Here is a 72,089-nt window from a genome sequence, read left to right on the forward strand (position 1 = left end):
TGGTGCATCCAGGAGGTTGGTCATACCACTGAAGTTCAGAGGCTTCCTTCTTACCTTGGCCCATGATATTCCCCTTGCAGGACATTTAGGCCAGAACAAGACTTGGGACAGGCTTGTCCCTCACTTTCACTGGCCCCATATGTCAGAAGATACTAAGGAGTTTTGTCGCTCCTGTGTCACCTGCCAAGCCAGTGGCAAATCAGGTGGCACCACAAAGGCCCCCCTCATACCACTACCTGTGGTGGGGGTCCCCTTTGAAAGAGTGGGCATAGATATTGTAGGACCAATGGACCCACAAACAGCATCTGGGCACAGATTCATACTGGTGATAGTGGACCATGCCACCAGGTACCCAGAAGCAATTCCCCTGAGGACCACAACAGCTCCTGTTGTGGCAAGGGCCCTGCTTGGAGTATTCTCCAGAGTGGGCTTTCCAAAGGAGGTCATTTCTGACAGAGGTGCCAACTTCATGTCAGGATACTTGACTGCAATGTGGAAGGAGTGTGGTGTTAACTACAAGTTCACCACACCCTATCACCCACAGTGCAATGGGCTTGTTGAGAGATTCAACAAGACCCTAAAGGGAATGATAAAAGGATTACCAGACAAGCTTAGGCGAAGATGGGACATCCTTTTACCCTGCCTTCTGTTTGCTTACAGAGAGGTCCCACAAAAGGGGGTTGGCTACAGCCCTTTTGAGCTTTTGTTTGGGCATCCTGTAAGAGGACCCCTGTGTTTGGTGAGGGAAGGATGGGAGAGACCTCTCAGACAACCCAAACTAGACATAGTGGATTATGTACTTGGTCTCCGCTCCAGGATGGCAGAGTATATGAAGAAGGCTTCTAAAAACCTTGAGGCAAGCCAAGAACTCCAAAAAGCTTGGCATGACCAAAAGGCTGTACTGACTGTTTACCGGCCAGGACAGAAAGTGTGGGTGTTGGAGCCAGTGGCCCCAGCAGCACTCCAAGACAAATGGTCTGGACCCCACACTATTGTTGAGAAAAAGGGAGAAGTCACCTACTTGGTGGACCTTGGGACTCCCAGAAGCCCCCACAGGGTGCTTCATGTCAACAGATTGAAGGCATATGTTGACAGGGCAGACATGGGGCTACTCATGGCTACAGATGAGGGGCAGGAGGAAGAGAGTGACCCTCTCCCAGACCTGTTGACTCAGAACCCTGATGATGGCTCAGTTGATGGTGTGGTCTTTTCTGACAGCCTCACTGCCCATCAGCAACAGGACTGCAGGCAAGTTCTGCAGTCCTACAGACATATGTTCTCTCTGACCCCAAGTCAGACAAACTGGTGCACCCATGAGGTGGACACTGGTGACAGTCTGCCTGTGAAGAGTAAAATCTACAGGCAACCTGACCATGTCAGGGACTGCATAAAAGTTGAGGTACAAAAGATGTTGGAGCTGGGAGTCATTGAACCTTCAGAGAGCCCTTGGGCTAGTCCTGTAGTCCTTGTGCCAAAACCTCACACCCAAGATGTAAGAGAGAGATGAGGTTTTGCGTGGATTACAGAGGTCTCAATGCTGTCACTAGGACAGATGCCCACCCAATACCTAGGGCAGATGAGCTCATTGACAGACTGGCAGCTGCTAAGTTTTTGAGCACATTTGACCTGACAGCAGGCTACTGGCAAATCAGACTAGCTGAGAGTGCAAAGGCCAAAACTGCTTTCTCGACCCCAGGAGGACATTATCAATTTGTGGTAATGCCCTTTGGTTTGAAGAATGCACCTGCCACTTTCCAAAGGTTGGTGAATCAAGTCCTTACTGGGTTGGATGATTATTGTGCAGCTTATCTTGATGATATTGCTGTCTTTAGCTCCACCTGGGAGGATCACCTGGTCCACCTGAGGAATGTTTTAGAGGCCCTGCAAAAGGCAGGCCTCACTATCAAGGCCACTAATTGCCAGATAGGGCAGAGCAAGGTTGTATACCTGGGCCACCTAGTTGGTGGGGGTCAGGTTCAACCACTGGAGAGCAAGATCCAGACCATAAAGGACTGGACTCCTCCAACTACCCAGACTCAGGTCAGAGCTTTCTTGGGCCTGACTGGGTACTACAGAAAGTTTGTTAAGAACTATGGGTCCATTTTGACACCACTTAATGACTTGACCTCCAAGAAGATGCCAAAGAAAGTTCAGTGGACAGTAAGCTGTCAAAAAGCATTTGATGACCTGAAGCAGGCCATGTGCAGTGCACCTATTCTGAAAAGTCCAGACTACTCCAAAGAGTTCATTGTCCAGACAGATGCTTCTGAGTTAGGTGTGGGAGCTGTTCTTTCACAACTGAATGTAGATGGTCAAAACCAGCCCATTGCTTTTATAAGTAGAAGGCTGACCCCTAGAGAGAAACGTTGGTCAGCTATTGAGAGGGAGGCCTTTGCTGTGGTTTGGGCCCTGAAGAAGTTGAGGCCATACTTGTTTGGCACTCACTTCAAGATTCAGACAGACCATAAGCCCCTCTTGTGGCTAAATCAGATGAAGGGTGAAAACCCCAAACTTCTTAGGTGGTCCATTTCCCTACAGGGGATGGACTTCACAGTGGAACATAGACCTGGGACTGACCATGCCAATGCAGATGGACTCTCCAGATATTTCCACTTAGAACATGAAGACTCAAGGTTAGTTTTATGTCCCTAAGTTTGGGGGGGGTTGTGTAGGAGAGTAGGGTCTGCTTTCTATGTTCACCCCCACTTTTTGCTTTTGCTTATCTGGTTTTCGACTTAGATGTGGCTGTGGGCCTGCTAATCAGACCCACAGCCCTGCTGTTCTCTCTCTAAATTGATACTATGTACTTTAGGTGCATAACCCATTTGAATAGGATCACCTTATTGGCCCCTGTACAGTGTACCCTAGGTACCCAGGGCATAGGTGTACCCTAGGCCTACCAGGGGCTGCAGCATGTATTATGCCACCCCTGGCCTGGCCTTCCATTTTGACACAACTGGCTGATCACTCAGCTGGGGCAAGGTCGTGTAATCACCCCTTGCTTAGGTGTAGTATTCCTATACCTAACTTACATATAGACACATGTGTACCTATCAGCCACTCCTATGGCAGGCCTTAACAATCCTGGAGGCAGAGTGCTTGGTAACATGTGAGATGGTGCTCTAGCATGAGCTGAACCTGTCTGCAGCTTTCGGAACCATGTCCTTATAGCTGTTCTATGATATAGCCTACCATATACTCTTAAAGTGCCTCATAATCTTAAACGGTTATGGTAACTATGGTTTGGCTTTATCGAAACATGTCGTGTAAGGTGTCTAACACTGTGGACTAATACCCCCATACCATTTCTGGACATGAGGATATTATTCCCCCCTTCTAGAGGGAAAGACATGTTAAAATCATACTTCACTGTTAGCCTCTGACCAAAGCCTCAGCATCACAAAATGGATGATGCTGCCACGACACAAGTCTGACCTCCTGCTGCTGGGAGTGATCCCAGCCAGGGAGGCCTGGACAATAGGTTTCCTGCTTGGGGAGGTGCTAGCACCTCCCCAGACAGCCTTTAGTGTATTGGGGCAGGGTGGGCTGAAAGGAATGAGACATGCCTGGGGCACACAAGGTGTTCCTTGCATAGTCCAGTTCAAACCGGCGCTGGGGCACTCCAGCCCCAGCTCTGGCGCAAAACTGGACAAAGGGAAGTGGGTGTAACCACCCCCTCCCAGGTCCCACCCATAAGGCGTGACCTAGCAGGTATCCCAGCCCCCCAGATTAGTATAAGAGTGGGAGTTGGGCCTCAAGACTTTAGATTATCCTGAACCTGCAACTTGAACAGAAACTCTGGACCTTCGACATTCGACGAAAGAAGAAGACTGAAGAATCTCCCTTGTGGCCAAGGAGTGGCTACCCTGTGCAAACAGGCACCATCAAGAGACTACCCTTTGCTTTGCCCAAGTTCTATGAGGAACCGACTGCAGAGCCCGACCAGAGCCTTGACTTCCAGACTTCTCCGACCCTGATCCACATCCACAGCAGAGCTGAGATCCGTGGAGGCGACGAGCGACGTGGGACCGGCTACCTGGGAAAAGTGGCTAGTATCTTCAAGCGCAGCTTCTGAGGCACCCTCGAAGTTGTGCACCGGGGATTGAGAAGCCCCAACCCCAAGCACCATCTGCACCGAAGACCAGCCCCCCACACTCCACGAGTCCTGCGTGGGGCCCTTCTGCATTTTCCTGCTTGCCGCGTCTGTCCGGTTGCTTGCCCGTTGGCTAGTGGCCTTTGTGACGACGCATCCTGTAATCTTCAGGGCTGGTTTGGCTCCTCCAGACTGGCTCCTGCTCCTTTGAAAAAGAGAAGCATCCCAGACCCTCCTGGTCTGCACCAGAAGCAAGTCCTTTGTTCTGCGTGGGTTCCGCTTGCCAAGGCTTGGTGAGTCCTAGTCCAACTTCGACACCGCCAACAGCAAGAGCCTTTGTGGGATAGCTCGCCTCCTGGTCCTGGTCGTCCTCGACGCTTCCTGGTCCTCGTGGCTGCAGCGACAAGCTTCACCTTCACCTGCAATCTTCACGACATCGCCTGGTTCCTTCCTGGTTCCACGTGGTCACTGGCTAGTGACCTTGACTCTGTCCCTTCTGCTTGCAGGTCTCCTCTCTTCTTGATCCCAGCCTTGGGATCCACCGGACACTCTTCACTGACTGCCTGTCAGCATCTTTCTTCAGGCATCCATAGGAGTCGACGACGAAACCCGACGCAACTTCACCCCTATGCACCCGCAGCCTGTGGGCTAGGTAACTTGGGTACTCCGGTGCTCATCAGGATAGTGACTATCCTAGTGTCTAGTTTTCCAGTCTCGACTTCCTAGCTACTCCGGAAGTGTCCTAAATCTATTTAATTCAAAACTGTACTATTTCTATCGATTATACGCATTACGCGTGAGTGTTTCCACTCTGCACCTGAATCCCGTGGGCCTCCCACTTCCTAACCTTTGGTAGTATAGTGTAGCCCCAGCGATTCCCTAGGCCTAGGCCTATCCTATTTCCGTGACAGTGGTCCTTATACCACTTACTTAGTATATGGTTTGCGTGGCCCCTAGGGCCTAACTGTATTACTTACCTGTGTGACTTAATGTATGCATAAATAAGACTGTGTTGTACTTACCTCTAATCTCATAAAGAGTGCTGAGGGTTTGACTAGAATAAATACACTTTATTTTATATATATATCTGTTGTGGTGTCCTTTCATTTGGTATTCAAGGGATTATATATGGTATCACAGCTGGCTTCACATGCCATTCAGAGTTTAGCCTAAGACTGCTCTTGTCCATGCTACCACTAGGATAGCTGGTCTATAAGGTTGACTTTACAACCAATCACCATAAGGGTATTTGGACTGATATAAGGTGTACACTAGAACTAGTGACATTATACATCAGGCCAACTTCTCACAGTGAGTCCTGATTTCAGAGCGGGTGAGTCCTGCTGAATTCAAATCATCCCCTTCGTTTGTCGCTTTATTCGACCTAACTTTGAAATCAGCAGGTGAGTCCTGATTTCGGAGCGGGTGAGTCCTGCTGAATTCAATACATCCCCTTCATTTGTCGCTTTATTCGACCTAACTTTGAAATCAGCAGGTGAGTCCTGATTTTGGAGCGGGTGAGTCCTGCTGAATTCAAATCATCCCCTTCATTTGTCGCTTTATTCGACCTAACTTTGGAATCAGCAGGCGAGTCCTGATTTCGGAGCGGGTGAGTCCTGCTGAATTCAAATCATCCCCTTCATTTGTCGCTTTATTCGACCTAACTTTGAAATCAGCAGGTGAGTCCTGATTTCGGAGCGGGTGAGTCCTGCTGAATTCAAATCATCCCCTTCATTTGTCGCTTTATTTGACCTAACTTTGAAATCAGCAGGTGAGTCCTGACTTCGGAGCGGGTGAGTCCTGCTGAATTCAAATCATCCCCTTCATTTGTCGCTTTATTCGACCTAACTTTGAAATCAGCAGGTGAGTCCTGACTTCGGAGCGGGTGAGTCCTGCTGAATTCAAATCATCCCCTTCATTTGTCGCTTTATTCGACCTAACTTTGAAATCAGCAGGTGATTCCTGACTTTGGAGCGGGTGAGTCCTGCTGAATTCAAATCATCCCCTTCATTTGTCGCTTTATTCGACCTAGCTTTGAAATCAGCAGGTGATTCCTGACTTCGGAGCGGGTGAGTCCTGCTGAATTTAAATCATCCCCTTCGTTTGTCGCTTTATTCGACCTAGCTTTGAAATCAGCAGGTGAGTCCTGACTTCGGAGCGGGTGAGTCCTGCTAAATTCAAATCATCCCCTTCGTTTGTCGCTTTATTCGACCTAACTTTGAAATCAGCAGGTGAGTCCTGATTTCAGAGCGGGTGAGTCCTGCTGAATTCAAATCATCCCCTTCGTTTGTCGCTTTATTCGACCTAACTTTGAAATCAGCAGGTGAGTCCTGATTTCGGAGCGGGTGAGTCCTGCTGAATTGAAATCATCCCCTTCGTTTGTCGCTTTATTCGACCTAACTTTGAAATCAGCAGGTGAGTCCTGACTTCGGAGCGGGTGAGTCCTGCTGAATTCAAATCATGCCCTTTGTTTGTCGCTTTATTCGACCTAACTTTGAAATCAGCAGGTGAGTCCTGACTTCGGAGCGGGTGAGTCTTGCTGAATTCAAAATCATCCCCTTTGTTTGTCGCTTTATTCGACCTAACTTTGAAATCAGCAGGTGAGTCCTGACTTCGGAGCGGGTGAGTCCTGCTGAATTCAAATCATCCCCTTCGTTTGTCGCTTTATTCGACCTAACTTTGAAATCAGCAGGTGAGTCCTGACTTCGGAGCGGGTGAGTCCTGCTGAATTCAAATCATCCCCTTCATTTGTCGCTTTATTCGACATAACTTTGAAATCAGCAGGTGAGTCCTGATTTCGGAGCGGGTGAGTCCTGCTGAATTCAAATCATCCCCTTCATTTGTCACTTTATTCGACCTAACTTTGAAATCAGCAGGTGAGTCCTGATTTCGGAGCGGGTGAGTCCTGCTGAATTCAAATCATTCCCTTCATTTGTCGCTTTATTCGACCTAACTTTGAAATCAGCAGGTGAGTCCTGATTTCGGAGCGGGTGAGTCCTGCTGAATTCAAATCATCCCCTTCATTTGTCGCTTTATTCGACCTAACTTTGAAATCAGCAGGTGAGTCGTGATTTCGGAGCGGGTGAGTCCTGCTGAATTCAAATCATCCCCTTCATTTGTCGCTTTATTCGACCTAACTTTGAAATCAGCAGGTGAGTCCTGATTTCGGAGCGGGTGAGTCCTGCTGAATTCAAATCATCCCCTTCATTTGTCGCTTTATTCGACCTAACTTTGAAATCAGCAGGTGAGTCCTGATTTCGGAGCGGGTGAGTCCTGCTGAATTCAAATCATCCCCTTCATTTGTCGCTTTATTCGACCTAACTTTGAAATCAGCAGGTGAGTCCTGATTTCGGAGCGGGTGAGTCCTGCTGAATTCAAATCATCCCCTTCATTTGTCGCTTTATTCGACCTAACTTTGAAATCAGCAGGTGAGTCCTGATTTCGGAGCGGGTGAGTCCTGCTGAATTCAAATCATCCCCTTCGTTTGTCGCTTTATACGACCTAACTTTGAAATCAGCAGGTGAGTCCTGATTTCGGAGCGGGTGAGTCCTGCTGAATTCAAATCATCCCCTTCGTTTGTCGCTTTATTCGACCTAACTTTGAAATCAGCAGGTGAGTCCTGATTTCGGAGCGGGTGAGTCCTGCTGAATTCAAATCATCCCCTTCGTTTGTCGCTTTATTCGACCTAACTTTGAAATCAGCAGGTGAGTCCTGATTTCGGAGCGGGTGAGTCCTGCTGAATTCAAATCATCCCCTTCGTTTGTCGCTTTATTCGACCTAACTTTGAAATCAGCAGGTGAGTCCTGATTTCGGAGCGGTTGAGTCCTGCTGAATTCAAATCATCCCCTTCGTTTGTCGCTTTATTCGACCTAACTTTGAAATCAGCAGGTGAGTCCTGATTTCAGAGCGGGTGAGTCCTGCTGAATTCAAATCATCCCCTTCGTTTGTTGCTTTATTCGACATAACTTTGAAATCAGCAGGTGAGTCCTGATTGTGGAGCGGGTGAGTCCTGCTGGATTCAAATCATCCCCTTCGTTTGTCGCTTTATTCGACCTAACTTTGAAATCGGCAGGTGAGTCCTGATTTCGGAGCGGGTGAGTCCTGCTGAATTCAAATCATCCCCTTCGTTTGTCGCTTTATTCGACCTAACTTTGAAATCGGCAGGTGAGTCCTGATTTCGGAGCGGGTGAGTCCTGCTGAATTCAAATCATCCCCTTCGTTTGTCGCTTTATTCGACCTAACTTTGAAATCAGCAGGTGAGTCCTGATTTCGGAGCGGGTGAGTCCTGCTGAATTCAAATCATCCCCTTCGTTTGTCGCATTATTCGACCTAACTTTGAAATCAGCAGGTGAGTCCTGATTTCGGAGCAGGTGAGTCCTGCTGAATTCAAATCATCCCCTTCGTTTATCGCTTTATTCGACCTAATTTTGAAATCAGCAGGTGAGTCCTGATTTCGGAGAGGGTGAGTCCTGCTGAATTCAAATCATCCCCTTCGTTTGTCGCTTTATTCGACCTAAGTTTGAAATCAGCAGGTGAGTCCTGATTTCGGAGCGGGTGAGTCCTGCTGAATTCAAATCATCCCCTTCGTTTGTCGCTTTATTTGACCTAACTTTGAAATCAGCAGGTGAGTCCTAATTTCGGAGCGGGTGAGTCCTGCTGAATTCAAATCATCCCCTTCGTTTGTCGCTTTATTCGACCTAACTTTGAAATCAGCAGGTGAGTCCTGATTTCGGAGCGGGTGAGTCCTGCTGAATTCAAATCATCCCCTCCATTTGTCGCTTTATTCGACCTAACTTTGAAATCAGCAGGTGAGTCCTGATTTCGGAGCGGGTGAGTCCTGCTGAATTCAAATCATCCCCTTCGTTTGTCGCTTTATTCGACCTAACTTTGAAATCAGCAGGTGAGTCCTGATTTCGGAGCGGGTGAGTCCAGCTGAATTCAAACCATCCCCTTCGTTTGTCGCTTTATTCGACCTAACTTTGAAATCAGCAGGTGAGTCCTGATTTCGGAGCGGGTGAGTCCTGCTGAATTCAAATCATCCCCTTCGTTTGTCGCTTTATTCGACCTAACTTTGAAATCAGCAGGTGAGTCCTGATTTCGGAGCGGGTGAGTCCTGCTGAATTCAAATCATCCCCTTCGTTTGTCTCTTTATTCGACCTAACTTTGAAATCAGCAGGTGAGTCCTGATTTCGGAGCGGGTGAGTCCTGCTGAATTCAAATCATCCCCTTCGTTTGTCGCTTTATTCGACCTAACTTTGAAATCAGCAGGTGAGTCCTGATTTCGGAGCGGGTGAGTCCTGCTGAATTCAAACCATCCCCTTCGTTTGTCTCTTTATTCGACCTAACTTTGAAATCAGCAGGTGAGTCCTGATTTCGGAGCGGGTGAGTCCTGCTGAATTCAAATCATCCCCTTCGTTTGTCGCTTTATTCGACCTAACTTTGAAATCAGCAGGTGAGTCCTGATTTCGGAGCGGGTGAGTCCTGCTGAATTCAAACCATCCCCTTCATTTGTCGCTTTATTCGACCTAACTTTGAAATCAGCAGGTGAGTCCTGATTTCGGAGCGGGTGAGTCCTGCTGAATTCAAATCATCCCCTTCGTTTGTCGCTTTATTCGACCTAACTTTGAAATCAGCAGGTGAGTCCTGATTTCGGAGCGGGTGAGTCCTGCTGAATTCAAATCATCCCCTTCGTTTGTCGCTTTGTTCAACCTAACTTTGAAATCAGCAGGTGAGTCCTGATTTCGGAGCGGGTGAGTCCTGCTGAATTCAAATCATCCACTTCGTTTGTCGCTTTGTTCAACCTAACTTTGAAATCAGCAGGTGAGTCCTGATTTCGGAGCGGGTGAGTCCTGCTGAATTCAAATCATCCCCTTCATTTGTCGCTTTGTTCGACCTAACTTTGAAATCAGCAGGTGAGTCCTGATTTCGGAGCGGGTGAGTCCTGCTGAATTCAAATCATCCCCTTCATTTGTCGCTTTATTCGACCTAACTTTGAAATCAGCAGGTGAGTCCTGATTTCGGAGCGGGTGAGTCCTGCTGAATTCAAATCATCCCCTTCGTTTGTCGCTTTGTTCGACCTAACTTTGAAATCAGCAGGTGAGTCCTGATTTCGGAGCGGGTGAGTCCTGCTGAATTCAAATCATCCCCTTCGTTTGTCGCATTATTCGACCTAACTTTGAAATCAGCAGGTGAGTCCTGATTTCGGAGCGGGTGAGTCCTGCTGAATTCAAATCATCCCCTTCGTTTGTCGCTTTATTCGACCTAACTTTGAAATCAGCAGGTGAGTCCTGATTTCGGAGCGGGTGAGTCCTGCTGAATTCAAATCATCCCCTTCGTTTGTCGCTTTGTTCGACCTAACTTTGAAATCAGCAGGTGAGTCCTGATTTCGGAGCGAGTGAGTCCTGCTGAATTCAAATCATCCCCTTCGTTTGTCGCTTTATTCGACCTAACTTTGAAATCAGCAGGTGAGTCCTGATTTCGGAGCGGGTGAGTCCTGCTGAATTCAAATCATCACCTTCGTTTGTCGCTTTGTTCGACCTAACTTTGAAATCAGCAGGTGAGTCCTGATTTCGGAGCGGGTGAGTCCTGCTGAATTCAAATCATCCCCTTCGTTTGTCGCTTTATTCGACCTAACTTTGAAATCAGCAGGTGAGTCCTGATTTCGGAGCGGGTGAGTCCTGCTGAATTCAAATCATCCCCTTCGTTTGTCGCTTTATTCGACCTAACTTTGAAATCAGCAGGTGAGTCCTGATTTCGGAGCGGGTGAGTCCTGCTGAATTCAAATCATCCCCTTCGTTTGTCGCTTTATTCGACCTAACTTTGAAATCAGCAGGTGAGTCCTGATTTCGGAGCGGGTGAGTCCTGCTGAATTCAAATCATCCCCTTCGTTTGTCGCTTTATTCGACCTAACTTTGAAATCAGCAGGTGAGTCCTGATTTCGGAGCAGGTGAGTCCTGCTGAATTCAAATCATCCCCTTCGTTTGTCGCTTTATTCGACCTAACTTTGAAATCAGCAGGTGAGTCCTGATTTCGGAGCGGGTGAGTCCTGCTGAATTCAAATCATCCCCTTCGTTTGTCGCTTTATTCGACATAACTTTGAAATCAGCAGGTGAGTCCTGATTTCGGAGCGGGTGAGTCCTGCTGAATTCAAATCATCCCCTTCATTTGTCACTTTATTCGACCTAACTTTGAAATCAGCAGGTGAGTCCTGATTTCGGAGCGGGTGAGTCCTGCTGAATTCAAATCATTCCCTTCATTTGTCGCTTTATTCGACCTAACTTTGAAATCAGCAGGTGAGTCCTGATTTCGGAGCGGGTGAGTCCTGCTGAATTCAAATCATCCCCTTCATTTGTCGCTTTATTCGACCTAACTTTGAAATCAGCAGGTGAGTCGTGATTTCGGAGCGGGTGAGTCCTGCTGAATTCAAATCATCCCCTTCATTTGTCGCTTTATTCGACCTAACTTTGAAATCAGCAGGTGAGTCCTGATTTCGGAGCGGGTGAGTCCTGCTGAATTCAAATCATCCCCTTCATTTGTCGCTTTATTCGACCTAACTTTGAAATCAGCAGGTGAGTCCTGATTTCGGAGCGGGTGAGTCCTGCTGAATTCAAATCATCCCCTTCATTTGTCGCTTTATTCGACCTAACTTTGAAATCAGCAGGTGAGTCCTGATTTCGGAGCGGGTGAGTCCTGCTGAATTCAAATCATCCCCTTCATTTGTCGCTTTATTCGACCTAACTTTGAAATCAGCAGGTGAGTCCTGATTTCGGAGCGGGTGAGTCCTGCTGAATTCAAATCATCCCCTTCGTTTGTCGCTTTATACGACCTAACTTTGAAATCAGCAGGTGAGTCCTGATTTCGGAGCGGGTGAGTCCTGCTGAATTCAAATCATCCCCTTCGTTTGTCGCTTTATTCGACCTAACTTTGAAATCAGCAGGTGAGTCCTGATTTCGGAGCGGGTGAGTCCTGCTGAATTCAAATCATCCCCTTCGTTTGTCGCTTTATTCGACCTAACTTTGAAATCAGCAGGTGAGTCCTGATTTCGGAGCGGGTGAGTCCTGCTGAATTCAAATCATCCCCTTCGTTTGTCGCTTTATTCGACCTAACTTTGAAATCAGCAGGTGAGTCCTGATTTCGGAGCGGTTGAGTCCTGCTGAATTCAAATCATCCCCTTCGTTTGTCGCTTTATTCGACCTAACTTTGAAATCAGCAGGTGAGTCCTGATTTCAGAGCGGGTGAGTCCTGCTGAATTCAAATCATCCCCTTCGTTTGTTGCTTTATTCGACATAACTTTGAAATCAGCAGGTGAGTCCTGATTGTGGAGCGGGTGAGTCCTGCTGGATTCAAATCATCCCCTTCGTTTGTCGCTTTATTCGACCTAACTTTGAAATCGGCAGGTGAGTCCTGATTTCGGAGCGGGTGAGTCCTGCTGAATTCAAATCATCCCCTTCGTTTGTCGCTTTATTCGACCTAACTTTGAAATCGGCAGGTGAGTCCTGATTTCGGAGCGGGTGAGTCCTGCTGAATTCAAATCATCCCCTTCGTTTGTCGCTTTATTCGACCTAACTTTGAAATCAGCAGGTGAGTCCTGATTTCGGAGCGGGTGAGTCCTGCTGAATTCAAATCATCCCCTTCGTTTGTCGCATTATTCGACCTAACTTTGAAATCAGCAGGTGAGTCCTGATTTCGGAGCAGGTGAGTCCTGCTGAATTCAAATCATCCCCTTCGTTTATCGCTTTATTCGACCTAATTTTGAAATCAGCAGGTGAGTCCTGATTTCAGGGAGGGGGAGTCCTGCTGAATTCAAATCATCCCCTTCGTTTGTCGCTTTATTCGACCTAAGTTTGAAATCAGCAGGTGAGTCCTGATTTCGGAGCGGGTGAGTCCTGCTGAATTCAAATCATCCCCTTCGTTTGTCGCTTTATTTGACCTAACTTTGAAATCAGCAGGTGAGTCCTAATTTCGGAGCGGGTGAGTCCTGCTGAATTCAAATCATCCCCTTCGTTTGTCGCTTTATTCGACCTAACTTTGAAATCAGCAGGTGAGTCCTGATTTCGGAGCGGGTGAGTCCTGCTGAATTCAAATCATCCCCTCCATTTGTCGCTTTATTCGACCTAACTTTGAAATCAGCAGGTGAGTCCTGATTTCGGAGCGGGTGAGTCCTGCTGAATTCAAATCATCCCCTTCGTTTGTCGCTTTATTCGACCCAACTTTGAAATCAGCAGGTGAGTCCTGATTTCGGAGCGGGTGAGTCCAGCTGAATTCAAACCATCCCCTTCGTTTGTCGCTTTATTCGACCTAACTTTGAAATCAGCAGGTGAGTCCTGATTTCGGAGCGGGTGAGTCCTGCTGAATTCAAATCATCCCCTTCGTTTGTCGCTTTATTCGACCTAACTTTGAAATCAGCAGGTGAGTCCTGATTTCGGAGCGGGTGAGTCCTGCTGAATTCAAATCATCCCCTTCGTTTGTCGCTTTATTCGACCTAACTTTGAAATCAGCAGGTGAGTCCTGATTTCGGAGCGGGTGAGTCCTGCTGAATTCAAATCATCCCCTTCGTTTGTCTCTTTATTCGACCTAACTTTGAAATCAGCAGGTGAGTCCTGATTTCGGAGCGGGTGAGTCCTGCTGAATTCAAACCATCCCCTTCGTTTGTCTCTTTATTCGACCTAACTTTGAAATCAGCAGGTGAGTCCTGATTTCGGAGCGGGTGAGTCCTGCTGAATTCAAATCATCCCCTTCGTTTGTCGCTTTATTCGACCTAACTTTGAAATCAGCAGGTGAGTCCTGATTTCGGAGCGGGTGAGTCCTGCTGAATTCAAACCATCCCCTTCATTTGTCGCTTTATTCGACCTAACTTTGAAATCAGCAGGTGAGTCCTGATTTCGGAGCGGGTGAGTCCTGCTGAATTCAAACCATCCCCTTCGTTTGTCGCTTTATTCGACCTAACTTTGAAATCAGCAGGTGAGTCCTGATTTCGGAGCGGGTGAGTCCTGCTGAATTCAAATCATCCCCTTCGTTTGTCGCTTTGTTCGACCTAACTTTGAAATCAGCAGGTGAGTCCTGATTTCGGAGCGGGTGAGTCCTGCTGAATTCAAATCATCCACTTCGTTTGTCGCTTTGTTCAACCTAACTTTGAAATCAGCAGGTGAGTCCTGATTTCGGAGCGGGTGAGTCCTGCTGAATTCAAATCATCCCCTTCATTTGTCGCTTTGTTCGACCTAACTTTGAAATCAGCAGGTGAGTCCTGATTTCGGAGCGGGTGAGTCCTGCTGAATTCAAATCATCCCCTTCATTTGTCGCTTTATTCGACCTAACTTTGAAATCAGCAGGTGAGTCCTGATTTCGGAGCGGGTGAGTCCTGCTGAATTCAAATCATCCCCTTCGTTTGTCGCTTTGTTCGACCTAACTTTGAAATCAGCAGGTGAGTCCTGATTTCGGAGCGGGTGAGTCCTGCTGAATTCAAATCATCCCCTTCGTTTGTCGCATTATTCGACCTAACTTTGAAATCAGCAGGTGAGTCCTGATTTCGGAGCGGGTGAGTCCTGCTGAATTCAAATCATCCCCTTCGTTTGTCGCTTTATTCGACCTAACTTTGAAATCAGCAGGTGAGTCCTGATTTCGGAGCGGGTGAGTCCTGCTGAATTCAAATCATCCCCTTCGTTTGTCGCTTTGTTCGACCTAACTTTGAAATCAGCAGGTGAGTCCTGATTTCGGAGCGAGTGAGTCCTGCTGAATTCAAATCATCCCCTTCGTTTGTCGCTTTATTCGACCTAACTTTGAAATCAGCAGGTGAGTCCTGATTTCGGAGCGGGTGAGTCCTGCTGAATTCAAATCATCACCTTCGTTTGTCGCTTTGTTCGACCTAACTTTGAAATCAGCAGGTGAGTCCTGATTTCGGAGCGGGTGAGTCCTGCTGAATTCAAATCATCCCCTTCGTTTGTCGCTTTATTCGACCTAACTTTGAAATCAGCAGGTGAGTCCTGATTTCGGAGCGGGTGAGTCCTGCTGAATTCAAATCATCCCCTTCGTTTGTCGCTTTATTCGACCTAACTTTGAAATCAGCAGGTGAGTCCTGATTTCGGAGCGGGTGAGTCCTGCTGAATTCAAATCATCCCCTTCGTTTGTCGCTTTATTTGACCTAACTTTGAAATCAGCAGGTGAGTCCTGATTTCGGAGCGGGTGAGTCCTGCTGAATTCAAATCATCCCCTTCGTTTGTCGCTTTATTCGACCTAACTTTGAAATCAGCAGGTGAGTCCTGATTTCGGAGCAGGTGAGTCCTGCTGAATTCAAATCATCCCCTTCGTTTGTCGCTTTATTCGACCTAACTTTGAAATCAGCAGGTGAGTCCTGATTTCGGAGCGGGTGAGTCCTGCTGAATTCAAATCATCCCCTTCGTTTGTCGCTTTATTCGACCTAACTTTGAAATCAGCAGGTGAGTCCTGATTTCGGAGCGGGTGAGTCCTGCTGAATTCAAATCATCCCCTTCGTTTGTCGCTTTATTCGACCTAACTTTGAAATCAGCAGGTGAGTCCTGATTTCGGAGCGGGTGAGTCCTGCTGAATTCAAATCATCCCCTTCGTTTGTCGCTTTATTCGACCTAACTTTGAAATCAGCAGGTGAGTCCTGATTTCGGAGCGGGTGAGTCCTGCTGAATTCAAATCATCCCCTTCGTTTGTCGCTTTATTCGACCTAACTTTGAAATCAGCAGGTGAGTCCTGATTTCTGAGCGGGTGAGTCCTGCTGAATTCAAATCATCCCCTTCGTTTGTCGCTTTATTCGACCTAACTTTGAAATCAGCAGGTGAGTCCTGATTTCGGAGCGGGTGAGTCCTGCTGAATTCAAATCATCCCCTTCGTTTGTCTCTTTATTCGACCTAACTTTGAAATCAGCAGGTGAGTCCTGATTTCGGAGCGGGTGAGTCCTGCTGAATTCAAATCATCCCCTTCATTTGTCGCTTTATTCGACCTAACTTTGAAATCAGCAGGTGAGTCCTGATTTCGGAGCGGGTGAGTCCTGCTGAATTCAAATCATCCCCTTCGTTTGTCGCTTTATTCGACCTAACTTTGAAATCAGCAGGTGAGTCCTGATTTCGGAGCGGGTGAGTCCTGCTGAATTCAAATCATCCCCTTCGTTTGTCGCTTTATTCGACCTAACTTTGAAATCAGCAGGTGAGTCCTGATTTCGGAGCGGGTGAGTCCTGCTGAATTCAAATCATCCCCTTCGTTTGTCGCTTTATTCGACCTAACTTTGAAATCAGCAGGTGAGTCCTGATTTCGGAGCGGGTGAGTCCTGCTGAATTCAAATCATCCCCTTCGTTTGTCGCTTTATTCGACCTAACTTTGAAATCAGCAGGTGAGTCCTGATTTCGGAGCGGGTGAGTCCTGCTGAATTCAAATCATCCCCTTCGTTTGTCTCTTTATTCGACCTAACTTTGAAATCAGCAGGTGAGTCCTGATTTCGGAGCGGGTGAGTCCTGCTGAATTCAAATCATCCCCTTCGTTTGTCGCTTTATTCGACCTAACTTTGAAATCAGCAGGTGAGTCCTGATTTCGGAGCGGGTGAGTCCTGCTGAATTCAAATCATCCCCTTCGTTTGTCGCTTTATGCGACCTAACTTTGAAATCAGCAGGTGAGTCCTGATTTCGGAGCGGGTGAGTCCTGCTGAATTCAAATCATCCCCTTCGTTTGTCGCTTTATTCGACCTAACTTTGAAATCAGCAGGTGAGTCCTGATTTCGGAGCGGGTGAGTCCTGCTGAATTCAAATCATCCCCTTCGTTTGTCGCTTTATTCGACCTAACTTTGAAATCAGCAGGTGAGTCCTGATTTCGGAGTGGGTGAGTCCTGCTGAATTCAAATCATCCCCTTCGTTTGTCGCTTTATTCGACTTAACTTTGAAATCAGCAGGTGAGTCCTGATTTCGGAGCGGGTGAGTCCTGCTGAATTCAAATCATCCCCTTCGTTTGTCGCTTTATTCGACCTAACTTTGAAATCAGCAGGTGAGTCCTGATTTCGGAGCGGGTGAGTCCTGCTGAATTCAAATCATCCCCTTCGTTTGTCGCTTTATGCGACCTAACTTTGAAATCAGCAGGTGAGTCCTGATTTCGGAGCGGGTGAGTCCTGCTGAATTCAAATCATCCCCTTCGTTTGTCGCTTTATGCGACCTAACTTTGAAATCAGCAGGTGAGTCCTGATTTCGGAGCGGGTGAGTCCTGCTGAATTCAAATCATCCCCTTCGTTTGTCGCTTTATTCGACCTAACTTTGAAATCAGCAGGTGAGTCCTGATTTCGGAGCGGGTGAGTCCTGCTGAATTCAAATCATCCCCTTCGTTTGTCGCTTTATTCGACCTAACTTTGAAATCAGCAGGTGAGTCCTGATTTCGGAGCGGGTGAGTCCTGCTGAATTCAAATCATCCCCTTCGTTTGTCGCTTTATTCGACCTAACTTTGAAATCAGCAGGTGAGTCCTGATTTCGGAGCGGGTGAGTCCTGCTGAATTCAAATCATCCCCTTCGTTTGACGCTTTATTCGACCTAACTTTGAAATCAGCAGGTGAGTCCTGATTTCGGAGCGGGTGAGTCCTGCTGAATTCAAATCATCCCCTTTGTTTGTCGCTTTATTCGACCTAACTTTGAAATCAGCAGGTGAGTCCTGATTTCGGAGCGGGTGAGTCCTGCTGAATTCAAATCATCCCCTTCGTTTGTCGCTTTATTCGACCTAACTTTGAAATCAGCAGGTGAGTCCTGATTTCGGAGCGGGTGAGTCCTGCTGAATTCAAATCATCCCCTTCGTTTGTCGCTTTATTCGACCTAACTTTGAAATCAGCAGGTGAGTCCTGATTTCGGAGCGGGTGAGTCCTGCTGAATTCAAATCATCCCCTTCGTTTGTCGCTTTGTTCGACCTAACTTTGAAATCAGCAGGTGAGTCCTGATTTCGGAGCGGGTGAGTCCTGCTGAATTCAAATCATCCCCTTCGTTTGTCGCTTTATTCGACCTAACTTTGAAATCAGCAGGTGAGTCCTGATTTCGGAGCGGGTGAGTCCTGCTGAATTCAAATCATCCCCTTCGTTTGTCGCTTTATTCGACCTAACTTTGAAATCAGCAGGTGAGTCCTGATTTCGGAGCGGGTGAGTCCTGCTGGATTCAAATCATCCCCTTCGTTTGTCGCTTTATTCAAACTAACTTTGAAATCAGCAGGTGAGTCCTGATTTCGGAGCGGGTGAGTCCTGCTGAATTCAAATCATCCCCTTCGTTTGTCGCTTTATTCGACCTAACTTTGAAATCAGCAGGTGAGTCCTGATTTCGGAGCGGGTGAGTCCTGCTGAATTCAAATCATCCCCTTCGTTTGTCGCTTTATTCGACCTAACTTTGAAATCAGCAGGTGAGTCCTGATTTCGGAGCGGGTGAGTCCTGCTGAATTCAAATCATCCCCTTCGTTTGTCGCTTTATTCGACCTAACTTTGAAATCAGCAGGTGAGTCCTGGTTTCGGAGCGGGTGAGTCCTGCTGAATTCAAATCATCCCCTTCGTTTGTCGCTTTATTCGACCTAACTTTGAAATCAGCAGGTGAGTCCTGATTTCGGAGCGGGTGAGTCCTGCTGAATTCAAATCATCCCCTTCGTTTGTCGCTTTATTCGACCTAACTTTGAAATCAGCAGGTGAGTCCTGATTTCGGAGCGGGTGAGTCCTGCTGAATTCAAATCATCCCCTTCGTTTGTCGCTTTATTCGACCTAACTTTGAAATCAGCAGGTGAGTCCTGATTTCGGAGCGGGTGAGTCCTGCTGAATTCAAATCATCCCCTTCGTTTGTCGCTTTATTCGACCTAACTTTGAAATCAGCAGGTGAGTCCTGATTTCGGAGCAGGTGAGTCCTGCTGAATTAAAATCATCCCCTTCGTTTGTCGCTTTATTCGACCTAACTTTGAGATCAGCAGGTGAGTCCTGATTTCGGAGCGGGTGAGTCCTGCTGAATTCAAATCATCCCCTTCGTTTGTCGCTTTATTCGACCTAACTTTGAAATCAGCAGGTGAGTCCTGATTTCGGAGCGGGTGAGTCCTGCTGAATTCAAATCATCCCCTTCGTTTGTCGCTTTATTCGACCTAACTTTGAAATCAGCAGGTGAGTCCTGATTTCGGAGCGGGTGAGTCCTGCTGAATTCAAATCATCCCCTTCGTTTGTCGCTTTATTCGACCTAACTTTGAAATCAGCAGGTGAGTCCTGATTTCGGAGCGGGTGAGTCCTGCTGAATTCAAATCATCCCCTTCGTTTGTCGCTTTATTCGACCTAACTTTGAAATCAGCAGGTGAGTCCTGATTTCTGAGCGGGTGAGTCCTGCTGAATTCAAATCATCCCCTTCGTTTGTCGCTTTATTCGACCTAACTTTGAAATCAGCAGGTGAGTCCTGATTTCGGAGCGGGTGAGTCCTGCTGAATTCAAATCATCCCCTTCGTTTGTCTCTTTATTCGACCTAACTTTGAAATCAGCAGGTGAGTCCTGATTTCGGAGCGGGTGAGTCCTGCTGAATTCAAATCATCCCCTTCATTTGTCGCTTTATTCGACCTAACTTTGAAATCAGCAGGTGAGTCCTGATTTCGGAGCGGGTGAGTCCTGCTGAATTCAAATCATCCCCTTCGTTTGTCGCTTTATTCGACCTAACTTTGAAATCAGCAGGTGAGTCCTGATTTCGGAGCGGGTGAGTCCTGCTGAATTCAAATCATCCCCTTCGTTTGTCGCTTTATTCGACCTAACTTTGAAATCAGCAGGTGAGTCCTGATTTCGGAGCGGGTGAGTCCTGCTGAATTCAAATCATCCCCTTCGTTTGTCGCTTTATTCGACCTAACTTTGAAATCAGCAGGTGAGTCCTGATTTCGGAGCGGGTGAGTCCTGCTGAATTCAAATCATCCCCTTCGTTTGTCGCTTTATTCGACCTAACTTTGAAATCAGCAGGTGAGTCCTGATTTCGGAGCGGGTGAGTCCTGCTGAATTCAAATCATCCCCTTCGTTTGTCTCTTTATTCGACCTAACTTTGAAATCAGCAGGTGAGTCCTGATTTCGGAGCGGGTGAGTCCTGCTGAATTCAAATCATCCCCTTCGTTTGTCGCTTTATTCGACCTAACTTTGAAATCAGCAGGTGAGTCCTGATTTCGGAGCGGGTGAGTCCTGCTGAATTCAAATCATCCCCTTCGTTTGTCTCTTTATTCGACCTAACTTTGAAATCAGCAGGTGAGTCCTGATTTCGGAGCGGGTGAGTCCTGCTGAATTCAAATCATCCCCTTCGTTTGTCGCTTTATTCGACCTAACTTTGAAATCAGCAGGTGAGTCCTGATTTCGGAGCGGGTGAGTCCTGCTGAATTCAAATCATTCCCTTCGTTTGTCGCTTTGTTCGACCTAACTTTGAAATCAGCAGGTGAGTCCTGATTTCGGAGCGGGTGAGTCCTGCTGAATTCAAATCATCCACTTCGTTTGTCGCTTTGTTCGACCTAACTTTGAAATCAGCAGGTGAGTCCTGATTTCGGAGCGGGTGAGTCCTGCTGAATTCAAATCATCCCCTTCGTTTGTCGCTTTGTTCGACCTAACTTTGAAATCAGCAGGTGAGTCCTGATTTCAGAGCGGGTGAGTCCTGCTGAATTCAAATCATCCCCTTCATTTGTCGCTTTGTTCGACCTAACTTTGAAATCAGCAGGTGAGTCCTGATTTCGGAGCGGGTGAGTCCTGCTGAATTCAAATCATCCCCTTCGTTTGTCGCTTTGTTCGACCTAACTTTGAAATCAGCAGGTGAGTCCTGATTTCGGAGCGGGTGAGTCCTGCTGAATTCAAATCATCCCCTTCGTTTGTCGCTTTGTTCGACCTAACTTTGAAATCAGCAGGTGAGTCCTGATTTCGGAGCGGGTGAGTCCTGCTGAATTCAAATCATCCCCTTCGTTTGTCGCTTTATTCGACCTAACTTTGAAATCAGCAGGTGAGTCCTGATTTCGGAGCGGGTGAGTCCTGCTGAATTCAAATCATCCCCTTTGTTTGTTGCTTTGTTCGACCTAACTTTGAAATCAGCAGGTGAGTCCTGATTTCGGAGCGGGTGAGTCCTGCTGAATTCAAATCATCCCCTTCGTTTGTCGCTTTATTCGACCTAACTTTGAAATCAGCAGGTGAGTCCTGATTTCGGAGCGGGTGAGTCCTGCTGAATTCAAATCATCCCCTTCGTTTGTCGCTTTGTTCGACCTAACTTTGAAATCAGCAGGTGAGTCCTGATTTCGGAGCGGGTGAGTCCTGCTGAATTCAAATCATCCCCTTCGTTTGTCGCTTTATTCGACCTAACTTTGAAATCAGCAGGTGAGTCCTGATTTCGGAGCGGGTGAGTCCTGCTGAATTCAAATCATCCCCTTCGTTTGTCGCTTTATTCGACCTAACTTTGAAATCAGCAGGTGAGTCCTGATTTCGGAGCGGGTGAGTCCTGCTGAATTCAAATCATCCCCTTCGTTTGTCGCTTTATTCAAACTAACTTTGAAATCAGCAGGTGAGTCCTGATTTCGGAGCGGGTGAGTCCTGCTGAATTCAAATCATCCCCTTCGTTTGTCGCTTTATTCGACCTAACTTTGAAATCAGCAGGTGAGTCCTGATTTCGGAGCGGGTGAGTCCTGCTGAATTCAAATCATCCCCTTCGTTTGTCGCTTTATTCGACCTAACTTTGAAATCAGCAGGTGAGTCCTGATTTCGGAGCGGGTGAGTCCTGCTGAATTCAAATCATCCCCTTCGTTTGTCGCTTTATTCGACCTAACTTTGAAATCAGCAGGTGAGTCCTGGTTTCGGAGCGGGTGAGTCCTGCTGAATTCAAATCATCCCCTTCGTTTGTCGCTTTATTCGACCTAACTTTGAAATCAGCAGGTGGGTCCTGATTTCGGAGCGGGTGAGTCCTGCTGAATTCAAATCATCCCCTTCGTTTGTCGCTTTATTCGACCTAACTTTGAAATCAGCAGGTGAGTCCTGATTTCGGAGCGGGTGAGTCCTGCTGAATTCAAATCATCCCCTTCGTTTGTCGCTTTATTCGACCTAACTTTGAAATCAGCAGGTGAGTGTAGGAGAGTAGGGTCTGCTTTCTATGTTCACCCCCACTTTTTGCTTTTGCTTATCTGGTTTTCGACTTAGATGTGGCTGTGGGCCTGCTAATCAGACCCACAGCCCTGCTGTTCTCTCTCTAAATTGATACTATGTACTTTAGGTGCATAACCCATTTGGATAGGATCACCTTATTAGCCCCTGTACAGTCTACCCTAGGTACCCAGGGCATAGGTGTACCCTAGGCCTACCAGGGGCTGCAGCATGTATTATGCCACCCCTGGCCTGGCCTTCCATTTTGACACAACTGGCTGATCACTCAGCTGGGGCAAGGTCGTGTAATCACCCCTTGCTTAGGTGTAGTATTCCTATACCTAACTTACATATAGACACATGTGTACTTATCAGCCACTCCTATGGCAGGCCTTAACAATCCTGGAGGCAGAGTGCTTGGTAACATGTGAGATGGTGCTCTAGCATGAGCTGAGCCTGTCTGCAGCTTTCGGAACCATGTCCTTATAGCTGTTCTATGATATAGCCTACCATATACTCTTAAAGTGCCTTATAATCTTAAACGGTTATGGTAACTATGGTTTGGCTTCATCGAAACATGTCGTGTAAGGTGTCTAACACTGTGGACTAATACCCCCATACCATTTCTGGACATGAGGATATTATTTCCCCCTTCTAGAGGGAAAGACATGTTAAAATCATACTTCACTGTTAGCCTCTGACCAAAGCCTCAGCATCACAAAATGGATGCTGCTGCCACGACACAAGTCTGACCTCCTGCTGCTGGGAGTGATCCCAGCCAGGGAGGCCTGGACAATAGGTTTCCTGCTTGGGGAGTTGCTAGCACCTCCCCAGACAGCCTTTAGTGTATTGGGGCAGGGTGGGCTGAAAGGAATTAGACATGCCTGGGGCACACAAGGTGTTCCTTGCATAGTCCAGTTCAAACCGGCGCTGGGGCACTCCAGCCCCAGCTCTGGCGCGAAACTGGACAAAGGGAAGTGGGTGTAACCACCCCCTCCCAGGTCCCACCCATAAGGCGTGACCTAGCAGGTATCCCAGCCCCCCAGATTAGTATAAGAGTGGGAGTTGGGCCTCAAGACTTTAGATTATCCTGAACCTGCAACTTGAACAGAAACTCTGGACCTTCGACATTCGATGAAAGAAGAAGACTGAAGAATCTCCCTTGTGGCCAAGGAGTGGCTACCCTGTGCAAACAGGCACCATCAAGAGACTACCCTTTGCTTTGCCCAAGTTCTACGAGGAACCGACTGCAGAGCCCGACCAGAGCCTTGACTTCCAGACTTTTCCGACCCTGATCCACATCCACAGCAGAGCTGAGATCCGTGGAGGCGACGAGCGACGTGGGACCGGCTACCTGGGAAAAGTGGCTAGTATCTTCAAGCGCAGCTTCTGAGGCACCCTCGAAGTTGTGCACCGGGGACTGAGAAGCCCCAACCCCAAGCACCATCTGCACCGAAGACCTGCCCCCCACACTCCACGAGTCCTGCGTGGGGCCCTTCTGCATTTTCCTGCTTGCCGCGTCTGTCCGGTTGCTTGCCCGTTGGCTAGTGGCCTTTGTGACGACGCATCCCGTAATCTTCAGCGCTGGTTTGGCTCCTCCAGACTGGCTCCTGCTCCCTTGAAAAAGAGAAGCATCCCAGACCCTCCTGGTCTGCACCAGAAGCAAGTCCTTCGTTCTGCGTGGGTTCCGCTTGCCAAGGCTTGGTGAGTCCTAGTCCAACTTCGACGCCGCCGAAAGCAAGAGCCTTCGTGGGACAGCTCGCCTCCTGGTCCTGGTCGTCCTCGACGCTTCCTGGTCCTCGTGGCTGCAGCGACAAGCTTCACCTTCACCTGTAATCTTCACGACATCGCCTGGTTCCTTCCTGGTTCCACGTGGTCACTGGCTAGTGACCTTGACTCTGTCCCTTCTGCTTGCAGGTCTCCTCTCTTCTTGATCCCAGCCTTGGGATCCACCGGACACTCTTCACTGACTGCCTGTCAGCATCTTTCTTCAGGCATCCATAGGAGTCGACGACGAAACCCGACGCAACTTCACCCCTATGCACCCGCAGCCTGTGGGCTAGGTAACTTGGGTACTCCGGTGCTCATCAGGATAGTGACTATCCTAGTGTCTAGTTTTCCAGTCTCGACTTCCTATCTACTCCGGAAGTGTCCTAAATCTATTTAATTCAAAACTGTACTATTTCTATCGATTATACGCATTACGCGTGAGTGTTTCCACTCTGCACCTGAATCCCGTGGGCCTCCCACTTCCTAACCTTTGGTAGTATAGTGTAGCCCCAGCGATTCCCTAGGCCTAGGCCTATCCTATTTCCGTGACAGTGGTCCTTATACCACTTACTTAGTATATGGTTTGCGTGGCCCCTAGGGCCTAACTGTATTACTTACCTGTGTGACTTAATGTATGCATAAATAGGACTGTGTTGTACTTACCTCTAATCTCATAAAGAGTGCTGAGGGTTTGACTAGAATAAATACACTTTATTTTATATATATATCTGTTGTGGTGTCCTTTCATTTGGTATTCAAGGGATTATATATGGTATCACAGCTGGCTTCACATGCCATTCAGAGTTTAGCCTAAGACTGCTCTTGTCCATGCTACCACTAGGATAGCTGGTCTATAAGGTTGACTTTACAACCAATCACCATAAGGGTATTTGGACTGATATAAGGTGTACACTAGAACTAGTGACATCATACATCAGGCCAACTTCTCACATTGGTGAGCAGCGGTTGGGATCTGAGCTTGCTGTTGTAATACCATTGTAATCTTAAGATACTAAATTGAAAGATCACACAGATATTGTCTAGGTACATATAACATAGATTATAATACTTAAGTCCTACTGGACTTAGTAGTTGTAGGTTGAAGGGAGTAACACACCCTGACTACAACTACCAGAGAGGTTTAGTAGAAACAACTAGTGTAGGTAGGTGCACACACCACACCCTCACTAGATCATGTCTCTGGGAGGAGATCAAGTAGATGCTCTCTCAGGAGGATCAGGTCTGCAGAAGACCCCCTCTAGATATGATACCCTAACATTCCAGGAGATGAGACAATTGTGTACCTCCAGAGGAATAAAACAGGGTGCAAACCCTACCCTCCTTCAGTTAAGACAACTCCTAGAGGAGTATAATGCTCTTAAAGCCTCACAGGCAGGTACCCTAGGTACAAAGGAGGGTCTACCCACCACAGATGAGTCAGATGGGACTTCAGATGAAGAGGTAGACAGCCAGGGCCAAGTAGGAAGACTTAGCCAGGCTAACCTAAGCTTACATGGGAGTTTGCATGGGGTCCCCCCATAGAGACCCCCAAGTGGGCTTACACAGAGAGGCAGGAAGGACAGATCCCCTTCAAGGGAATCCATCCACTCCCATGTCTCTAGCATCTCTAGTGTTTCCTCTCACAGGGGAATGACTTCCCCTGAGAGAAAGGAACATGAAGCCAGAATGAGGGAAGCTAATCTGAGGATTCAGAGGGAAGAACTTGCCCTTGCCAAGGAGAAGCTTGCTCTGGCTAGAGAGCAAAAGTTAAGTGGGTCAGAACCCACTGGTGGCAGCAATATCCCTAAGGATAGAGACAGGCACTATGATAATAGAAACCTGAGCAAGATTGTCCCTCCCTACAAGTGTGGGGATGACATCCACAAATGGATAACTGCTTTGGAGAGAGCTTGCAAAGTACAGCAGGTACCCCAAAGTCAGTGGGCAGCTATCTTGTGGCTCTCCTTCTCTGAGAAAGGTAGAGACAAGCTCCTCACAGTTAGTGATGAGGATGCAGATAATTACACTGTCCTGAAGAGTGCTCTAATTGATGGGTTTGGCCTAACCACTGAACAATACAGGTTGTTGTTCAGGGATACCCAGAAGACACAGACTCAGGACTGGACTGACTTTGTAGATTGTGCCACTAAGGCTCTGGAAGGCTGGCTAATGGGAAGTAAGGTTAAGGACTATACAGGATTGTATAATTTGATCATGAGAGAACAAATACTTAACAACTGTCAAAACCAGCTATTGCATCAACACCTGATTGATTCTGATCTGACTTCTCCCCAAGAATTGGGAAAGAAGGCAGATAGATGGGTCAGGACTAGAGTTAAGCAGAAAAACCAGAACCAGGGCGGTGATCAGAAAAAGGCAGACCAGAAGGGTAATGATCAGAAACAAAAAGACCAGAAGTCTTCACCAGGCCCCCAAAAGGCTCAGGGGGAGGGTGGTCCCAAAAAGGATAAAAAGAAAGAAGGCCAAAAGAAACCATGGTGCAACTATTGTAAGTCCAACTCACATTGGTTTAGTGAGTGCACCAAAAAGGATAAGCCCCCAGCCACCATTGCCCCTAAGGCAACTGTACCCCCTAGTTCAGCTGTAAGTGGTGGTTCCCAACAAAAGGGTGTAGTAGAGTTAACCCTGGGAACTGAGGAGGATTCTGGCCTAGTCAGAATACCTACTCAGGCTGTTCTGATCTGTGATGGGGACTTAGCTTTGTCCTCTACTGTAGGCCCCAGTAACCTGGGCAAGTACAGACAGACTCCTTTTATCAACCAAAGAATGGCTCAGGCCTACAGGGACACTGGGGCTAGTGTCACAATGGTGACACCTGCTTTTGTGGACCCTGGACAGATCATACTAGGTGAGAATTACCTAGTGACCAACGCTAGCAATGCCACTACCTCCCATAGTGTGGCTATTGTTAACTTCTCCTGGGAGGGGTAACTGGCCTCAAGAAAGTTGTTGTTAGTTCAGACCTTCCTGTAGAGTGTTTACTGGGCAATGATCTTGAAACTTCAGTTTGGTCTGAAGTGGAGTATAGGACCCATGCAGAAATGCTGGGGATAGATGCACATGTCCTTGCTGTGACCAGGTCACAGGCCAAAAAGTGCACCACTGAACAAGTGCTGGATCCTGAAACTATGGATCAGTCACAACCCAAGAGAAAGAGCAGTAGGGTTAAGGCTGTGCCTTCCCCCCTGCCTCAGGTGGTGGATCAGCCCTCCCAGGAGGATGATTCTGAGAGCCCTGAAGGAACTGTCCTAGAAGAACTTGAACCTGATCAGGTTGAGTTTCTTGGGACAGGGGGACCTTCAAGGGCAGATCTGAGGCAGGCTCAATTAAACTGCCCCTCTCTTGAACCCCTCAGACAGCTGGCTGCTGCTGAGGCTGCAGGGAATGCTCAAGGTACCCATAGAGTGTATTGAGATGAAGGGCTACTGTATTCAGAGGCTAGAGACCCCAAGCCTGGTGCATCCAGGAGGTTGGTCATACCACTGAAGTTCAGAGGCTTCCTTCTTACCTTGGCCCATGATATTCCCCTTGCAGGACATTTAGGCCAGAACAAGACTTGGGACAGGCTTGTCCCTCACTTTCACTGGCCCCATATGTCAGAAGATACTAAGGAGTTTTGTCGCTCCTGTGTCACCTGCCAAGCCAGTGGCAAATCAGGTGGCACCACAAAGGCCCCCCTCATACCACTACCTGTGGTGGGGGTCCCCTTTGAAAGAGTGGGCATAGATATTGTAGGACCAATGGACCCACAAACAGCATCTGGGCACAGATTCATACTGGTGATAGTGGACCATGCCACCAGGTACCCAGAAGCAATTCCCCTGAGGACCACAACAGCTCCTGTTGTGGCAAGGGCCCTGCTTGGAGTATTCTCCAGAGTGGGCTTTCCAAAGGAGGTCATTTCTGACAGAGGTGCCAACTTCATGTCAGGATACTTGACTGCAATGTGGAAGGAGTGTGGTGTTAACTACAAGTTCACCACACCCTATCACCCACAGTGCAATGGGCTTGTTGAGAGATTCAACAAGACCCTAAAGGGAATGATAAAAGGATTACCAGACAAGCTTAGGCGAAGATGGGACATCCTTTTACCCTGCCTTCTGTTTGCTTACAGAGAGGTCCCACAAAAGGGGGTTGGCTACAGCCCTTTTGAGCTTTTGTTTGGGCATCCTGTAAGAGGACCCCTGTGTTTGGTGAGGGAAGGATGGGAGAGACCTCTCAGACAACCCAAACTAGACATAGTGGATTATGTACTTGGTCTCCGCTCCAGGATGGCAGAGTATATGAAGAAGGCTTCTAAAAACCTTGAGGCAAGCCAAGAACTCCAAAAAGCTTGGCATGACCAAAAGGCTGTACTGACTGTTTACCGGCCAGGACAGAAAGTGTGGGTGTTGGAGCCAGTGGCCCCAGCAGCACTCCAAGACAAATGGTCTGGACCCCACACTATTGTTGAGAAAAAGGGAGAAGTCACCTACTTGGTGGACCTTGGGACTCCCAGAAGCCCCCACAGGGTGCTTCATGTCAACAGATTGAAGGCATATGTTGACAGGGCAGACATGGGGCTACTCATGGCTACAGATGAGGGGCAGGAGGAAGAGAGTGACCCTCTCCCAGACCTGTTGACTCAGAACCCTGATGATGGCTCAGTTGATGGTGTGGTCTTTTCTGACAGCCTCACTGCCCATCAGCAACAGGACTGCAGGCAAGTTCTGCAGTCCTACAGACATATGTTCTCTCTGACCCCAAGTCAGACAAACTGGTGCACCCATGAGGTGGACACTGGTGACAGTCTGCCTGTGAAGAGTAAAATCTACAGGCAACCTGACCATGTCAGGGACTGCATAAAAGTTGAGGTACAAAAGATGTTGGAGCTGGGAGTCATTGAACCTTCAGAGAGCCCTTGGGCTAGTCCTGTAGTCCTTGTGCCAAAACCTCACACCCAAGATGTAAGAGAGAGATGAGGTTTTGCGTGGATTACAGAGGTCTCAATGCTGTCACTAGGACAGATGCCCACCCAATACCTAGGGCAGATGAGCTCATTGACAGACTGGCAGCTGCTAAGTTTTTGAGCACATTTGACCTGACAGCAGGCTACTGGCAAATCAGACTAGCTGAGAGTGCAAAGGCCAAAACTGCTTTCTCGACCCCAGGAGGACATTATCAATTTGTGGTAATGCCCTTTGGTTTGAAGAATGCACCTGCCACTTTCCAAAGGTTGGTGAATCAAGTCCTTACTGGGTTGGATGATTATTGTGCAGCTTATCTTGATGATATTGCTGTCTTTAGCTCCACCTGGGAGGATCACCTGGTCCACCTGAGGAATGTTTTAGAGGCCCTGCAAAAGGCAGGCCTCACTATCAAGGCCACTAATTGCCAGATAGGGCAGAGCAAGGTTGTATACCTGGGCCACCTAGTTGGTGGGGGTCAGGTTCAACCACTGGAGAGCAAGATCCAGACCATAAAGGACTGGACTCCTCCAACTACCCAGACTCAGGTCAGAGCTTTCTTGGGCCTGACTGGGTACTACAGAAAGTTTGTTAAGAACTATGGGTCCATTTTGACACCACTTAATGACTTGACCTCCAAGAAGATGCCAAAGAAAGTTCAGTGGACAGTAAGCTGTCAAAAAGCATTTGATGACCTGAAGCAGGCCATGTGCAGTGCACCTATTCTGAAAAGTCCAGACTACTCCAAAGAGTTCATTGTCCAGACAGATGCTTCTGAGTTAGGTGTGGGAGCTGTTCTTTCACAACTGAATGTAGATGGTCAAAACCAGCCCATTGCTTTTATAAGTAGAAGGCTGACCCCTAGAGAGAAACGTTGGTCAGCTATTGAGAGGGAGGCCTTTGCTGTGGTTTGGGCCCTGAAGAAGTTGAGGCCATACTTGTTTGGCACTCACTTCAAGATTCAGACAGACCATAAGCCCCTCTTGTGGCTAAATCAGATGAAGGGTGAAAACCCCAAACTTCTTAGGTGGTCCATTTCCCTACAGGGGATGGACTTCACAGTGGAACATAGACCTGGGACTGACCATGCCAATGCAGATGGACTCTCCAGATATTTCCACTTAGAACATGAAGACTCAAGGTTAGTTTTATGTCCCTAAGTTTGGGGGGGGTTGTGTAGGAGAGTAGGGTCTGCTTTCTATGTTCACCCCCACTTTTTGCTTTTGCTTATCTGGTTTTCGACTTAGATGTGGCTGTGGGCCTGCTAATCAGACCCACAGCCCTGCTGTTCTCTCTCTAAATTGATACTATGTACTTTAGGTGCATAACCCATTTGAATAGGATCACCTTATTGGCCCCTGTACAGTGTACCCTAGGTACCCAGGGCATAGGTGTACCCTAGGCCTACCAGGGGCTGCAGCATGTATTATGCCACCCCTGGCCTGGCCTTCCATTTTGACACAACTGGCTGATCACTCAGCTGGGGCAAGGTCGTGTAATCACCCCTTGCTTAGGTGTAGTATTCCTATACCTAACTTACATATAGACACATGTGTACCTATCAGCCACTCCTATGGCAGGCCTTAACAATCCTGGAGGCAGAGTGCTTGGTAACATGTGAGATGGTGCTCTAGCATGAGCTGAACCTGTCTGCAGCTTTCGGAACCATGTCCTTATAGCTGTTCTATGATATAGCCTACCATATACTCTTAAAGTGCCTCATAATCTTAAACGGTTATGGTAACTATGGTTTGGCTTTATCGAAACATGTCGTGTAAGGTGTCTAACACTGTGGACTAATACCCCCATACCATTTCTGGACATGAGGATATTATTCCCCCCTTCTAGAGGGAAAGACATGTTAAAATCATACTTCACTGTTAGCCTCTGACCAAAGCCTCAGCATCACAAAATGGATGATGCTGCCACGACACAAGTCTGACCTCCTGCTGCTGGGAGTGATCCCAGCCAGGGAGGCCTGGACAATAGGTTTCCTGCTTGGGGAGGTGCTAGCACCTCCCCAGACAGCCTTTAGTGTATTGGGGCAGGGTGGGCTGAAAGGAATGAGACATGCCTGGGGCACACAAGGTGTTCCTTGCATAGTCCAGTTCAAACCGGCGCTGGGGCACTCCAGCCCCAGCTCTGGCGCAAAACTGGACAAAGGGAAGTGGGTGTAACCACCCCCTCCCAGGTCCCACCCATAAGGCGTGACCTAGCAGGTATCCCAGCCCCCCAGATTAGTATAAGAGTGGGAGTTGGGCCTCAAGACTTTAGATTATCCTGAACCTGCAACTTGAACAGAAACTCTGGACCTTCGACATTCGACGAAAGAAGAAGACTGAAGAATCTCCCTTGTGGCCAAGGAGTGGCTACCCTGTGCAAACAGGCACCATCAAGAGACTACCCTTTGCTTTGCCCAAGTTCTATGAGGAACCGACTGCAGAGCCCGACCAGAGCCTTGACTTCCAGACTTCTCCGACCCTGATCCACATCCACAGCAGAGCTGAGATCCGTGGAGGCGACGAGCGACGTGGGACCGGCTACCTGGGAAAAGTGGCTAGTATCTTCAAGCGCAGCTTCTGAGGCACCCTCGAAGTTGTGCACCGGGGATTGAGAAGCCCCAACCCCAAGCACCATCTGCACCGAAGACCAGCCCCCCACACTCCACGAGTCCTGCGTGGGGCCCTTCTGCATTTTCCTGCTTGCCACGTCTGTCCGGTTGCTTGCCCGTTGGCTAGTGGCCTTTGTGACGACGCATCCTGTAATCTTCAGGGCTGGTTTGGCTCCTCCAGACTGGCTCCTGCTCCTTTGAAAAAGAGAAGCATCCCAGACCCTCCTGGTCTGCACCAGAAGCAAGTCCTTTGTTCTGCGTGGGTTCCGCTTGCCAAGGCTTGGTGAGTCCTAGTCCAACTTCGACACTGCCAACAGCAAGAGCCTTTGTGGGATAGCTCGCCTCCTGGTCCTGGTCGTCCTCGACGCTTCCTGGTCCTCGTGGCTGCAGCGACAAGCTTCACCTTCACCTGCAATCTTCACGACATCGCCTGGTTCCTTCCTGGTTCCACGTGGTCACTGGCTAGTGACCTTGACTCTGTCCCTTCTGCTTGCAGGTCTCCTCTCTTCTTGATCCCAGCCTTGGGATCCACCGGACACTCTTCACTGACTGCCTGTCAGCATCTTTCTTCAGGCATCCATAGGAGTCGACGACGAAACCCGACGCAACTTCACCCCTATGCACCCGCAGCCTGTGGGCTAGGTAACTTGGGTACTCCGGTGCTCATCAGGATAGTGACTATCCTAGTGTCTAGTTTTCCAGTCTCGACTTCCTAGCTACTCCGGAAGTGTCCTAAATCTATTTAATTCAAAACTGTACTATTTCTATCGATTATACGCATTACGCGTGAGTGTTTCCACTCTGCACCTGAATCCCGTGGGCCTCCCACTTCCTAACCTTTGGTAGTATAGTGTAGCCCCAGCGATTCCCTAGGCCTAGGCCTATCCTATTTCCGTGACAGTGGTCCTTATACCACTTACTTAGTATATGGTTTGCGTGGCCCCTAGGGCCTAACTGTATTACTTACCTGTGTGACTTAATGTATGCATAAATAAGACTGTGTTGTACTTACCTCTAATCTCATAAAGAGTGCTGAGGGTTTGACTAGAATAAATACACTTTATTTTATATATATATCTGTTGTGGTGTCCTTTCATTTGGTATTCAAGGGATTATATATGGTATCACAGCTGGCTTCACATGCCATTCAGAGTTTAGCCTAAGACTGCTCTTGTCCATGCTACCACTAGGATAGCTGGTCTATAAGGTTGACTTTACAACCAATCACCATAAGGGTATTTGGACTGATATAAGGTGTACACTAGAACTAGTGACATTATACATCAGGCCAACTTCTCACAGTGAGTCCTGATTTCGGAGCGGGTGAGTCCTGCTGAATTCAAATCATCCCCTTCGTTTGTCGCTTTATTCGACCTAACTTTGAAATCAGCAGGTGAGTCCTGATTTCGGAGCGGGTGAGTCCTGCTGAATTCAATACATCCCCTTCATTTGTCGCTTTATTCGACCTAACTTTGAAATCAGCAGGTGAGTCCTGATTTTGGAGCGGGTGAGTCCTGCTGAATTCAAATCATCCCCTTCATTTGTCGCTTTATTCGACCTAACTTTGGAATCAGCAGGCGAGTCCTGATTTCGGAGCGGGTGAGTCCTGCTGAATTCAAATCATCCCCTTCATTTGTCGCTTTATTCGACCTAACTTTGAAATCAGCAGGTGAGTCCTGATTTCGGAGCGGGTGAGTCCTGCTGAATTCAAATCATCCCCTTCATTTGTCGCTTTATTTGACCTAACTTTGAAATCAGCAGGTGAGTCCTGACTTCGGAGCGGGTGAGTCCTGCTGAATTCAAATCATCCCCTTCATTTGTCGCTTTATTCGACCTAACTTTGAAATCAGCAGGTGAGTCCTGACTTCGGAGCGGGTGAGTCCTGCTGAATTCAAATCATCCCCTTCATTTGTCGCTTTATTCGACCTAACTTTGAAATCAGCAGGTGATTCCTGACTTTGGAGCGGGTGAGTCCTGCTGAATTCAAATCATCCCCTTCATTTGTCGCTTTATTCGACCTAGCTTTGAAATCAGCAGGTGATTCCTGACTTCGGAGCGGGTGAGTCCTGCTGAATTTAAATCATCCCCTTCGTTTGTCGCTTTATTCGACCTAGCTTTGAAATCAGCAGGTGAGTCCTGACTTCGGAGCGGGTGAGTCCTGCTAAATTCAAATCATCCCCTTCGTTTGTCGCTTTATTCGACCTAACTTTGAAATCAGCAGGTGAGTCCTGATTTCAGAGCGGGTGAGTCCTGCTGAATTCAAATCATCCCCTTCGTTTGTCGCTTTATTCGACCTAACTTTGAAATCAGCAGGTGAGTCCTGATTTCGGAGCGGGTGAGTCCTGCTGAATTGAAATCATCCCCTTCGTTTGTCGCTTTATTCGACCTAACTTTGAAATCAGCAGGTGAGTCCTGACTTCGGAGCGGGTGAGTCCTGCTGAATTCAAATCATGCCCTTTGTTTGTCGCTTTATTCGACCTAACTTTGAAATCAGCAGGTGAGTCCTGACTTCGGAGCGGGTGAGTCTTGCTGAATTCAAAATCATCCCCTTTGTTTGTCGCTTTATTCGACCTAACTTTGAAATCAGCAGGTGAGTCCTGACTTCGGAGCGGGTGAGTCCTGCTGAATTCAAATCATCCCCTTCGTTTGTCGCTTTATTCGACCTAACTTTGAAATCAGCAGGTGAGTCCTGACTTCGGAGCGGGTGAGTCCTGCTGAATTCAAATCATCCCCTTCATTTGTCGCTTTATTCGACATAACTTTGAAATCAGCAGGTGAGTCCTGATTTCGGAGGGGGTGAGTCCTGCTGAATTCAAATCATCCCCTTCGTTTGTCGCTTTATTCGACCTAACTTTGAAATCAGCAGGTGAGTCCTGATTTCGGAGCGGGTGAGTCCTGCTGAATTCAAATCATCCCCTTCATTTGTCACTTTATTCGACCTAACTTTGAAATCAGCAGGTGAGTCCTGATTTCGGAGCGGGTGAGTCCTGCTGAATTCAAATCATTCCCTTCATTTGTCGCTTTATTCGACCTAACTTTGAAATCAGCAGGTGAGTCCTGATTTCGGAGCGGGTGAGTCCTGCTGAATTCAAATCATCCCCTTCATTTGTCGCTTTATTCGACCTAACTTTGAAATCAGCAGGTGAGTCGTGATTTTGGAGCGGGTGAGTCCTGCTGAATTCAAATCATCCCCTTCATTTGTCGCTTTATTCGACCTAACTTTGAAATCAGCAGGTGAGTCCTGATTTCGGAGCGGGTGAGTCCTGCTGAATTCAAATCATCCCCTTCATTTGCCGCTTTATTCGACCTAACTTTGAAATCAGCAGGTGAGTCCTGATTTCGGAGCGGGTGAGTCCTGCTGAATTCAAATCATCCCCTTCATTTGTCGCTTTATTCGACCTAACTTTGAAATCAGCAGGTGAGTCCTGATTTCGGAGCGGGTGAGTCCTGCTGAATTCAAATCATCCCCTTCATTTGTCGCTTTATTCGACCTAACTTTGAAATCAGCAGGTGAGTCCTGATTTCGGAGCGGGCGAGTCCTGCTGAATTCAAATCATCCCCTTCATTTGTCGCTTTATTCGACCTAACTTTGAAATCAGCAGGTGAGTCCTGATTTCGGAGCGGGCGAGTCCTGCTGAATTCAAATCATCCCCTTCATTTGTCGCTTTATTCGACCTAACTTTGAAATCAGCAGGTGAGTCCTGATTTCGGAGCGGGCGAGTCCTGCTGAATTCAAATCATCCCCTTCATTTGTCGCTTTATTCGACCTAACTTTGAAATCAGCAGGTGAGTCCTGATTTCGGAGCGGGTGAGTCCTGCTGAATTCAAATCATCCCCTTCATTTGTCGCTTTATTCGACCTAACTTTGAAATCAGCAGGTGAGTCCTGATTTCGGAGCGGGTGAGTCCTGCTGAATTCAAATCATCCCCTTCGTTTGTCGCTTTATTCGACCTAACTTTGAAATCAGCAGGTGAGTCCTGATTTCGGAGCGGGTGAGTCCTGCTGAATTCAAATCATCCCCTTCGTTTGTCGCTTTATTCGACCTAACTTTGAAATCAGCAGGTGAGTCCTGATTTCGGAGCGGGTGAGTCCTGCTGAATTCAAATCATCCCCTTCGTTTGTCGCTTTATACGACCTAACTTTGAAATCAGCAGGTGAGTCCTGATTTCGGAGCGGGTGAGTCCTGCTGAATTCAAATCATCCCCTTCGTTTGTCGCTTTATTCGACCTAACTTTGAAATCAGCAGGTGAGTCCTGATTTCGGAGCGGGTGAGTCCTGCTGAATTCAAATCATCCCCTTCATTTGTCGCTTTATTTGACCTAACTTTGAAATCAGCAGGTGAGTCCTGATTTCGGAGCGGGTGAGTCCTGCTGAATTCAAATCATCCCCTTCATTTGTCGCTTTATTCGACCTAACTTTGAAATCAGCAGGTGAGTCCTGATTTCGGAGCGGGTGAGTCCTGCTGAATTCAAATCATCCCCTTCATTTGTCGCTTTATTCGACCTAACTTTGAAATCAGCAGGTGAGTCCTGATTTCGGAGCGGGTGAGTCCTGCTGAATTCAAATCATCCCCTTCATTTGTCGCTTTATTCGACCTAACTTTGAAATCAGCAGGTGAGTCCTGATTTCGGAGCGGGTGAGTCCTGCTGAATTCAAATCATCCCTTTCATTTGTCGCTTTATTCGACCTAACTTTGAAATCAGCAGGTGAGTCCTGATTTCGGAGCGGGTGAGTCCTGCTGAATTCAAATCATCCCCTTCATTTGTCGCTTTATTCGACCTAACTTTGAAATCAGCAGGTGAGTCCTGATTTCGGAGCGGGTGAGTCCTGCTGAATTCAAATCATCTCCTTCATGTGTCGCTTTATTCGACCTAACTTTGAAATCAGCAGGTGAGTCCTGATTTCAGAGCGGGTGAGTCCTGCTGAATTCAAATCATCCCCTTCGTTTGTCGCTTTATTCGACCTAACTTTGAAATCGGCAGGTGAGTCCTGATTTCGGAGCGGGTGAGTCCTGCTGAATTCAAATCATCCCCTTCGTTTGTCGCTTTATTCGACCTAACTTTGAAATCGACAGGTGAGTCCTGATTTCGGAGCGGGTGAGTCCTGCTGAATTCAAATCATCCCCTTCGTTTGTCGCTTTATTCGACCTAACTTTGAAATCAGCAGGTGAGTCCTGATTTCGGAGCGGGTGAGTCCTGCTGAATTCAAATCATCCCCTTCGTTTGTCGCTTTATTCAACCTAACTTTGAAATCAGCAGGTGAGTCCTGATTTCGGAGCGGGTGAGTCCTGCTGAATTCAAATCATCCCCTTCGTTTGTCGCTTTATTCGACCTAACTTTGAAATCAGCAGGTGAGTCCTGATTTCGGATCCGGTGAGTCCTGCTGAATTCAAATCATCCCCTTCGTTTGTCGCTTTATTCGACCTAACTTTGAAATCAGCAGGTGAGTCCTGATTTCGGAGCGGGTGAGTCCTGCTGAATTCAAATCATCCCCTTCGTTTGTCGCTTTATTCGACCTAACTTTGAAATCAGCAGGTGAGTCCTGATTTCGGAGCGGTTGAGTCCTGCTGAATTCAAATCATCCCCTTCGTTTGTCGCTTTATTCGACCTAACTTTGAAATCAGCAGGTGAGTCCTGATTTCAGAGCGGGTGAGTCCTGCTGAATTCAAATCATCCCCTTCGTTTGTTGCTTTATTCGACATAACTTTGAAATCAGCAGGTGAGTCCTGATTGTGGAGCGGGTGAGTCCTGCTGGATTCAAATCATCCCCTTCGTTTGTCGCTTTATTCGACCTAACTTTGAAATCGGCAGGTGAGTCCTGATTTCGGAGCGGGTGAGTCCTGCTAAATTCAAATCATCCCCTTCGTTTGTCGCTTTATTCGACCTAACTTTGAAATCGGCAGGTGAGTCCTGATTTCGGAGCGGGTGAGTCCTGCTGAATTCAAATCATCCCCTTCGTTTGTCGCTTTATTCGACCTAACTTTGAAATCAGCAGGTGAGTCCTGATTTCGGAGCGGGTGAGTCCTGCTGAATTCAAATCATCCCCTTCGTTTGTCGCATTATTCGACCTAACTTTGAAATCAGCAGGTGAGTCCTGATTTCGGAGCAGGTGAGTCCTGCTGAATTCAAATCATCCCCTTCGTTTATCGCTTTATTCGACCTAATTTTGAAATCAGCAGGTGAGTCCTGATTTCGGAGAGGGTGAGTCCTGCTGAATTCAAATCATCCCCTTCGTTTGTCGCTTTTTTCGACCTAAGTTTGAAATCAGCAGGTGAGTCCTGATTTCGGAGCGGGTGAGTCCTGCTGAATTCAAATCATCCCCTTCGTTTGTCGCTTTATTTGACCTAACTTTGAAATCAGCAGGTGAGTCCTAATTTCGGAGCGGGTGAGTCCTGCTGAATTCAAATCATCCCCTTCGTTTGTCGCTTTATTCGACCTAACTTTGAAATCAGCAGGTGAGTCCTGATTTCGGAGCGGGTGAGTCCTGCTGAATTCAAATCATCCCCTCCATTTGTCGCTTTATTCGACCTAACTTTGAAATCAGCAGGTGAGTCCTGATTTCGGAGCGGGTGAGTCCTGCTGAATTCAAATCATCCCCTTCATTTGTCGCTTTGTTCGACCTAACTTTGAAATCAGCAGGTGAGTCCTGATTTCGGAGCGGGTGAGTCCTGCTGAATTCAAATCATCCCCTTCGTTTGTCGCTTTGTTCGACCTAACTTTGAAATCAGCAGGTGAGTCCTGATTTCGGAGCGGGTGAGTCCTGCTGAATTCAAATCATCCCCTTCGTGTGTCGCTTTGTTCGACCTAACTTTGAAATCAGCAGGTGAGTCCTGATTTCGGAGCGGGTGAGTCCTGCTGAATTCAAATCATCCCCTTCGTTTGTCGCTTTATTCGACCTAACTTTGAAATCAGCAGGTGAGTCCTGATTTCGGAGCGGGTGAGTCCTGCTGAATTCAAATCATCCCCTTCGTTTGTCACTTTATTCGACCTAACTTTGAAACCAGCAGGTGAGTCCTGATTTCGGAGCAGGCGAGTCCTGCTGAATTCAAATCATCCCCTTCGTTTGTCGCTTTATTCGACCTAACTTTGAAACCAGCAGGTGAGTCCTGATTTCGGAGCGGGTGAGTCCTGCTGAATTCAAATCATCCCCTTCGTTTGTCGCTTTATTCGACCAAACTTTGAAACCAGCAGGTGAGTCCTGATTTCGGAGCGGGTGAGTCCTGCTGAATTCAAATCATCCCCTTCGTTTGTCGCTTTATTCGACCTAACTTTGAAACCAGCAGGTGAGTCCTGATTTCGGAGCAGATGAGTCCTGCTGAATTCAAATCATCCCCTTCGTTTGTCGCTTTATTCGACCTAACTTTGAAACCAGCAGGTGAGTCCTGATTTCGGAGCGGGTGAGTCCTGCTGAATTCAAATCATCCCCTTCGTTTGTCGCTTTATTCGACCTAACTTTGAAGCCAGCAGGTGAGTCCTGATTTCGGAGCGGGTGAGTCCTGCTGAATTCAAATCATCCCCTTCGTTTGTCGCTTTATTCGACCTAACTTTGAAACCAGCAGGTGAGTCCTGATTTCGGAGCGGGTGAGTCCTGCTGAATTCAAATCATCCCCTTCGTTTGTCGCTTTATTCGACCTAACTTTGAAACCAGCAGGTGAGTCCTGATTTCGGAGCGGGTGAGTCCTGCTGAATTCAAATCATCCCCTTCGTTTGTCGCTTTATTCGACCTAACTTTGAAACCAGCAGGTGAGTCCTGATTTCGGAGCGGGTGAGTCCTGCTGAATTCAAATCATCCCCTTCGTTTGTCGCTTTATATGACCTAACTTTGAAACCAGCAGGTGAGTCCTGATTTCGGAGCGGGTGAGTCCTGCTGAATTCAAATCATCCCCTTCGTTTGTCGCTTTATTCGACCTAACTTTGAAACCAGCAGGTGAGTCCTGATTTCGGAGCGGGTGAGTCCTGCTGAATTCAAATCATCCCCTTCGTTTGTCGCTTTATTCGACCTAACTTTGAAACCAGCAGGTGAGTCCTGATTTCGGAGCGGGTGAGTCCTGCTGAATTCAAATCATCCCCTTCGTTTGTCGCTTTATTCGACCTAACTTTGAAACCAGCAGGTGAGTCCTGATTTCGGAGCGGGTGAGTCCTGCTGAATTCAAATCATCCCCTTCGTTTGTCGCTTTATTCGACCTAACTTTGAAACCAGCAGGTGAGCCCTGATTTTGGAGCGGGTGAGTCCTGCTGAATTCAAATCATCCCCTTCGTTTGTCACTTTACTCGCCTAACTTTGAAATCAGCAGGTGAGTCCTGTTTCGGAGCGGGTGAGTCCTGCTGAATTCAAATCATCCCCTTCGTTTGTCGCTTTACTCGCCTAACTTTGAAATCAGCAGGTGAGTCCTGATTTCGGAGCGGGTGAGTCCTGCTGAATTCAAATCATCCTCTTCGTTTGTCGCTTTACTCGCCTAACTTTGAAATCAGCAGGTGAGTCCTGATTTCAGAGCGGGTGAGTCCTGCTGAATTCAAATCATCCCCTTCGTTGTCGCTTTACTCGCCTAACTTTGAAATCAGCAGGTGAGTCCTGATTTCGGAGCGGGTGAGTCCTGCTGAATTCAAATCATCCTCTTCGTTTGCCGCTTTACTCGTCTAACTTTGAAATCAGCAGGTGAGTCCTGATTTCGGAGCGGGTGAGCCCTGCTGAATTCAAATCACCCCCTTCGTTTGTCGCTTTACTCGCCTAACTTTGAAATCAGCAGGTGAGTCCTGATTTCGGAGCGGGTGAGTCCTGCTGAATTCAAATCATCCCCTTCGTTTGTCGCTTTACTCGCCTAACTTTGAAATCAGCAGGTGAGTCCTGATTTCGGAGCGGGTGAGCCCTGCTGAATTCAAATCACCCCCTTCGTTTGTCGCTTTACTCGCCTAACTTTGAAATCAGCAGGTGAGTCCTGATTTCGGAGCGGGTGAGTCCTGCTGAATTCAAATCATCCCCTTCGTTTGTCGCTTTACTCGCCTAACTTTGAAATCAGCAGGTGAGTCCTGATTTCGGAGCGGGTGAGTCCTGCTGAATTCAAATCATCCCCTTCGTCTGTCGCTTTATTCGCCTAACTTCGAAATCAGCAGGTGAGTCCTGATTTCGGAGCGGGTGAGTCCTGCTGAATTCAAATCACCCCCTTTGTTTGTCGCTTTACTCGCCTAACTTTGAAATCAGCAGGTGAGTCCTGATTTCGGAGCGGGTGAGTCCTGCTGAATTCAAATCATCCCCTTCGTTTGTCGCTTTACTCGCCTAACTTTGAAATCAGCAGGTGAGTCCTGATTTCGGAGCGGGTGAGTCCTGCTGAATTCAAATCATCCCGTTCATCTGTCGCTTCATTCGCCTAACTTTGAAATCAGCAGGTGAGTCCTGATTTCGGAGCGGGTGAGTCCTGCTGAATTCAAATCCTCCCCTTCATCTGTCCCTTTTTTCGCCTAACTTTGAAATCAGCAGGTGAGTCCTGATTTCGGAGCGGGTGAGTCCTGCTGAATTCAAATCCTCCCCGTCATCTGTCGCTTTATTCGCCTAACTTTGAAATCAGCAGGTGAGTCCTGATTTCGGAGCGGGTGAGTCCTGCTGAATTCAAATCCTCCCCTTCATCTGTCGCTTTATTCGCCTAACTTTGAAATCAGCAGGTGAGTCCTGATTTCGGAGCGGGTGAGTCCTCATGCTGATTTCAAATCCTCCCCTTCATCTGTCGCTTTTTTTGCCTAACTTTGAAATCAGCAGGTGAGTCCTGATTTCGGAGCGGGTGAGTCCTGCTGAATTAAAATCATCCCCTTCATCTGTCGCTTTATTCGCCTAACTTTGAAATCAGCAGGTGAGTCCTGATTTCGGAGCGGGTGAGTCCTGCCAAATTCAAATCCTCCCCTTCATCTGTCGCTTTATTCGTCTAACTTTGAAATCAGCAGGTGAGTCCTGATTTCAGGGCGGGTGAGTCCTGCTGAATTCAAATCATCCCCTTCATCTGTCGCTTTATGCGCCTAACTTTGAAATCAGCAGGTGAGTCCTGATTTCGGAGCGGGTGAGTCCTCATGCTGAATTCAAATCCTCCCCTTCATCTTTCGCTTTATTTGCCTAACTTTGAAATCAGCAGGTGAGTCCTGATTTCGGAGCGGGTGAGTCCTGCTGAATTAAAATCATCCCCTTCATCTGTCGCTTTATTCGCCTAACTTTGAAATCAGCAGGTGAGTCCTGATTTCAGAGCGGGTGAGTCCTGCTGAATTCAAATCATCCCCTTCATCTGTCGCTTTATTCGCCTAACTTTGAAATCAGCAGGTGAGTCCTGATTTCGGAGCGGGTGAGCCCTGCTGAATTCAAATCATCCCCTTCATTTGTCGCTTTATTTGCCTAACTTTGAAATCAGCAGGTGAGTCCTGATTTCGGAGCGGGTGAGCCCTGCTGAATTAAAATCATCCCCTTCATCTGTCGCTTTATTCGCCTAACTTTGAAATCAGCAGGTGAGTCCTGATTTCGGAGCGGGTGAGTCCTGCTGAATTCAAATCATCCCCTTCGTTTGTCGCTTTATTCGACCTAACTTTGAAACCAGCAGGTGAGTCCTGATTTCGGAGCGGGTGAGTCCTGCTGAATTCAAATCATCCCCTTCGTTTGTCGCTTTATTCGACCTAACTTTGAAACCAGCAGGTGAGTCCTGATTTCGGAGCGGGTGAGTCCTGCTGAATTCAAATCATCCCCTTCGTTTGTCGCTTTATTCGACCTAACTTTGAAACCAGCAGGTGAGTCCTGATTTCGGAGCGGGTGAGTCCTGCTGAATTCAAATCATCCCCTTCGTTTGTCGCTTTATTCGACCTAACTTTGAAACCAGCAGGTGAGTCCTGATTTCGGAGCGGGTGAGTCCTGCTGAATTCAAATCATCCCCTTCGTTTGTCGCTTTATTCGACCTAACTTTGAAACCAGCAGGTGAGTCCTGATTTCGGAGCGGGTGAGTCCTGCTGAATTCAAATCATCCCCTTCGTTTGTCGCTTTATACGACCTAACTTTGAAACCAGCAGGTGAGTCCTGATTTCGGAGCGGGTGAGTCCTGCTGAATTCAAATCATCCCCTTCGTTTGTCGCTTTATACGACCTAACTTTGAAACCAGCAGGTAAGTCCTGATTTCGGAGCGGGTGAGTCCTGCTGAATTCAAATCATCCCCTTCGTTTGTCGCTTTATACGACCTAACTTTGAAACCAGCAGGTAAGTCCTGATTTCTGAGCGGGTGAGTCCTGCTGAATTCAAATCATCCCCTTCGTTTGTCGCTTTATTCGACCTAACTTTGAAACCAGCAGGTGAGTCCTGATTTCGGAGCGGGTGAGTCCTGCTGAATTCAAATCATCCCCTTCGTTTGTCGCTTTATTCGACCTAACTTTGAAACCAGCAGGTGAGTCCTGATTTTGGAGCGGGTGAGTCCTGCTGAATTCAAATCATCCCCTTCGTTTGTCGCTTTATTCGACCTAACTTTGAAACCAGAAGGTGAGTCCTGATTTCGGAGCGGGTGAGTCCTGCTGAATTCAAATCATCCCCTTCGTTTGTCGCTTTATTCGACCTAACTTTGAAACCAGCAGGTGAGTCCTGATTTCGGAGCGGGTGAGTCCTGCTGAATTCAAATCATCCCCTTCGTTTGTCGCTTTATTCGACCTAACTTTGAAACCAGCAGGTGAGTCCTGATTTCGGAGCGGGTGAGTCCTGCTGAATTCAAATCATCCCCTTCGTTTGTCGCTTTATTCGACCTAACTTTGAAACCAGCAGGTGAGTCCTGATTTCGGAGCGGGTGAGTCCTGCTGAATTCAAATCATCCCTTTCGTTTGTCGCTTTACTCGCCTAACTTTGAAATCAGCAGGTGAGACCTGATTTCGGAGCGGGTGAGTCCTGCTGAATTCAAATCATCCCCTTCGTTTGTCGCTTTACTCGCCTAACTTTGAAATCAGCAGGTGAGTCCTGATTTCGGAGCGGGTGAGTCCTGCTGAATTCAAATCATCCCCTTCGTTTGTCGCTTTACTCGCCTAACTTTGAAATCAGCAGGTGAGTCCTGTTTCGGAGTGGGTGAGTCCTGCTGAATTCAAATCATCCCCTTCGTTTGTCGCTTTACTCGCCTAACTTTGAAATCAGCAGGTGAGTCCTGATTTCGGAGCAGGTGAGTCCTGCTGAATTCAAATCATCCTCTTCGTTTGTCGCTTTACTCGCCTAACTTTGAAATCAGCAGGTGAGTCCTGATTTCGGAGCGGGTGAGTCCTGCTGAATTCAAATCATCCCCTTCGTTTGTCGCTTTTCTCGCCTAACTTTGAAATCAGCAGGTGAGTCCTGATTTCGGAGCGGGTGAGTCCTGTTGAATTCAAATCATCCTCTTCGTTTGCCGCTTTACTCGCCTAACTTTGAAATCAGCAGGTGAGTCCTGATTTCGGAGGGGGTGAGCCCTGCTGAATTCAAATCACCCCCTTCGATTGTCGCTTTACTCGCCTAACTTTGAAATCAGCAGGTGAGTCCTGATTTTGGAGTGGGTGAGCCCTGCTGAATTCAAATCACCCCCTTCGTTTGTCGCTTTACTCGCCTAACTTTGAAATCAGCAGGTGAGTCCTGATTTCGGAGCGGGTGAGTCCTGCTGAATTCAAATCATCCCCTTCGTTTGTCGCTATACTCGCCTAACTTTGAAATCAGCAGGTGAGTCCTGATTTTGGAGCGGGTGAGCCCTGCTGAATTCAAATCACCCCCTTCGTTTGTCGCTTTACTCGCCTAACTTTGAAATCAGCAGGTGAGTCCTGATTTCGGAGCGGGTGAGTCCTGCTGAATTCGAATCATCCCCTTCGTTTGTCGCTTTACTCGCCTAACTTTGAAATCAGCAGGTGAGTAAAATATTACTACTCATCCTTAGTACACAGGTGTCTAAAAGAAAACCCTACTAAATTAGTATGTTCTTTATCACTGGTTATTACAAAAGCTGAGCATATAACCATGTTACCTTTATTTCTAAGGCCACACAAATTTGGTCTGTAAGCAGATCATATATAGCCAAGCTCAAATGTTGTTGTGCAGATTTCTGTAAGTAGCTTCTTGGAACAGTTTGACAGTTCTCATTTATTTGTTTAAGCACATTTTTGCTCCTTGTCACCTGCTTGCCTTCAGGGTGGCTCAAACTGTGTGGCATCCTTTACTTTTTCCATGCATTTTGACCACTCAAGTGCTAAAAAACTCTGACAGACCACCATCAATTCCGTGCACTTTTCCAATCCAAGCCTTTCACTTTTATTTTCACTTTGATCAGATTCAGATGTTTCAGCTATGGGTGCAAATGATTTTTCAACGGACCACTGCAGACTTTTTGGATTCCCTTTCAGCCAGCTTTTTCCTACCTCCACACGTAGGCCCACAGCACTAATTTCTTCTTCAGAGGCTGCATCTGACTCTTTCACCCTTTGGATGCTGCTTTCATCTGAGTTAGTTTCCACTTTTTGCTTTTCCAGTGCCACCTCAGTATTTTCTAGTGCTGCTTCAAACTCTGTGTGTTCCCATACAGCTTGACTGACCCTCTTCTGTGGGCTTTTGCCCACTGCTGGCATTTTTTCTTGAAGAGGATCTGTTTTATCAGGGGGACACAGGACCATATGTGTGTGAGAGGCATGCACCCAATTTGGAAGGCCACCACATTTCACAACAGTCTTTGCCAGGATCATTTGGAACAGGCTTTTCCATTTCACAGCATCTCTCAGATCAAAGTTTTGGCACCATTCATTATGTAGATCTTGTGTAGCAGCTGCAATCTGGTGAGAAACTGCACGCTCCACATCACTCAGACATTCACGGCAATGGCTAATCTTTTCATTAGTTGTTTTCACAAGTGCATTTGCATGTAAATACTCAAGCCACTTTGGGGACGCTGAAACACAGTCTTTTGCAAAGTGTAGCTCTGTGCTGCCTTTGTGTTGCTTTATTATGCTTGAAACTTCAGGCAGATAGCTACAATCCACTCCTTTTCCAGTCTGTGGTTTTGCACTCATCATCTTTGAGACCTCATTATGATCTGATTTCAGAGTAACTGGCAATCTATACCTGGGCATCAGCTTTTGCAATAAGACATTTGAGACTAACATGATACAATATTGTGCAACTGAATTAGCATTTCTCTTTCCCAGGACAACAGTGACTCTCAATTGAGAAATTATATTGCATGTTATGGTAAGGGCAATCAATCTCGAATTTTGGGCTGAGGTAACTGCTGACAGCCATGAAACTTTGACAACATAATATATAGGAAGCACAGCATGTGCTGCTCTTAATGTGTCATTGTTACCTTTCAAATATGGTCCATCTACAAAATGGTTGGGCTGAATCAGACGTTCATCATTAAAGTCTAACTTTGGTTTCAGGCAGAAATTCATGACATTTAAACATTTAGGTTCAGTTTGATCACAAACAATTTCATATGCTGGCAGTAAGCTAAATACATTTGAATTTAGAAATGTCTTGGTCACAGTATTTTCCCAAAACAACTCCACAAAGGAAGCAACCATTACAATAATTGGAAATACCATTATTATGAGCTCACTCTTTTTATGAGTGACATCTACCACAGCTACTAAATTAAGGCAGCTGGGCATTTCTGTGACGTTGGGGTCAAGGGTCATTGGGAAATACGTCACAGACCTTTGAACGCATTCATGTTTTTGAACAGGCACTGAGAGAGCGCAGCCCTCCCTCTCACTGCACATCGGTGTATTTTCTTTTCAAATAAACTTGCATTCCTAGTGCCGGGGCGCGACACCTTTTCTCTTTCAACTCTAGGAATGTTTTGGTGCAATTGTTGTCCAATGGAAGCGGATCAGACACATCCTTGTGTGTCAGCCTCAGTAAAGGCTTAGCCACTAGGGAAAGGTTTAGCAACCACTCTATACAGCAGCTAACCATTACCAAAAACTTCCTGACTTTTTCTGAATTTGAGGTGGATTCATCTGGTAAATTATTTCCACTCTCTCTGGTGACACCTTTCTACCTCCCTTTCCAATTATGTGTCCCAGCCATTCATTTTCTTTCTGACAGTACTCCTCACTAGCTTCATGCAATGGCACTGTGACATGAACTTGGCAAAAATCAATAACAGTAAGCCATTCTTCAGCACATGGAATGTGAAAAAATATATTGGCTGGATTCGGTACCACAGGACAACATGGAAAAATTATGCTATTAATCTCCTGCTCTAATCTGTTCTTTTCTTTTAGTTTCTGCGAACCTGTGATCAGAAAGTTACATAAACTTCCAATCAATTCCATCAAAAATCCTTGTATTGGTAAAATTGGTAAAATTCCTGCAACTGATGCTGTTCTTGAATACATGTCATCTAATTTTAATTAAAATGAGACATGCTCTGCACATTTTATTAATCTGACATCTTTCTCTGTGAACTCTCTTATTTCTGTGTTCATTATTGCTTTCAAATCAGAAGGTAATTTTTCAGCTGTCTTTTCTGAAAACAATGCTACAGCTGTCTCTTGTTGGGCCATTTTAAAATGTACATCCTCATCAGGAATCTGAAAATTAACATTATCTGGTGTATAGTAAGCTGTGCTGTTTAATTTGCAAAACAATTGTTTTTCTGTAAGGCCTTGTTTCTGGAAATTATTCACATTTGCTCTGGACAACTTATTTAAATTAATTTTAGCATTTTCCATATTTTGTGGGACAACTTGGGCTTGAAAAGTTTCTGCCATTGGTACCTGTTTCTGAACTGACATTTGCATTTGCTTAGCTGGCATTTTCTGTTTTTGCACATTTCCTACTGCTGCATCATGTTTAAATTTAAATTTCTTCTTCCAGTGCTCAAATCTGTCACAAAGATGGCAAAAGGACACTTTTTCCAGCAGTACAACAACCATACCTGAATTTGCACAAACCAAAACACCTTTATTTCCATCCTGTGGAACACCAAATCTTCCTTGAGCACTCTTTACCTCTGCTTGTGAAACATCACCCTGTACCACAATGTTATTCTCTGCAAACAGCTTATCCTGAAAATGTTTCTGTGCAAACCTTCTCTGTACCATCATAGGTTTTTCTTCAAACTCTTTTGGCTTCATTCCCTGTTCAGCACAATAGTAACCTTCATCCTTCAGATGCCATTCTATCAGCTTTTGCTGTATGTGCACACTGATCTGATCAGAAAATATTGAACCAATAACCAACTGAGTCACAAACATTTTTATGCTAGTGGCATCAGGACATACTCTACCATTGTTTTGATGAAACATTAAACACACACTTTCACAAAACTCATGAACCAATTTTAGCTCCTGTTTTGTTTTTTAATCTGTACCCAATTAACATATTTTGCTGGCACTCTGCCCTTCAGAAAAGTAATCACTGCTTCATTTTTTTCAACAAGAGAAAATGATGGTGCATTCATGCAAACATTTTTCACTGTCTCCTCACCTGGCCTTTGCACCACAACTTTAGATTCAAACCACAATTCAGTTTGCATGGCAGTGTCAAAAATCATTTCCAAATTAATACACAACTCCTTTAAAATTTCGATAAATCCATCAACTTGTGGGTACCACAGCATAAGTTTGTCTCTCAATTTCAGGAATGTGTTCAGAAATTCTGCAAGTTCACTTTTGTTCCGTGGCACATGAACATGCACTTCTCCCACCATTTTTCTCAATGAGCAAGCAAAAGCTTCTCCCTCATTCTGCTTATTATTTCCCTCAACTAAATCTGGTGGCTTCTTTTTTTTAATCCAGTTTCCTTGCTAGGTCTGGTGGTTTCTTTTTCTTATCCAATTTCCTTGCTAGGTCTGGTGGTTTCTTTTTCTTCTCATGTTTTCTTGTGCACTTGTCTCCTAATTTCTCAAACCCATTGCATTTGAAAATATATTTAGTTTCTGCAATGTGCAATTGCATTTCTGAAGAACACATTGTCTCATTTGCCTCTTCATTCATGTGTACCCTGAAGCTTTTCTGAAACGGAAGACTTCCTGAAACATTAATTTCATATTTTTGAGCCAAATCGGTCAATCTACCATGTGTAGTTACTGCACATGTATTTATTTCCTTACTCAGGTAAATTAATTATTTTCCCTGACACTGGCTCATGTTTTCCTGATTTAAATAGCAAGGACTGTTAATTTCTTCATGCTCAAATGTTGAATTTAAAACACTAAGCTGTTTCTCTTTTTCGGGGTCTGGGTTAATTTGTTCCCCCATGCTTTCTATCTTTTTAATTACTTCTGCATCCGCAAAGCAGGTTTGAAAAATCCCATCTTCAAATATATTCATTTTATCCTGGGGTGTGGGTGCTGTAAACACCATTTTTCCCCATCTTTCAATGCTTGGACTGTCTGGGGTAATTTCTGTTCAATAACCTGTGCATTCTGAGTTTCTGAAATAAACTCTGACATATTTACTCCTTCTAGAACTCTTTGAACCTTTTGAGTAGGGCCCATATTAATTTGAACAGTCATAATTTGTCTAGGCACTGTCTGTGCATCTGCAGCTTGTAGTTTTTTCACTGAATCAGTCATATTTAAAGCAGTAACACCTAGAGGCATCACTGTCAGTGCTGAATCAACAGGTAGTGGGTCAATCTGAAATATCTGCACATTTCTCTCATTCTGTATTTCTCCCTGTTCAACAGAAGCAGTAGCCATTGTAGTACTTACTGGTACACTATTTTCAGTATTTTTAATGGGAACCACATAAAGTGGCAGACACTCAGTTAACAATGCATCCATTATTTCATCCCCAGAATCATTATTCATTTGAAGCTTTTTATCATCATTAATTCCCTTCTCCTGCATCTGGTGCTTTAACTTTTTATCCTCACTTGCTTTGTCTCTTGCTGCTTTTTCCCACATGCTTAAGGCCTCAAATTGTGCAGCTCTAGATGGTGTCTTTCTTTCACATAACACTTCCCTTAATTTGTCAATAACTTGCATTTCAAAAGTACCATCTTTTGGAAACCTCAAAGGACCCTCTTTTCAGTAATCTTGCACCATTGGTGAACCCACATACATGAATTTTGTCCCAAATTGGTAGACATAAAATACACAGGTGTGCCTTCAGGAGCATCACCAACACAAAACGAATGTTTCACTTTACCTCCAAACAGCTTCTTTAAACCTTTAAACAATTCCATTTCTGCAATATTTTAATGCAATTTATTTTCTCCAATCCTGCCACAATTGACAGTTTCAGTCAGTTTAACTCCTGCTACTGACCCCTTCTTTACAAACAGGGCTCACTACACACCCACTGTCTCGTCCAGTGCCAGTGTGGCCCTTTGGGACGGCAGTTTTCCTCCTGCTACTAGCCCTCCCTTTACAAAATCTTACGGCAATCTTTTTCTTACGTTCTCTTTTACTCAAAATCTCTTAGTAACAATATAAAAACACCACCATTGTCTGTTTCGCTAACCAAAGTATAGATAATGACCTTTTTCACAAGAATTCCGTCTTTCCCGAGAGCAGCGCTTACCTCTGCCCTACTACAGAATCGTTACGTCCATTGATAAAGTAGCACATCCCTCTACCTTACCCTTCTAACAAGCATTAGCTAACCGTTAGTCTAGAATTAAGACACATAGTTGGAGACCCAATGCTCCTGAGAAATAAAACCAGAGTTTCACAATTAGCCTGAATGCCTTTTCATTCACGCACTTTCACACAGAAAAATGTAGTACATTCACACAGAATTCTGTCTTTCCCGAGAGCAGTGCTTACCTCTGCCCTACTACAGAATTATTACACTTGTTAATAAAGTAGCACTTCCCTCTACTTTATCCTTCTAGCAAGCTTAGGGAACACCTATTACCTTTCCAGTGATAAGCGTTATCGGAATGCCATTTGGACTCCTGGTACCTAAGACCAAAATTTCACAGGTGACCTTCGCTATCATATACACTTCTCTCACACAGAAAATGTCTCTAATGGCAACACACGGCGATGTCACCGAATCGAACCCAGACAATGCGTCATGCAACTTCAATCATTACACGTTTTCCCTGTGTACCTACAGGGCAACAATAATTCTGTCTTTCCCGAGAGCAGCGCTTACCTCTGCCCTACTACGGAATCATTACAAATATTCGACTTCCTACATCCCAGAAGTCTTCAAAACAACATAAAACTCAACGTGACTCAACATAGAATGTTAGTACATAAATCAATAATCAATAAATCTGTCCTATGAAATTACCAATTCAATCAATAAAACAAAATAAAAAACATCAAGTCAAAATGAGCAAACTTTCATCCACAGTCAAAACCCTTACTATTTTTCAACACCACAAAAACATACCTGCAGGCACATTAACATTTCACAACCCTATTAATACTCACACCACTCCAGCCATCTCCTTCTTGTATCACCTTTCCAGTACTGCTTTGCCAGTCTTCAGGTTCTGAGCACAGGAATCACGACTTTATCTAACTTGGGCAATTATTTTCTAGCGCTAGGCATTAAGCTAACTATGCTCCTTTTGGTGATGGCACTAACCTTAACTCTGCTACCAAAAACTGATCCAGTGGTAATTACCTGGTAATTTCCCTATTTCCCTATTCAAAACCACATCACCTATGGTTTACCGCTGTAAAGGGTGAAAAATGATGGTTTTTTTGATGACCGTGTTTCACCAAACAGGAGACTTTACATATATATAAAAATTAAATGCAAACAATATTAGAGGCAATAATGAGAGTGGTGAGTTCTTTTAAAGGGTTTTATTTTAAGTCAAAAGTTAAGGTTGTGTGACTCTTTATTCATTAGTCAAATATCAATCAGATTACAGAATTGAAAAATAGGAAAAATAGCATTAATACAGAACATATTACAGTCTGCATATAAGCATCACATATGGGAAGGTAAATGTGGCGCAAATTGTCAGTCAAAACACTTAAAGTTCTAAGAAAAAGAGTAAGTCTTACAAGGTTAATCAATAATTAATAATGGCAAAAATATCCCATAAAGAGAAATAAATGCAATTTAGCACCTAAAATCTAAATCTGTTCTGATCCTTTCAGCTCTTTCTCTCTGCTTCGCTGTGCTAGTCTGTGTCTCTGTCTCAAGCTGCACCATAGCCCCCACAGAATGCAGCCCCTCCCTTTCTCTGTGTCCAGCACAGAAACTGGGACTGGAGAGAGACGAAAAGCAAGGCAAAAAGGAGGCACTCCTCCCACTTGTAAGCCATATTTCAAATAAAAGTTCACGTGCTCAGTCTTCATAGCTGGTCCAATCAGAAAACTTCAAGACACATCATCCCCCCATGGGCTGACTGGATACTCATTAATCAGGCTTGTTCCTGTTCAAATTTCAGTCTTGTGATTTATGAAAAAAAAGTGTGTTCTTCTCTCCACGTTTAAACAGGCTACAAAAATATGCAACAGTTTGAAGGTCGGAGGAAGCGGTAGGCATGATTTTTTTTATCAGAGCCCTTTCATTGAAAGTTGCTAGGGAAAAAGAACACATTCCAAACTGTTTCAGTTTAGTCCACTAAAGCAAACTAAAATCACGTGGTTTTCTACACTGTGAAACACAATTCAGCACATTTCTACTCTTGCAAAAACACATGATGCCATTTTAAAAGTACAAATACATTTTCTAAATTAATGTGCTTTCTATAGTGAGATTACATATGGATTAATCACATATAAGCATGGCTGTTCAACTAATTAAGCATGTTTTCACATGAAAGCACCTCCAAACTGAAGCATTATGATCAGACCCTATGTTTTGATCTTGGCTGCGCCACAATCTGCGTGCCATTTTAAAACATGTCCGCAGCTTTTTGTCATATAATAATGCATACATTTTACAGGTGAAATCTAAGCTCCATCAATTCACCCTTTTGATAAATATCAAATCATTGTACCTCACATGATTTCGAAATTTACCACACTAATTTAATTTCACATGTTACATTTTTTTTTTTTTTTTAAACACATCATTAGTTGAGTCAAATATATGTTTTTCTCTACCTAAAATATTACTACTCATCTTTAGTACACAGGTGTCTAAAAGAAAACCCTACTAAATTAGTATGTTCTTTATCACTGGTTATTACAAAAGCTGAGCATATAACCATGTTACCTTTATTTCTAAGGCCACACAAATTTGGTCTGTAAGCAGATCATATATAGCCAAGCTCAAATGTTGTTGTGCAGATTTCTGTAAGTAGCTTCTTGGAACAGTTTGACAGTTCTCATTTATTTGTTTAAGCACATTTTTGCTCCTTGTCACCTGCTTGCCTTCAGGGTGGCTCAAACAGTGTGGCATCCTTTACTTTTTCCATGCATTTTGACCACTCAAGTGCTAAAAAACTCTGACAGAGCACCATCAATTCCGTGCACTTTTCCAATCCAAGCCTTTCACTTTTATTTTCACTTTGATCAGATTCAGATGTTTCAGCTATGGGTGCAAATGATTTTTCAAGGGACCACTGCAAACTTTTTGGATTCCCTTTCAGCCAGCTTTTTCCTACCTCCACTCGTAGGCCCACAGCACTAATTTCTTCTTCAGAGGCTGCATCTGACTCTTTCACCCTTTGGATACTGCTTTCATCTGAGTCAGTTTCCACTTTTTGCTTTTCCAGTGCCACCTCAGTTTTCTCTAGTGCTGCTTTACACTTTGTGTGTTCCCTTACAGCTTGACTGACCCTCTTCTGTGGACTTTTGCCCACTGCTGGCATTTTTTCTTGAAGAGGAGCTGTTTTATCAGGGGGACACAGGACCATACGTGTGTGAGAGCCATGCACCCAATTTGGAAGGCCACCACATTTCACAACAGTCTTTGCCAGGATCATTTGGAACAGGCCTTTCCATTTCACAGCATCTCTCAGATCAAAGTTTTGGCACCATTCATTATGTAGATCTTGTGTAGCAGCTGCAATCTGGTGAGAAACTGCACGCTCCACATCACTCAGACCTTCACGGCAATGGCTAATCTTTTCATTAGTTGTTTTCACAAGTGCATTTGCATGTAAATACTCAAGCCACTTTGGGGACGCTGAAACACAGTCTTTTGCAAAGTGTAGCTCTGTGCTGCCTTTGTGTTGCTTTATTATGCTTGAAACTTCAGGCAGATAGCTACAATCCACTCCTTGTCCAGTCTGTGGTTTTGCACTCATCATCTTTGAGACCTCATTATGATCTGATTTCAGAGTAACTGGCAATCTATACCTGGGCATCAGCTTTTGCAATAACACATTTGAGACTAACATGATACAATATTGTGCAACTGAATTAGCATTTCTCTTTCCCAGGACAACAGTGACTCTCAATTGAGAAATTATATTGCATGTTATGGTAAGGGCAATCAATCTTGAATTTTGGGCTGAGGTAACTGCTGACAGCCATGAAACTTTGACAACATAATATATAGGAAGCACAGCATGTGCTGCTCTTAATGTGTCATTGTTACCTTTCAAATATGGTCCATCTACAAAATGGTTGGGCTGAATCAGACGTTCATCATTAAAGTCTAACTTTGGTTTCAGGCAGAAATTCATGACATTTAAACATTTAGGTTCAGTTTTATCACAAACAATTTCATATGCTGGCAGTAAGCTAAATACATTTGAATTTAGAAATTTCTTGGTCACAGTATTTTCCCAAAACAACTCCACAAAGGAAGCAACCATTACAATAATTGGAAATACCATTATTATGAGCTCACTCTTTTTATGAGTGACATCTACCACAGCTACTAAATTAAGGCAGCTGGGCATTTCTGTGACGTTGGGGTCAAGGGTCATTGGGAAATACGTCACAGACCTTTGAACGCATTCATGTTTTTGAACAGGCACTGAGAGAGCGCAGCCCTCCCTCTCACTGCACATCGGTGTATTTTCTTTTAAATAAACTTGCATTCCTAGTGCCGGGGCGCGACACCTTTTCTCTTTCAACTCTAGGAATGTTTTTGTGCAATTGTTGTCCAATGGAAGCGGATCAGACACATCCTTGTGTGTCAGCCTCAGTAAAGGCTTAGCCACTAGGGAAAGGTTTAGCAACCACTCTCTACAGCAGCTAACCATTCCCAAAAACTTCCTGACTTCTTTCTGAATTTGAGGTGGATTCATCTGGTAAATTATTTCTACTCTCTCTGGTGACACCTTTCTACCTCCCTTTCCAATTATGTGTCCCAGCCATTCATTTTCTTTCTGACAGTACTCCTCACTAGCTTCATGCAATGGCACTGTGACATGAACTTGGCAAAAATCAATAACAGTAAGCCATTCTTCAGCACATGGAATGTGAAAAAATATATTGGCTGGATTCTGTACCACAGGACAACATGGAAAAATTATGCTATTAATCTCCTGCTCTAATCTGTTCTTTTCTTTTAGTTTCTGCGAACCTGTGATCAGAAAGTTACATAAACTTCCAATCAATTCCATCAAAAATCCTTTTATTGGTAAAATTCCTGCAACTGATGCTGTTCTTGAATACATGTCATCTAATTCTAATTAGAATGAGACATGCTCTGCACATTTTATTAATCTGACATCTTTCTCTATGAACTCTCTTATTTCTGTGTTCATTATTGCTTTCAAATCAGAAGGTAATTTTTCTGCTGTCTTTTCTGAAAACAATGCTACAGCTGTCTCTTGTTGGGCCATTTTAAAATGTACATTCTCATCAGGAATATGAAAATTAACATTATCTGGTGTATAGTAATCTGTGCTGTTTAATTTGCAAAACAATTGTTTTTCTGTCAGGCCTTGTTTCTGGAAATGATTCACATTTGCTCTGGACAACTTATTTAAATTAATTTTAGCATTTTCCATATTTTGTGGGACAATTTGGGCTTGAAAAGTTTCAGCCATTGGTACCTGTTTCTGAACTGACATTTGCATTTGCTTAGCTGGCATTTCTCTGTTTTTGCACATTTGCTACTGCTGCATCATGTTTAAATTTAAATTTCTTCTTCCAGTGCTCAAATCTGTCACAAAGATGGCAAAAGGACACTTTTTCCAGCAGTACAACAACCATACCTGAATTTGCACAAACCAAAACACCTTTATTTCCATCCTGTGGAACACCAAATCTTCCTTGAGCACTTTTTACCTCTGCTTGTGAAACATCACCCTGTACCACGATGTTATTCTCTGCAAACAGCTTATCCTGAAAACGTTTCTGTGCAAACCTTCTCTGTACCATCATAGGTTTTTCTTCAAACTCTTTTGGTTTCATTCCCTGTTCAGCACAATAGTAACCTTCATCCTTCAGATGCCATTCTATCAGCTTTTGCTGTATGTGCACACTGATCTGATCAGAAAATATTGAACCAATAACCAACTGAGTCACAAAAAATATTATGCTAGTGGCATCAGGACATACTCTACCATTGTTTTGATGAAACATTAAACACAGACTTTCACAAAACTCATAAACCAATTTTAGCTCCTGTTTTGTTTTTTAATCTGTACCCAATTAACATATTTTGCTGGCACTCTGCCCTTCAGAAAAGTAATCACTGCTTCATTTTTCTCAACAAGAGAAAATGATGGTGCATTCATGCAAACATTTTTCACTGTCTCCTCACCTGGCCTTTGCACCACAACTTTAGATTCAAACCACAATTCAGTTTGCATGGCAGTGTCAAAAATCATTTCCAAATTAATACACAACTCCTTTAAAATTTCGATAAATCCATCAACTTGTGGGTACCACAGCATAAGTTTGTCTCTCAATTTTAGGAATGTGTTCAGAAATTCTGCAAGTTCACTTTTTTTCCGTGGCACATGAACATGCAGTTCTCCCACCATTTTTCTCAATGAGCAAGCAAAAGCTTCTCCCTCATTCTGCTTATTATTTCCCTCAACTAAATCTGGTGGCTTTTTTTTTTTTATCCAGTTTCCTTGCTAGGTCTGGTGGTTTCTTTTTCTTATCCAATTTCCTTGCTAGGTCTGGTGGTTTCTTTTTCTTCTCATGTTTTCTTGTGCACTTGTCTCCTAATTTCTCAAACCCATTGCATTTAAAAATATATTTCGTTTCTGCAATGTGCAATTGCATTTCTGAAGAACACATTGTCTCATTTGCCTCTTCATTCATGTGTACCCTGAAGCTTTTCTGAAACGGAAGACTTCCTGAAACATTAATTTCATATTTTTGAGCCAAATCGGTCAATCTACCATGTGCAGTTACTGCACATGTATTTATTTCCTTACTCAGGTAAATTAATTCTTTTCCCTGACACTGGTTCATATTTTCCTGATTTAAATACCAGGGACTGTTAATTTCTTCATGCTCAAATGTTGAATTTAAAACACTAAGCTGTTTCTCTTTTTCGGGGTCTGGGTTAATTTGTTCCCCCATGCTTTCTATCTTTTTAATTACTGCTGCTTCCTCAAAGCAGGTTTGAAAAATCCCATCTTCAAATATATTCATTTTTATCCTGGGGTGTGGGTGCTGTAAACACCATTTTTTCCCCATCTTTCTTTGCTTGGACTGTCTGGGGTAGTTTCTGTTCAATAACCTGTGCATTCTGAGTTTCTGAAATAAACTCTGACATATTTACTCCTTCTAGAACTCTTTGAACCTTTTGAGTAGGGCCCATATTAATTTGAACAGTCCTAATTTGTCTAGGCACTGTCTGTGCATCTGCAGCTTGTAGTTGTTCACTGAATCAGTCACATTTAAAGCAGTAACACCTAGAGGCATCACTGTCAGTGCTGAATCAACAGGTAGTGGGTCAATCTGAAATATCTGCACGTTTCTCTCATTCTGTATTTCTCCCTGTTCAACAGAAGCAGTAGCCATTGTAGTACTTACTGGTACATTATTTTCAGTATTTTTAATGGGAACCACATAAAGTGGCAGACACTCAGTTAACAATGCATCCATTATTTCATCCCCAGAATCATTATTCATTTGAAGCTTTTTATCATCATTAATTCCCTTCTCCTGCATCTGGTGCTTTACCTTTTTATCCTCACTTGCTTTGTCTCTTGCTGCTTTTTCCCACATGCTTAAGGCCTCAAATTGTGCAGCTCTAGATGGTGTCTTTCTTTCACATAACACTTCCCTTAATTTGTCAATAACTTGCATTTCAAAAGTACCATCTTTTGGAAACCTCAAAGGACCCTCTTTTTCAGTAATGTTGCACCATTGGTGAACCCACATACATGAATTTTGTCCCAAATTGGTAGACATAAAATACACAGGTGTGCCTTCAGGAGCATCACCAACACAAAACGAATTTTTCACTTTACCTCCAAACAGCTTCTTTAACCCCTTCAGTGCCCATGACGAGCTGGACTCGTCATGGGCTGCGGTGGCTCTGTGCCCATGACAAGTCCAGCTCGTCATGAACTCCGCCCGCAAATGCAAAGCGCGGCACTGGGCGGGGAAAGGGGCGGGCATGCAAGGGGTTAAACCTTTAAACAATTCCATTTCTGCAATATTTTAATGCAATTTATTTTCTCCAATCCTGCCACAATTGACAGTTTCAGTCAGTTTAACTCCTGCTACTGACCCCTTCTTTACAAACAGGGCTCATTACACACCCACTGTCTCGTCCAGTGCCATTGTGGCCCTTTGGGACGGCAGTTTTCCTCCTGCTACTAGCCCTCCCTTTACAAAATCTTACGGCAATCTTTTTCTTACGTTCTCTTTTACTCAAAATCTGTTAGTAACAATATAAAAACACCACCATTGTCTGTTTCGCTAACCAAAGTATAGATAATGACCTTTTTCACAAGAATTCCATCTTTCCCGAGAGCAGCGCTTACCTCTGCCCTACTACGGAATCGTTACTTCCGTTGATAAAGTAGCACATCCCTCTACCTTACCCTCCTAACAAGCATTAGCTAACCGTTTCTCTAGAATTAAGACACATAGTTGGAGACCCAATGCTCCTGAGAAATAAAACCAGAGTTTCACAATTAGCCTGATTGCCTTTTCATTCACGCACTTTCACACAGAAAAATGTAGTAAATTTACACAGAATTCTGTCTTTCCCGAGAGCAGCGCTTACCTCTGCCCTACTACAGAATTATTACACTTGTTAATAAAGTAGCACTTCCCTCTACTTTATCCTTCTAGCAAGCTTAGGGAACACCTATTATCTTTCCAGTGATAAGCGTTATCGGAATGCCATTTGGACTCCTGGTACCTAAGACCAAAATTTCACAGGTGACCTTCGCTATCATATACACTTCTCTCACACAGAAAATGTCTCTAATGGCAACACACGGCGATGTCACCGAATCGAACCCAGACAATGCGTCGTGCAACTTCAATCATTACACGTTTTCCCTGTGTACCTACAGGGCAACAATAATTCTGTCTTTCCCGAGAGCAGCGCTTACCTCTGCCCTACTACGGAATCATTACATATACTCGACTTCCTACATCCCAGAAGTCTTCAAAACAACATAAAACTCAACGTGACTCAACATAGAATGTTAGTACCTAAATCAATAATCAATAAATCTGTCCTATGAAATTACCAATTCAATCAATAAAACAAAATAAAAAACATCAAGTCAAAATGAGCAAACTTTCATCCACAGTCAAAACCCTTACTATTTTTCAACACCACAAAAACATACCTGCAGGCACATTAACATTTCACAACCCTATTAATACTCACACCACTCCAGCCATCTCCTTCTTGTATCACCTTTCCAGTACTGCTTTGCCAGTCTTCAGGTTCTGAGCACAGGAATCACGACTTTATCTAACTTGGGCAATTATTTTCTAGCGCTAGGCATTAAGCTAACTATGCTCCTTTTGGTGATGGCACTAACCTTAACTCTGCTACCAAAAACTGATCCAGTGGTAATTACCTGGTAATTTCCCTATTTCCCTATTCAAAACCACATCACCTATGGTTTACCGCTGTAAAGGGTGAAAAATGATGGATCTTTTGATGACCGTGATTCACCAAACAGGAGACTTTACATATATATAAAAATTAAATGCAAACAATATTAGAGGCAATAATGAGAGTGGTGAGTTCTTTTAAAGGGTTTTATTTTAAGTCAAAAGTTAAGGTTGTCTGACTCTTTATTCATTAGTCAAATATCAATCAGATTACAGAATTGAAAAATAGGAAAAATAGCATTAATACAGAGCATATTACAGTCTGCATATAAGCATCACATATGGGAAGGGAAATGTGGCGCAAATTGTCAGTCAAAACTCTTAAAGTTCTAAGAAAAAGAGTAAGTCTTACAAGGTTAATCAATAATTAATAATGGCAAAAATATCCCATAAAGCGAAATAAATGCAATTTAGCACCTAAAATCTAAATCTGTTCTGATCCTTTCAGCTCTTTCCCTCTGCTTCGCTGTGCTAGTCTGTGTCTCTGTCTCAAGCTGCACCATAGCCCCCCCAGAATGCAGCCCCTCCCTTTCTCTGTGTCCAGCACAGAAACTGGGACTGGAGAGAGACGAAAAGCAAGGCAAAAAGGAGGCACTCCTCCCACTTGTAAGCCATATTTCAAGTAAAAGTTCACGTGCTCAGTCCTCATAGCTGGTCCAATCAGAAAACTTCAAGACACATCATCCCCCCATGGGCTGACTGGATACGCCATTAATCAGGCTTGTTCCTGTTCAAATTTCAGTCTTGTGATTTATGAAAAAAAAGTGTGTTCTTCTCTTCACGTTTAAACAGGCTACAAAAATATGCAACAGTTTGAAGGTCGGAGGAAGCGGTAGGCATGATTTTTTTTATCAGAGCCCTTTCATTGAAAGTTGCTAGGGAAAAAGAACACATTCCAAACTGTTTCAGTTTAGTCCACTAAAGCAAACTAAAATCACGTGGTTTTCTACACTGTGACACACAATTCAGCACATTTCTACTCTTGCAAAAACACATGATGCCATTTTAAAAGTACAAATACATTTTCTAAATTAATGTGCATTCTATAGTGAGATTACATATGGATTAATCACATATAAGCATGGCTGTTCAACTAATTAAGCATGTTTTCACATGAAAGCACCTCCAAACTGAAGCATTATGATCAGACCCTATGTTTTGATGTTGGCTGCGCCATAATCTGCGTGCCATTTTAAAACATGTCCGCAGCTTTTTGTCATATAATAATGCATACATATTATAGGTGAAATCTAAACTCCATCAACCTCACCCAGGGAAGCCGGGTGCATAGGTGACAAATGGTGTCAGGTCGCGTCGCTGATTTCAATGGAAGCTGCTCAGGAAGTGCTGCTGCCGTGAAGGCGAGAAGTGTCCGAAGCGATCCAAGCCTGCATCTAGGATGGAAGGAACCTGAAAGCAGAGGGGACAGAGTCTGGGTCACTTACCAGTGACCAAGGGCACGATGGACCAATGCCCACAGATGTCGGGTGCTTCAGGTGAGTTGATGGGTGTCTGGACTCTTCAGCCACGAGGTCCAGGAGGCACCGATGATAACCAAGAGCTGGATTCGAGCTGTACCACGAAGTCTGTCGAGTGCTGCGGTGTCGGCGACCAGATTGGACCCAACAAGCCTTGGCAACGGCAAGTCACTTGGAATCAGAGAAAGGACGGCGGTGCAGGTAAGTCGGGGCACATCTGAAGCAACCAGGAAAGCCCAATCAGAAGAGGAGTTGCCTTCGTGGGGACCTACTAGCCAACGGGCTAGCGATTGCGAAGGAACCTCGAGCGGTCGCACTGGAAACTGGCCCACGGGTCACTCGTCGAGTGGAGGCCAGCAGTCTTCGGTGCAGGAGGTGCTTAAGGCTGGGGCAATCCGGAGCCCAAAACACAACTTCGAGGAGGACCAGGAAGATGATGGAGCTGCAAAAGTTTACGGTGTCCAATGGTCAGGGTTCACCGTCACCCACGATAGCCACGGGCCTCAGCTTTGCTGTGGACTCAGAGTAGCCTCGGGGAAGTCTGGAAATCTACCGCTGGGGATGCAGAGACTTTGGTGTCCGGCGGGAGCTTCAGAATTGCAGACCGGACAGTTGCTTCTTTGGTGCCTGCCAAGCAGGGAAGTCACTCCTTGACCCAAAGGGAGATTTCTTCAGCCTTCTAGTCGAAATAGAACGTCGAAGGTCCAGGATATATATTTAAGAGTTTTGTCCAGGGTAATCTAAAGTTGCAAGGACTGGGTTCCCATACTTATACTAAGTTTGGGGGTTGGACATATCCTAGGGACCTACCTATGGAAGGGTTTGGAAAGAGGGGTGGTTAGACCCATTTCATTTGTCCAGTTTCACGTCAGAGCAGGGGCAGGTAGCCCCTGCAACCGGTTTGAACTGGACTATGCACAGGGACACCAAGTGTACCCCCAGTGCAGGACTTCAAAGCACCAGAGAGTGCTACCGCCCAGCCCCAATACACATCTGCCTGTCTGGGGAGGTGGTTACTCCTCCCTGGGACAGGAAACCTATTGTGCAGGGCTCCCCTGCCAGAGTTTTGGTCAGCAGCAGGAGGTCAGACCCGTGTCTGTGGCAGTGGTATCCATTTTGTGATGCCAGGGCTGTAGAAAGTCCTACCAGGTTAGACCAGTGTGAACATGTCTCTCCCTCTAGAAGGGTGGAATGCTATCCCTGCCACCAGAACTGGCGGGGGTAGTATTCCAAAGTGTTTGACACCAAACACGACATGTTTCCGTGCAGCCATCCCAAAGTTAGCATTTACCGCGAGGTTATAATGCACTTAAGAGTATATGGTCAGGCTGCACCACAAACATCATCAGAGGAGATACTCCGAACACTGCAGAGGGGCTCTGCTCATGTAGGGGCACCCTCTCACATAAAAACCAAGCACTCTGCCCTCAGGATTGTTAAGGCCTGCCATATGAGTGACTTATAGGTTTTATATGTGTGTGCAATGGTAGTGATATAGGTAGCCTATACCACAGTAAGGGGTGCAAGCACCACCTTACCCAGGCTGCAGTAGCAGACCTGTGGTGTCATTCTGGAGTGCTTCTCAGGGGTGCCATAATACATGCTTCACCCCTGGTAGGCTTCTGAGGTACCTATGCCCTAGGTAGACAGTTTACCATATAGTAGGGGCTTATAAGGCACTCCAGAATCGAATTATAAATGTACCTGATGTACATGGAAACCATTTTAGAGAGGAAGCAGCTAGGGTCCTGTTTAGCAGGGCCACAGCCAGACTAAGGTAAAAAAACAGTGAAACCCCAGCAAAAAGTGGGGGTACCCATGTGAAGCAGATCCTACTCTCCTACACAACCCCACCACCCCAAACGCAGGGACATTAAACTAACCTTGACCAGTTGAGTCTTCATGTTCTAAGTGGAAATACCTAGAGAGTCCATCTGCATTGGCATGGTTACTCCCAGGTCTATGTACCACTGTAAAGTCCATCCCCTGTAGGGAAATGGACCACCTAAGCAGTTTGGGGTTTTCACCCTTCATTTGTTTTAACCATAAGAGGGGCTTATGGTCTGTCTGAACAAGGAAGTGAGTGCCAAACAAGTATGGCCTCAACTTCTTCAGAGCCCAAACCACAGCAAAGGCCTCCCTCTCAATGGCTGACCAACGTTTCTCTCTAGGGGTCAGCCTTCTGCTTATGAAAGCTACTGGATGATCCTGACCTTCATCATTCAATTGTGACAGTACAGCCCTACCTCCAATTCAGATGCATCTGTTTGGACAATGAACTTCTTGGAGTAGTCAGGACTCTGCAGAATGGGAGCAGTGCACATGGCCTGCTTCAGTTCATCAAATGCCTTTTGACAGCTAGCTGTCCACTGAATCTTTTTGGGCATTTTCTTAGAAGTTATGTCATTCAGGGGTGTCACTATTGATCCATACCCCTTGACAAATCTCCTATAGTACCCAGTCAAGCCTAAGAAGGATCTCACCTGAGTCTGGGTAGTTGGAGCAACCCAGTCCATGATGGTCTAGATTTTGCTCCGTAGTGGTTGAACCTGGCCTCCACCTACAAGGTACACAACCTGACTCTGCCCTATCCGGCACTTGGTGGCCTTGATAGTGAGGCCTGCCTTTTGCGGGGCCTCCAAAACATTCCTCAGAGGGACCAGGTGATCCTCCCAGGTGGAGCTAAAGACAGCAATATCATCTAGATATGCTGCACTATAGGACTTGATTCACCAAGCTTTGGAAAGTGGCAGGTGCATTCTTCAAACCAAAGGGCATTACCACAAACTGATAGTGCCCGGTCCGATGCGGCAAGTGCCGTTGTGCGAAGGGCTTTCGGGAGCAGACAGTACTTCCTGCTGGGGTCAGCGCACTAGTCCTTTTTGGCGCCCCCACCAGTATTTAGGCCACTCTAATGTGCACGCGTAGCGGACACGGCAGTTACCTAAAATCCAGGGACGCTGCTAGTTGCGCTGTGTGCATGCCTCGTTTTTTAATCATTGCCTGAAAGTTTATTTAATTGTCACCACTTTGCTGCTACATGATCGTTTTGGATTTTTAAAAACATTGTTTTTAATCTGTTTGCACTCTTGAAGCTCTTACCTGTTCTTTCTCCCTGGCCCCGGTCCGACGTGGCAAGTGCCGTTGCGCGGAAGGCTTTCGGTAGCAGACACTACTTCCTGCTGGGGTCAGCGCACTAGTCCTTTTTGGTGCCCCCACCAGTATTTAGGCCACTCTAATGCGCATGCGCAGCGGACGCACGCAGTGGGCGCGCCATAGGCAAGCCCGTCTACACCCGTCTGTGCCTGGACCGGGCCCAGCTCCCCACCCCGGTCCTGAGCCTCTGGACCATAGGATATTCAGCTACTCAGTTACGGAACTTTTAAATCTACGCCCAGCACCTATTAATGGGTGCTCACGTATGGTGTTAGATGCCAACAATGGGCTTCTTAAAGCTTGTCCCCATTGTAATTACATACCCTCCATACGACTTAATCGGAAGGCCTTTAAAGTGCACTCCTCTCATCTTGACAGTGGAAACATCAGCGCAGCACTCATAAACGCGCGCTCACTAGTTAAACACAAACACGAGATAGCGGACTTGTTAATTGATCACAATCTTGATGTTCTTTTTATAACAGAAACATGGACAGATCCTTCATCAGGACCTGATCTTACTGATGCTACCCCAGAGGGCTACACAGCCTTAAGACAAAATAGAGTTAACAAAAAAGGTGGTGGGCTGGCGATAATTTTTCGCAGCAATCTCACAGTTAAAATTGATCATATCCCCTCCTTGACCTGTGAAGCAATATATTTCTCTATCCAGCTCACCTCCTTGCAAACCTTTAAGGGCATTTTACTCTACTGCCCTCAGGGACCCAGGACAGAGTTTCTTTCTACTCTAAGCAATCTGAAAAAACCACTAGCAGCAGAACCCACCTTCACGATTTTGGAGGATTTCAATTTTCACTTAGAAAACCATCTTGATAAGGACACCAACACTTTACTTTCAGACCTGGAAGCAGTGGGTTTATCACAGCGAGCTTTAAACGCCACACACCAAGCCGGCCACACTCTAGATGGCCTTTTTTCAAATTCTCAAGCCATTCATTTACAGAGTACTTTCCCTTTAGTTTGGTCTGATCATCATGCGATTATATTTAATATTCAGATCGAAAACAAGCCCTCCTCTAGTACCTTAAAAACTAAGCCGGTTGTCATAAAAGCATGGAAAAGTATAGATCCCCAGCTTCTTAAAACACACTTATGTTCAACCCAACCAGTTGTCTCTTCAGATCCCAACCTGCCCTCAGTAAATTTTACCAACTGGCTAAATGATGCATTTAATCTGCTGGGGCCAAACAAAATTATCTAAAAAAAACGGAGCTCTCCGTCAGCCCCTTGGTTCTCCGAACTCCTCAGAGAACAAAAGAAATTGTATAGAAACTGTGAAAGAAAATGGAGTAAATCTTATAACTGTCAGGAGAAACTTGTTCATAAGGAAGCACTTACTAAATATAAACTATTGATCGCGCATGAAAAAAGTAAATATTACACCGCTCAGATTGAATCTGCACAAGATTCTAATAAGCAGCTCTATCAAGTAGTTGCCAAACTGTCAGGTCAAACATCCTCCTGCAATTTAGCCCCTTCACAGTCACTATGTGACTCTCTAGCGAATTACTTTTTTGAAAAGGTAAACGATATCTATTCGAAATTTGCATCGCAGACCAACACTACTGATCAGTCCTAAATAAGTGGTACCACTGAATACACCTTATCACAATTTGATAACACCACACCTGATCAGATTGCCAACATAATCGCCTCCGTGAAATCAGGCTCCGCTACTGACCCTTGTCCTCCGGCCACACTCCTACCAGTCATAGAACAAGTGGCACCTGTTTTATCCAGTATTTGTAATACTATGTTTGCTTCAGGTATATACCCCACACCCTGGAAGAACACTATTATAAAACCACTCTTAAAAAAAGCAAACCTGGATCCTACTGACACCAAAAATTATAGGCCGATAGCTAGCCTGCCTTTCCCGGCAAACATTTTTGAAAAGGTGATGAATACTCAACTCTCCAAGTATATTGAAGATCACCAGCTGTTAGACGACACTCAATTTGGTTTTCGTAGGGGCCACGGAACGGAGACCGCGCACATCAAAGCGGCTGAAGATATTAGAACCATCTTGGATCAGGGAGGCACGGCTGTTATTATATTGCTGGATCTCTCAGCAGCTTTTGACATGGTCGATCATATCATCTTGATCGACCGTGTCACTAAAATGGGTATCCAGCAAAAAGCCAGAGCACTGTTGACCTCTTTTCTCTCCAACCGCACTCAGTTGGTAAATTTTGGCTCCTTTCAGTCTGCCCAACTAGCCCTCCCGTATGGCGTTCCGCAAGGTTCATCCCTAAGTCCGACACTTTTTAACATCTATATGTCGGATTTAGCCAGAGTAATTAAGGGACACGGGATGGGCCTTACATCGTATGCCGACGATACTCAGTTGGTGTTGACTATACATAATGATGAGGAAAAGGTAGCAGCTAATTTTCAAAGAGTCATGTTGGCCATCAGTAGTTGGATGACCAGCAATTGCCTTAAGTTGAACTCTGATAAAACAGAGGTTATGACATTCAGCAAGCTATCCCCCGTCTGGTCTTCATCTTGGTGGCCTTCTTTACTGGGTCCTCCTCCACTCCCAGTTACTAGGGTTAGGAATCTAGGCGTCATATATGACGATAGATTGACTTGTGCCACATGCCAACTCAGTGGTTTCAGCTTCATTTTACAAACTACGTATGATAAAAAAGATTTTACAATTTCTTCCTTTGACAGCAGGAAAAACTCTGGTTAGTACACTAGTCATGTTTACCATTGACTATTGTAATGGGCTTCTTGTCAATGCCCAAAAGAAGGTCATCCATAAACTACAATCTATTCAGAATGCAGCCGCCAGGATGTTGTCAGTAACCCCTAAGTATAAGCCAATCTCTCACGTCATCCAGAAGTATCACTGGCTCCCTGTGAAGAATCATATAAAGTTCAAGGTCTTGTGCATTGCTTACAAGGCTTCTCGCAAAACTGGACCTCAGTTTCTAATCAGAGAGCTAGTGACTTACATTCCAGCACGGGCCCTTCGCTCATCCACTGCATTTTCGCTCAGAGTGCCACGCACTAAAACTGCTTTATGGGGCGATAAGCGTTTTATTGTTGCCACTGCTAAACTTTGGAACTTGCTCCCATTAAAGATCAGAGCATGCCAGTCTTTATTAACTTTCAGGAAAATGACGAAAACCTGGCTGTTTACTCAATAAGTCCTTCGGTATAGGGTACAAGCTGGCTGTCCTCAGCGCCGAGACACCCATGGGTAGTTGAGCGCTTAATAAATCTCATAAACATAAACATAAACACAAGGGGTAGAAAATGCTGTCTTTGGCTTTGCATCATCAGCAAGTCTGGTCTGTCAGTGGCCAGCTGTCAGGTCATATGTGCTTAGCAACTTGGCTAAGGCCAAAGTATCTATTAGCTCATCTGCCCTGGGGATGGGATGGGCATCAGTCTTAGTGACTGCATTAAGACCCCTGTAGTCTACACAAAACCTAATTTCTCTCTTGCCATCTGTGGTGTAAGGTTTAGGTACCAGGACTACTGGACTAGCCCAAGGGCTAACTGAGGGTTCAATCACTCCCAAATCCAACATCTTTTGGACTTCTGTCCTTATACTGTCCCTGACATGGTCAGGTTGCCTGTAGATCTTATTCTTCACAGGCAGACTGTCCCCAGTGTCCACTTCATGAGTGCACCAGGTGGTCTGACTTGGAGTCATAGAAACATATGTCTGAACTGGCTGAGAAGGTTTCTGCAGTCAGTTTGCTGCTGGGCAGTGAGGCTGCCTGCCAAGGCTACACCATCAACTGACCCATCATCAGGGTTCTGAGAAAGCAGGTCAGGGAGTGGGTCACTCTCTTCCTCCTGTCCTTCATCAGTAGCCATGAGCAAGCCCATGTCTGCCCTGTCAACATATGGTTTAAGTCTGTTGACATGAAGTACCCTGTGGGGACTCCTAGGGGTTCCAAGGTCTACCAAGTAGGTAATCTCCCCTTTCTGTTGAACAATTGTATGGGGGCCACTCCATTTGTCCTGGAGGGCTGCTGGGGCCACAGGCTCCAACACCCACACGTTCTGTCCTGGCTGGTAAACAGTCAGTACAGCCTTTTGGTCATGCCAGGCTTTTTGCAGTTCCTGGCTAGCCTCAAGGTTTTTAGTTGCCTTTTTCATATACTCAGCCATCCTGGAGCTGAGACCAAGTACAGAGTCCACTATGTCTTGCTTTGGGGGCTTGAGAGGTAACTCCCATCCTCCTTCACCAAACACAATGGACCCCTGACAGGGTGACCAAACAAAAGTTCAAAAGGGCTGGAGCCAACCCCCTTTTGAGGCACCTCCCTGTATGCAAATAAAAGGCAGGGAAAGAGTATGTCCCATCTTCGCCTAAGCTTTTCTGGGAGTTTTTAATCATGCCCTTCAAGGTTTTGTTGAATCTTTCAACTAAACCATTGCATTGTGGGTGATAGGGCGTGGTGAACTTGTAGTTCCCTCCACACTCCTTCCACATACCAGTCAAGTAACTAGACATGAAGTTTGCATCCCTGTCAGATACTGCCTCCTTAGGAAAGCCTACTCTTGAGAATACACCCAAGAGAGCTCTTGCCACCACAGGTGCTGTGGTGGTCCTTAGGGGAATTGCCTCTGGGTACCTGGCGGCATGATCCACCACCACCAGTATAAATCTGTGCCGAGATGCTGTTTGAGGATCCATGGGACCAACAATGTCAACCCCCACCACAGGTAGTGGTATCAGGGGGTCTTTGTGGTTCCACCTGCCTTGCCACTGGCTTGGCAGGTCACACAGGAGCGACAAAACTCCTTAATGTCTTCAGACATGTGGGGCCAGTGAAAGTGAGGGACAATTCTGTCCCAAGTCTTGTTCTGGCCCAGGTGTCCTGCTAGGGGAATATCATGGGCTAGTGTCAATAGGAAGCCCCTAAACTTCAGAGGTATAACCAACCTCCTGGATGCACCTGGCTTGGGGTCTCTACTCTCTGAGTAAAGGAGTCCATCATCCCAATAAACTTTATGGGTGCCACTAGCATTCCCAGCAGCCTCATCAGCAGCTTGCTTTCTGAGGGGTTCAAGAGAGGGGCAGGTTTTCTGCTCCTGGCTCAGATCAGACCTGGAAGGGAACCCTGTCCCCAAGAACTCAACCTGTTCAGGTTCAAGCTCCTCTGGGACAGTTCCTTCTTCAGGCTCAAGACCATCTCCCTGAGGAGAATGATCAGTATTCTGTGTCAGTTGGGAAGGCTCTGCCTTAACCCTACTGCTCCTCCTCTTGGGAGGCACCTGGTCCATTGTTCCAGAATCCAGGGCCTGTCCAGCCTTAGACATTTTGGCCTGTGACCTAGTCACAGCAAGGACATGAACAGGGATCCCTAACATTTCTGCATGTGTCCTGAGCTCCACTTCAGCCCAAGCTGAAGTCTCTAGATCATTGCCAAGCAAGCACTGTACTGGTAGGTCTGCACTTACCACAACCTTCTTAAGGCCAGTTACCCCTCCCCAGGAGAAGTTAACAACTGCCAGAGAATGGTCTGTTCTGACATTGCTAGCATTGGTCACTTGGTACATTTCACCAAGTATAATCTGCCCAGGATCCACAAGATCTTTTGTCACCATTTTGCTTCTGTGTCCCTGAATGCCCAAGCCTCTACTCCATTTATTAAAGGCTGCTGTCTGAATTTGCCCAGATTATTGGGGCTCACAAAGGGGGACATATCCATGCCCCCATCACAGACAAGCACAACCTGAGTTGGAACTCTGACTAGGCCAGAGTCCATCTCAGAACCCAGGGTCAACCCTACTACACCCTTATTCTGGACATTGACACTACCTATTGTAGCTGTACTAGGGGGAACAGTTGCCTTAGGGGAAATGGTGGCTGGAGTAGATTCTTTGAACTTGGTGCAGTCACTGGTCCAGTGAGTTTTCTGTTTACAGATTTTGCACCAAGGTTTCTTTTGGCAATTTCCCTTGTTAGACTGTGACTCCCCATTTGAAGAAGATTTTTGGGGCCCTTGAGAAGACTTCTGGTCTTTTCCCTTGTCCCCAACCCTTGTCAGAGTTCTTGGAATCTTGCTTCTTTGGGTCACGACCTTGGTTCTGTACCTTCTGCCTCACCCTGGTTCTGACCCATTTGTCTGCCTTCTTTCCCAATTCTTGGGGAGAGGTCTGATCAGAGTCTAACGGCTACTGGTGCAACACCTGATTTTGACAGTTATTAAGAATCTGCTCCCTCATTATCAGATTGCACAATCCTATGAAGTCACACACTTTACTGCCCAATAACCAACCTTCCAGAGCCTTAGCAGCACAGTCAACAAAGTCAACCCAGTCTCGATTTTGTGTTTTTTGGGTGTCTCTGAACTTTAACCTGTATTGTTCAGTGGTTAGGCCAAACCCCTCTATCAGTGCACTTTTCAAGACCTGGTAATCATCAGCATCCTCTTCTCTTACAGTGAGAAGCTTGTCTCTACCTTTGTCTGCAAAGGAGAGCCATAAGATTGCTGCCCACTGACCTTGAGGGACCTTCTGTATTTTACAGGCCCTCTCCAAGGCAGTTATCCATGTGTGGATGTCATCCCCACTCTGGTAGGGAGGGACAATCTTACTTAGGTTTCTATGGTCATAAGACTTCTCCCTATCTCTAGGGAAATTGCTGCCACCATGAGACTCTAGTCCCTCCTTTTTACTATCTCTGTAGAGCTCTAGGGCTTCCCTATCTAGGGCCATCTGCTGCTTTCTGAGGTTGAACTTGTCTTGCTCATACTTCAGCAGTCTCTCTCTCCTCTCCTAGGAGGTTTCCCTCCCTCTGTGAGAAGAAACAGAGGTCCCTACACATGAGGTAGACTGGACAGATCCCCTTGAGAGAGATCTATCCCTTCTAACCCTACTTTCAACTCTTCCTGGAAGAACAAAGAGGGGAGCATTGTTGTCATCCTCCTCATCCTCATCCAGGGGAGCTGGGTTCACAAGATCCTGATCATTGTCATCAGTCTGGTCAGCAGTACAGGTGGGGTCAGGGGAGTTTCCACCCCAAGGCCCACCCTCAGCTGCCACCCCACCCACTCTGCATACCCTTCAGGGCCATTAGGCCCTGAGAGATCATCCAGCCCGAGTATCTTTAAAAGATGCTGGGTGGTTGGGCTTTTGCCTGTCTTCAGCTTCCTAATGGAACATAAGGCCCTCAGCTGTGCAAAGGAGAGATCCTCATATCTATAGGGGAGAAGCCCACTGGCTTCTGGCAGGGACCCACTGGTTCCTGGCTGATTGGACATTACTAGTGTGGTGTATTGCACTACCTACAATAGTGTGGCCTCCTAAACTCTCTTGAGTTGTAGAAAGGGTGTGCTATCCCTTAACACACAACTCTAAGTTCAGTAGAACTTATTGAATACTCAACTTGATATTATATGTACCTAAGGTACCTTTAGTGGTTTTCAGTTGATCAATTCAATTGAGATTATCTGGTAAAACAATAGCAAGATGGAATCCCACACGCTGCACACCAATGTGAGAAGATGGCCTGATATATGCTATCCACTAGTTCTAGTGGGCACCTTGTATCAGTCCAAACAACCCCTTATGGTGATAGGTTAAAGACAACCTTTATTGAAAGCTATCCTAGTGGTAGCTATGGAGAGCAGCCTTCAGGCTAAGTCTTGAAGGAATGTAAAGCAGCTTGTTTCACCAGTCTATAATCTCTTGAATGACCAAATGAAAGGACAAACACACCAGGTATATATTTAAAATATATACCACGACTGAACTAGACACAAGGCCTAGAGCCTGTAGAAGTGCTTGGACCACAAGGAACCACCCAAGGTAGTGACACAGGGAACCCACGGGGGACGAGTGCAGTGTGAGAACACAGCCGCGAATCGCCGTTAACTTCTATGGGGAAAGTCGCGGTTGGAAATTTAGAGTTTAAGGACACTTAGAGGACATCTACGAGCGAACCCTTTTGGACTTAGAGGTGTCTAGGGCCAACACCCATGGGAGCACTGGAGTACTCGAGTTACCTCACCCAGGGAAGCCGGGTGCATAGGTGTCAAATGGTGTTGGGTCGTGTCGCTGATTTCAATGGAAGCTGCTCAGGAAGTGCTGCTGCCGTGAAGAGGAGAAGTGTCCGAA

The sequence above is a fragment of the Triturus cristatus genome, chromosome 12 (genome assembly GCF_964204655.1).
Source record: "Triturus cristatus chromosome 12, aTriCri1.1, whole genome shotgun sequence".
Classification (NCBI taxonomy): domain Eukaryota; kingdom Metazoa; phylum Chordata; class Amphibia; order Caudata; family Salamandridae; genus Triturus; species Triturus cristatus.